At 34.6% G+C, this 60,948-nt stretch overlaps 2 protein-coding genes across 2 annotated transcripts; one reads left to right on the top strand and one right to left on the bottom strand.

Annotated features, from left to right (window-relative positions):
• Nucleotides 1–402: 402 nt before the first annotated feature.
• LOC128547464 (pre-mRNA-processing-splicing factor 8) lies at nucleotides 403–53,419 on the bottom strand. The gene is made up of 38 exons (XM_053520375.1): nucleotides 53,307–53,419; nucleotides 43,257–43,495; nucleotides 42,276–42,444; nucleotides 41,676–41,840; nucleotides 40,905–41,120; nucleotides 39,466–39,678; nucleotides 38,896–39,021; nucleotides 38,233–38,338; nucleotides 37,538–37,848; nucleotides 36,785–37,094; nucleotides 36,259–36,393; nucleotides 35,663–35,872; nucleotides 34,846–34,962; nucleotides 34,339–34,455; nucleotides 33,095–33,184; nucleotides 29,614–29,789; nucleotides 27,868–27,982; nucleotides 27,279–27,471; nucleotides 26,339–26,526; nucleotides 25,546–25,784; nucleotides 24,531–24,677; nucleotides 19,594–19,804; nucleotides 19,022–19,138; nucleotides 18,025–18,220; nucleotides 17,500–17,638; nucleotides 16,730–17,128; nucleotides 15,950–16,079; nucleotides 14,997–15,143; nucleotides 7,277–7,437; nucleotides 6,709–6,900; nucleotides 5,887–6,124; nucleotides 5,462–5,590; nucleotides 4,906–5,193; nucleotides 3,980–4,173; nucleotides 3,144–3,666; nucleotides 2,596–2,735; nucleotides 1,991–2,193; nucleotides 403–1,566 (listed from the first exon to the last, which is right to left on the bottom strand). The coding sequence occupies exons 2-38, from the start codon at nucleotides 43,459–43,461 to the stop codon at nucleotides 1,412–1,414; spliced, it is 7,110 nt and encodes a 2,369-aa protein (XP_053376350.1). The 5' UTR covers nucleotides 43,462–43,495; nucleotides 53,307–53,419; the 3' UTR covers nucleotides 403–1,411.
• Nucleotides 8,508–11,208, top strand: LOC128547466 (uncharacterized). Its single transcript, XM_053520377.1, has 2 exons — nucleotides 8,508–8,661; nucleotides 9,084–11,208. The coding sequence occupies exon 2, from the start codon at nucleotides 9,103–9,105 to the stop codon at nucleotides 10,804–10,806; it is 1,704 nt and encodes a 567-aa protein (XP_053376352.1). The 5' UTR covers nucleotides 8,508–8,661; nucleotides 9,084–9,102; the 3' UTR covers nucleotides 10,807–11,208.
• Nucleotides 53,420–60,948: the final 7,529 nt, after the last annotated feature.

Raw genomic sequence — 60,948 nt, 5'->3', positions numbered from 1 at the left:
TTCGTAAATTAACGGTTTTGAAATCGAGAAATATAATGTACGAACAAGGAGAAACTGTAAAGGCGTTTCATTTTTATCCAGTTTTACATCACGAAATTACTACATAGATGTAGTTCGTTTTAAGTCATTAACAGCACGAATCATCTTAAATCCCAGAATGTAAGGCAAGTTTCCCAGCACCGGTGAAATCACTGTACACCCCATCTAGTATGCAAGAAGTCTTAAGTTTTGTATGCACGCTTGTGCCTCTATATCCATTAGTGGGAATGTACTGAAACCTCGTCCACTTGTTCACTGTGATAATCTGGCATGCAAAGTGCAGGTTCCATATATTTATTTTGCATTTCTGATATTTCTATATTTGTGTTTCATAACTGAGAAATAAAGTGACGCATATAACACTCGAGTTGTTGAACTTTTATTGACAAGAACTGAAGCAATTAATTTTCAAGTAAAGTAGACATCTTTATAAATATTTAACAGATCACGAGATATTCCTCAAATTAATATTGTTTAGAACTACATTTTTTTCACTTTCACAAACTGATAAGCATCAGGCTGGTGTAGTAATATGATTAGATTATATGTTGTCATCAAATTGGGTATGTGGTACCTTGTCTAAACTTTGTATCAAAATTTTAAAAATGTCACCACAAACATCCAGCAAATTGTTTACATTATTCAAGCAATTTCTTAACAACCTGAAAAAAAATCCACGATTTCAAACCAGGAAAGAAGACGTTCCCCTATACTTTACATTCAGCATAAAACCTAACAATTTTTTTCTGACTGGCATATTCTGAAATATAAAAAAAAAATCAAATATGTTTCCATTCCATGTTAAATGTCAATTATATATACAAGCTTATGATAAAACATTTGTTTTCTTACTTCACATCTTATGTGGTAAAGTGCAAGGTGATCCAAATCTGTCATGCTATTTACAAAACATTTCTCTGGTATATTTTACAATAAAATTAATGGGACAAAATGAAGGAAGATCCACATGAAAATGAGGCATATTAAAACAATAATTTACAAAACTTGATGAAATCTTTAATACAAAACAGCGTAGATGGTTCAAGTAGCACTAAAATAGTCACCTACAAGCATGAAACCTTTTGCTTCATGTTTCTTCTGAAATGAGCCTTTTTGAGTAAAGAAAGTGCAAAACACTTCAGGTCTGTGAAATTCATACTTTTTTTTTTACTCCGTTTGTTTAGACAGTGCACTGTATAACACTATATTTTATTTCAACTGTCACACTGAATCTCCAAACACCTGGGCACTGAATGACCGAAGTGTATAATAATACATTCTACTTCCAAAATTTTAACAAAACAGTTCTTTTTCACAATATATTCCTTTCAAAATGTTCCTTTTACAATGTCCTCCACATACATCACTCTTATTAAGAGAAAAGGTCCTCTCTGTCTGCCCCTATTTGTTCTCCCTCCTCCATCTGACTGAAGTTCAGGAAATGCGACGGCCGATGTATCTCGTGGTAAAATTCCTTCGGGTTGGACAACATCAGTTCGTACTTCATGTTTGGATCGTGACGAACACCTGTAAGTAGAAATAACAATATATGAGGTGTTGTATATACAAGATTCAAGTAAGTCCGAGTTTGTCTTGTTCATACCCTATTTTCAATATGGAAAACTAAGTTTATCAGCAAAATGGCCTTCTTTCTTTAAGTTTCTTCATACTTTCAGTGGCAACAATTACTCATATTATAACAGACTATTATCAATTCATTAATAAAGATGTAACATTTAAGAATTATTTGATACCAATATATTTCATTTCATGAAACAATACAAATTTGATGAAAGCTTTTCAAAATGAAAGTCCCTTCAGCATTTTGTCGAGATGTCAAAAATTATAAGCAATAAACTATAAAATGAGAAGTCCATAAAGAAAACTAGCATTTGTTCATTTCTATTCTTTAACGATTAAAAAAAAAAAAGAGAAGATAATTAGTAATTACCCATGAAATTATAGTTCCATGAAGTCTGTGCTGGCACCATGAAAAATCCCAGGAATCTGTCAGACAGCAACATCTGTACACGTTCATAGTGAGAGGGAAGGTAACCCTTTGGATTGTTACCCGTGTCTGTATTCTGACGTCCCCAGTCGTAACCACTAGGGGTCAGCTTGTAGGCTGTCAGTGAACAGGAACCAGGGGTAAAACTGTAATATAAATAATAGATATAAAGAATTGCTACATGTAACATACAATCATGTAATGCCAGGTTTTGAAATATTTCACCCACATCGATGGGAAGTTAACCGGACTGTGATCCAGGAAATCTTACAAATTATTTCATTTAAATTAGAAACAACTTCCTAACATGAAAGTAGGCAACATGGCTGCAATATCTTCAGGCAGAGCAGCAAGGGATGCATTTACTCTACCAGGGTTTGGAACTCCTGGTCTCCGGATCAAAAACGTAAGGATTCAAGGCTGCAATCCATTTGTTCTTCCAACATCAGTTTTATTACATTATAAATGAATACATAATTCTGTCACTCTCATATATAGTATGCAACACTGATACAAGCACTTTAAGAAAGTTTATCACTGCACTGTACCTGCAAGTTATAATGACAGTTTTCTCTCCATCCCAGTGCAAGTTTTCCTGCATAATCTTGGCATGTGTTGTAATGTCTTGTGGTGACAGCTGTGGTAATTCATTCGGCTGAGTATGGATCCATCCTAAGGGTTCCATTTCCTGTAAGAAGCAATGATAACATCATTTACAATCTTCTGAAGCACATAACATGCAAGCTTTTATCCTTTCCATTTTTATTTGATTTTATTCCATTTTTGTGCAGTATTTCAAATACATAATAGTGATACTATACGTCCCAAGTGAAACAATTTAACACGCTAAATGTAACAGCAGCGACGGAGGAACAATTTTCATGCTATGGTTTTATTCTGTATGAACTGAACTACTGAAACAGCCTTTCTAAACCCCAATATTAAAAGTTTAACGTCTACCTGTAACTTAATCAATTAAACTTAATTTCATGCTAGACTTGGAAGAAACTGAAGTGTATTACTTCAGGCATATAATGTTCTCACACCAGTATTTCTTTCAAGTGTAAGATTTTGCAAGTACAAAAACAAAACAAACCTTGAGATATTCATGTTCTGGTAGAATGTTTGGTAGATGTACAGTCTGATGTGTTCCCCACTGTGGCGGCATCACAATACACCTAATCTCCTTCACCTGTGGGTTGTCAGGGGGACTAACTCCGTACAGGTATCCAGATATCTGAGCACGCAAGTCTGATATTATGATAAATTTCTTCAACACATTTTTCGGCAGGATATATGTATAACCTGTCTCTTTAATGTCATCTGAAGACACGTAAATATGATTTGTACGCAAATGCAAGTTTGTGGCTGAAATTGCCCTAACACGCCACTCAGTTTTTGAAGCGTATGTCTGAGTCTCGTAATTACTTGTTGTTGATGTGATGATTTCATCACCGTGTTTGTTGACAGTTTTTGTTGTTGTTGCAGTAAGTTGTGACTGTTCTTTAGTCTGTTTCTCAATCTCAGCAATCTGCTGTCGCTGTGCTGACGGAGCCGAGATCTCCATACCAAGTATGATGTCTCGAATTTCTGACTGGGTAAGGGACGCCACGTTCACACTGTAATATCAAAATAACATCTGATTTTTTTCTTTCTTGTTTTGTCCTATTTTCTTGAATATTGCAGTAGGCCAGTAAAACATACTTAAGCACGGTAAAACGGATTTATTCAGTCTTCATTCATGTTTTGCTAAATATAAAAAAGAAATTATAACAAATATTTTTCAAACAGGATATGTCATGGAAGTATCGCAAAAACTTCACACATTCCTTGATTACATTCAAACAGTAAAATTAATATACTGTTCGAGAGAATATATTTAGAACAGTAGACTTTGAATCATTTAATCATGTTACCTAAACAAATACTTACTTGTTTTTCTTGCCATAATCAGCCAAGATGAGATCTTTCAGCTGTACTTCAATCTTCATCCATTCCTCATCAGACAGTGTGGGCCAGATATGATGTGGCTCTGTGATGGTAGTCTTGTCTGGTTTCAGAATGATCTTTGTACGATCATTGTTCACATGCAGCGCTCTCAGAATCAGGATCAAACGAGAGAAAGCCTGGAATACAAGAGACATAATAGTCAATATCTGTTTGCTTGGTTTTAACTTACCCACACAAAACAAAGTGGAGAATGAATTACTTCAGATAAATTATCATTATCAAATAGTCTCAAGAATATGAGCCTCGTTCTGGGATCAGATTTCTGGAGTTTCATTCCAAAGCCTTCCCTATTGCACTAGCTGTGTGAGCCCGACCAGAGTTTGAATTTAGCCATATTTTTATTTGCATTTTTTTGCAGATAGATTTTTTTCTGCTTCCAAAGAAAAAACTTTCCACAATGCATACTTCAACAAATCCAGGCAACTAAAAAATTCCTTTGAAAGATTTTGAAGACTTTATAAACTTCTATTTGCACTAGTTATCAAAAATATTTTCTAATTATAAATTGCCAACCCCACCCCACCCCCCCCCCCCAGTACATGCAGTAAACATCATTTACATTACTGTGGATACTTGCGACCATTAAATAGGCATGCAAACAAAGGCACAAATCAAATGTCAACCTTCATTAAAGACCAAGACAAAATACACTGCAAGAAAGAGTGATAAAGCTCGAATTCAAACCTGGCAAACTTATGAACATTTGAAACAGAAAAGATTACAAATATTATCTTAAATAGAAATTATGATATGCATATAACATGGACAACTGCTGGATAATAATGACTATTAAAGCAACTGATATAGTTTGAAAACAGTTCATAACAGAATTGTTTCTAGTCACTTACTGTGTATGAAGAAATTGTCTTCAACCAATCATCATACAGGTTGAACAGCACCATCTGTGGTTCTGTGGCCTTCAGAATCAAGTCCCCAAACTTCTCCACCTTTAGACAAGCCTGGAATGGCAGCTGGAGTTCACTCCCCTTGATCACAATGTTGGGGAAGTCGAGAAGATGGACTTCGAGAGGATCCAACATGCCTTTACGGGTCACAATGATCTGTTTAGGCTGTTCCTCCACTGGCAGGGATCTGATCAAAGCAGCCACTTCTTCTGCAGTTTTCCATTTGGCAAGCTGAAAAAGTAACAAATACAGAAATTAATCAACTACTTTAAAGCAATATTTAACTTCAAATGATTACAAAAATAAATCACTCCTATTGTTTTATATCAATTTGATTTGTATCATGAAAGACAACATATTCAGCAAACCAAGAAGTGGGCTAAATGCAACAAAATCTGAGTGTTATAACATAAACAAGTTTTTTATCACTATACACAAATTACATTTCTAAAATAACCAAACTCCTAAAAAAAGTTTCTATATGGGTCACAAAAATTACCTGTCCGAGACGTTTCTGCCCTGCCCATACAGAAGTGTGAATAATCTTCAAGAACAGCTGTCCAGTCCTTGGATTGAAAATGAAGATAGCTCCATTGATTGGCTTTGTTGTCAAGTTACCCTCAAATGTCTGAAATGATATTAACAGTTTATTATATCTGTATACAAATAACATATCAATCATATCAACGGGTTTTATTTTCAAAATCTCTGTAAAAGATGTTTACTGTGCTTGGATCTGTAACCTACATAATTATATATTCTCCTACATTACCTAACAACGGAAGTTGATCATTCCTTTTACATTTGTTTTTCATTACAAAAAAACTAACTTATACCCATGTCAGAACTGCTTGCACAACTTATCATCTTTTATTTTTCCAGAAATGTTTCCAAAACTGTAAAACAACGTAAAACTGCTGACACCTTGTGAATGGTAACTCTGTACACATTGGTATCATCCACAAACCAGATAATCTGATTAGAGAACAGTTCTCCATAGTTCTGTGAGCTGAGGTACGGTTCAGTGGGCTCTGAAGAGTACAGCTGTAAACCTTTACGGATTCTCTCTCTCAACACGTACAAAGCTGGATTGGCTTTCATGATCTTTGCCATTGCCTGCTGAATCAAAGGTTTTGCTCCTGGGAACCAGTTTCCGTATGCACTGTCAAAAATAAAGTCCTATAATAAATATTTGCTACAAATCTTTTTAACTTTTTCTCACACTTCAAACTGAATCATAAAGGCAGCTTCTAGGTTTTAAACACCTAGTCTTTAAAAATATAGTGCTTGTTTGGAACTGAAAAAATACAAGACCCCCTAGACCTGTATTTCATAATCAAGATGACCTAAGGAAATCACTTAAACAGAAGAAACAAGTTTTTATTAACCCATATCATGCTGGCAACGATTGATTCTGCCTTTGTGAACAGTGTAGATCATGATCAGCCTGCACATATGTGCAGTCTGATAAAGATCTTCACTATTCACCATTCATTTGGTATTCTCTTAATAAGCATCCCTTTTAACAGTAAATGGTACTGTCCAAATTGAAAGTTAGACAATTTCATTATAGGAATTTAGCATGGTAAGGGTTGAAGGCAAGTATTAGAGGTCTGTACTAAATATATTGTGTATGTTGAGCAGTAAATTCCCAGTTAATCAAATTAGAAACTCTTGCATTTTTATTACTGCAAATTAAAGTAGAAGATTAAAGACAAAAAGTACTTCATCAATACTGCAACATACCTGTGTAAATTATAGGCCAGGTCAATACCAATAAGAACACCAGTAGGGGATGGGTAGATACTCATATTGTCTGTTGTATAATCAAGGAACTTGGCTCTGGTGTATCTTTCAATGTCATGAGAGTCATAGTCTCCCCATCTCAACTGTATATCTAACCAGTATTTCTGTGTGGTCGCATTGTCCATCACATCCCTGATGATCAAAGACAAATTATTTTCAAATGAACTTTATATTCTACTTCAACATCTTCACATTATATACTGGCATTTGTTTATCAATCACTGACAAGAAATCAGGTATAAAATACCAGACAGAACTTGCAACAAGAAAATTTTCAAAAAACATATATAGCCAGACCTACATATTCAGTCAATCAAGATTCTTAACAAGCAATTGTTTTTTCAATTTAGCTTCTTCCCAAGGATATAATGACCTTTTTGTCTTACGCCGATGACCCAACACAATCTTTCATCCTAACAGGCACCTGAAAGCATTAGAAAACCTGAAACAGCTGATTTGAATCTACATCAAAAGAGTGCTATATAAATATGATATGATTAGTACTTACTTGGAATCTGCTAGCAGGGACGGTTTTGAGACATTCCACTTGTAAGCAGCAAAGAGCAGTATGTCAGCACAGGAACTGTTCATCTTGTAGGATTTACGTGGATGGATAGTCTCCTTCTGTACAGTCTCTATCTCAAGGGCATCTAACTCTTGATCAAACACCTGTAATGTTTAACAAAGCTAGTTAACCCTTAGCCTGCTGACGGCAAGTATTTCTGCCTTTGCGACCACAGCAGACGAAGCAATCTGATCATGGTCTGCACTGTTCGCCATTCAGTATCTTTTTGGTAAGCACCCCTTTTAACAGTTAATGGTACTGTCCAAACTGAAAGACAGACACGTTCATTATAGAAATTCAGCAGGGTAAAGGTTAATACATACTGATATACAAACACACATTTTATAGTTTATAGTCGAGTTATTGTGCTTTCATTTAGGCCTGTATCAAATGGATTTTTCTCTCTCTATTCTGGGAGGTTGGGGTGGGGGGGGGGGGGGGGTTGCTTTCTCTCACTCTGTCCCTCTGGTCAGATCGCAATATGTCTGTACTAGTAGAAGACATATTTGGCGCCCTGAGTGACTGCCTTTGTGCTATGTAAAGTGCCTTTGAACTTGTTTATCATGAAAAGGGTGGTGCTATATAAATTTGGTATAATGTTTATAAATATTCATGGTTACTTCAGCACAAGACCCCAACTACCACTTCCACTCCCCTCTAGCCAAAACTGGCCTGTATCTACATTCATCAATGCTCCAAGCCTGAAATTTAGACTTAGTTAAATTCAACTTATTTATTAGTGAATTGGCTTTCTTCTTTGACAGCTTAACATCTTGGCAAATTAACTTTTAAAACCATGAAAGGCTCAAGTCTTGCGAAAGTGAAATATTTTCTTGTTAGTAGTTTGCAATCTCCTTAATAACAATAATTTTACAATAGCTGTATAAGTTCTTTCAATAGGACTGTATTTTAAATGCCAAATTAATGTCTATTGCACAGTTTTGCAAACCTGCCAAATAAAGAACATGATACTCTAGACAGATCAATAGGTAACCAAGTATATCAGATACTGTAAACTTAGCCACGTTGTTCATTCTGATTGGCTAGGAAGATAACCTTACCATTTTACTGGACTGTAAAAATACATTTGGAAATTCCCGACATTAAAATTAGAACTCAAGGTTAAAATCATTGTAATCTGAGCTATATTTAGACTGAACTAGGTCACAGGACCAAAATTATATTGATAACTACTACCAAAACAAACAGGCGTAGTTACACTAAGTCATATGACCAATATAAATAGGGGAAAAATTGTTGCTGCATAAGGAAATTTGGGTTGCAACAATTATATAAAATTGTTGATTTTCTTCAAATCACATATTGAAGTAAGTGACTTTTTTCTCAATATTTTTTATTTGTATGTTTTTCAATCATGATATCTATTTGCTGGAACAATGTCCTTCAATACATTTTGTTTCTTTTTGTAAAAAGAAGACAATGATGTCAATAACATTTTGTTTATTCCGTAGGATTTAACGCATTTCAGTTATGTATGACAGTTTGCAATTTTATCATCAAAATCAGAGTAGGAACATATTTGTCTGTAAAATTACTAGAGGACCAAATTTCCTAAATTTCGTGGTTGCCTTGACACGCAAAATTAAATCCCAACATACACATCTCATATTCTCATCGGCATAAAAATGTACACTTTTTCCGTGAAAACCACATTTATGCCTCTTGATTTTCCAATTAAAACTTTCAAAACCTGATACTTTTTCAATGAACAAACACTTTACTTTCACAGGCTGTAATGGAAACCTATAATGGCAACAGCTACGAAGAAGGAACTGTCAAAATGGTTGAGTGGATATTTGGACGAGCTAGGCTTCGACAGGAGAAGAATCTGGGAAAGGATCCATGTCTTCAACAGATGTTCAAGGGCAAAAGACATTTCAACTAAAACAATCCTAAAAACAAATGAGATTGAGAAAATATTTGTTGGCAGTATGCGTGAAGGTACTGGAATGAGCTATATTAATGATGAAGACATTCTACAAATCAACCATGCTATAACTTCCTTTGAAGACTTTGGAACGCTCAATGAAACTAGCAAACTGGTATTCAAGATGGTACAAAACAAAGCACCAGCAGGCTACACTTTCCTTAAACTGGTAAGCAGAGAGGAAGATTTTGAAACTTTTGAAACTTTAAAGTATGCTCTTGTAAAAATGAAAAAAGGACGATTTCTTTCAAGTAAACTGTTCATGACCAAAAATGATGATGTATTTAAAACTGGAGATGGTCTCATCAGCAGATATACTCGTTATAAAAGCCCACAGGGTCCATCTATTCCAAAGTACGTAGAAAATAACCTGATCCAGAAATACTGGTTTTCCAAAATTAATCTCACAGACAAGGGTAAAGATTTTGTACGAGCTTTCCCATGCCAAGCTGACTCCATCCTACAAGCATGGAAAATGAGGGATAGAAAGTGTGGCTGGCCGTGTAGAAAGACAATTAACCATGTAATGTCCCTGCCTGCTTATGTTGTACCTGTTGGCTGTAAAGACAGCATCAATGAAGATCTACAATGGAGAATCTGTTTTACCATGGCTGAAACCCACTTAGTCCAAGCCTTGAACAACACTCAAACAAAGGTATTTGTGTTGATGAAGCTGATAGCTAAGTACATACTGCAGCCTTTGTGCAAAGATATCACTTCATATGTGGTGAAAATGGTTATTCTTTGGCTTGCTGAAAAGATTCCGCAGAGAAAATTCCGCAAAAAACATTTGTTAGCCAGGCTGCAAGACGCTATAACGTATCTCCAAAGTGTGGTAGAAAGCAAGCACCTTCCAAGTTACATGATCCCAAAGAGAAACCTGTTTGCAAGAAAGCTGACAAAGACAGAGCAAACACTGGTGATTGATAGACTAAGTTATCTCTTAAACAATGGCACAAGGATGATTGAGGAGTTTTCTCATGATTGCCTGCCTCACTCTGAAGAAATAATCCAAGTCTGTGAGTCACTAAGTATAGCTAATCATATGAACAAAATACATACATGTCTCATAACACTTTTTACAACAGAAGAACTTGCAAATTACTGCACAAAAATGTTTTTATGCAGGTCTTGGTTTCAAGCGTATCTCTACAATGCACTATTTGTTTGGGGCCCTTATTTCCTCACCTATGGCAAGCGTGGATTTTCAGATCCTCTCAGTTTTGAGCTCTCAAACCACTTTGCAGAAAGTGAAAAGAAAGAAAAAGCTGCAATAAAACAAAGACAAAAGAGAAATACCCAATTAGCTGCATCTACGCAAACAGTGCCGAGATCAGACTGGCATCTGGACTTGAACATTGCAAACAAATTTGGACTTCCATTTGAGCAATTTGTGTTCCTTTCAGCAATTTTCATGATTCTGCTTTTCTTACCAAGCAGGTTTTTCCTTAAACTACTCCTTACAGTACTGGATTCAGATGGAATAATCACTGAAACAGCTGAAGGACATATCATTTCTGACTGACGTACAATCATACAGTAACCAGAAAATGTGACGAAACAATGTTATAACTGTGGATATATCAGAATCCTACAGCAACATCAGTAGCAAGTGTCTTGTGTTTGTCATAATGGTTTTATATTAACAGTTTGAAGCTGGTCTAACCAAAAATATATTTTTTTTTTAAATCTAAAATACCGTGAAAGCTGGGACTAAGAAACTAAAACCTTAGCAAGAAAATCAGAAAAGAAAACAAACCTTAAATCAGGACTATCTTACTCATTTTTCATTTCATATGACACTACATTTAATTTCTATATAATCCAGCAAGAAACTGACTTAAAAGTTTTGCCAATACATTCAAACAACTGAATATTCTAAATTGTGATTTCAAGTCAATTAAATAAAACAGAGTTTGTCTTTGTATCTTTGTCTGCAAACTACTTACTAAGTATTGTTATTTTGTACTGTGTACATATAAATAACAAGAATAATATATCAATATATTAAAATATATCAATATATTAACCATAATGTGATGTAAATATTTTGTGTGTATAAAAACATTAAATTAATGAAATCTCAGTTTTTAATATAATATACTACCATGACTTTTGTTTTTAAAACATAATCTGAGCTCCAGGTAATCCACATTCTTGCAAAACTGCATTTCCAATTTTGTCAAAAAACAAAACAAAACAAGAGCTGTCCGTAAGACAGCGCGCTATACTATTCGGGGATTTGACAGTAAAATGAATTTATGTCTCAATAAGAGACCTCTACTTTAAAAGGAAGATACACCAAGGGGCATAATTCTGTCAAAAACAGAAATTAAGAGTTATTGGGATTGTTACAACACATGCAGATGATGATAGTAAAGATATATTTTGAGTTTCAAATCATTATCTTATACAGTACCAAAGTTATGTCCAGAAAACGAAGTTTGTTAAAAAATTTAAGTATAAAAGGGGCATAATTTGGTCAAAAATACGAATCAGAGTTATGGGGATTGTTACCACACATGCAGATGATGATGGTATAGATACATTTCAAGTTTCAAGTCTTTATCTTATATTGCATTAAAGTAATATCCAGAAAGCGAAAAAAAGATTAGGTACAAAAGGGGCATTATTCTGTTAAAAATACAATTAGAGTAATGGGGTTTGTAACCACATATGCAGATGCTGATTATAAAGAAAAAAAATTAATTTCAAGTCATTATCTTTTAAAGTACCAAAGGTATGTCTATAAACAAAGCTTTCGAAAAAAATTTAACATGAAAATAATTCCAAGTATAACAACTTTGTGACCTTGACTTTGGGTATAATGGGCCCAGCCCCTGCATATACCTTGTTTGTATGCTGGACAGTGAACTTACAGTAAGACACAAGCAATAGTAACAAAGATATGACAGAAAAACAAAGGTTGCCGAAAAATTTTAACCTTAAAAATAACCTAAGTATAACACCTTGGTGACCTTGACCTTGGGTATAATGGGCTCAGCCCCTACATATAATTTGTTTGTATACTGGACAATGTTTATGTGAAGTTACAGTAAAATATAAGCAATATTAACAAAGATAAGACAGAAAAACAAAGGTTGCAGAAAATCTTTAACTTTAAAAATAACCCAAGTATAACAGCTTGGTGACCTTGACCTTGGGTATAATGGGCTCATTCCCTACACATATATTGTTTGTATACTGGACAATGTTTATGTGAAGTTACAGTAAGATATAAGTAAAAGTAACGAAGATATGACAGAAAAAGAAAGGTTGCCGAAAAACTTTAACTAAGAAGGGTCACGCCGACGCCGGGGCGAGTAGAATAGCCCCCCTATTCTCCGAAATTCAATAGTGGAGCTAAAAACCAACAAAAAAAACTCATACATTGGAAAAAACGTGGAGAAACTGTATTCAAGTTTAAAGGCAGGCAATGAATCGATAATCAGCTGACAGAAATTCACAGCAGCTCCAAACAAAATGTTACGTATGCATTTATAAAATATAAACAGTATTTGAGTAAAATGAAGGCAAAGACATAATGTGCATTTGTCACTTGTTAACAGCCACCACAAATGTACTTTAATGTAATCACAATTGTAAATGAATGAATTCTTTTAAACTAACTGAAACAAGAGGACCATGATGGTCCTGAATCGCTCACCTCTTCCCACATGACCCAGTTTTGAGTATGAAGTCGTTTTTTCTATTATTTGACATAGTGACCTAGTTTTTGAGCTCATGTGACCCAGTTTTGAACTCGACCTAGATATTATCAAGATAAAAATTCTGACCAATTTTCAAGAAGATCCATTGAAAAATATGGTCTCTAGAGAGGTCACAAGGTTTTTCTATTATTTGACCTATTGACCTAGTTTTCGAAGGTACGTGACCCTGTTTTGAATTTTACCTAGATATCATCAAGGTGAACATTCTCACTAATTTTCATGAAGATCTCATGACAAATATGGCCTCTAGAGAGGTCACAAGGTTTTTCTATTTTTATACCTACTGGCCTAGTTTTTGACCGCACGTGACCCAGTTTCGAAATTGACCTAGATATCATCAAGGTGAACATTCAGATCAATTTTCATGAAGATTCATTGAAAAATATGGCCTCTAGAGAGGTCAAAAGATTTTTCTAATTTTAGACCTACTGACCTAGTTTTTGACCGCAGTTGACCCAGTTTCAAACTTGACCTAGATATCATCAAGATGAACATTCAGACCAACTTTCATACAGATCCCATGAAAAGTATGGCCTCTAGAGAGGTCACAAGGTTTTTTTATTATTTGACCTACTGACCTAGTTTTTTAAGGCACGTGACCCAGTTTCAAACTTGACCTAGATATCATCAAGGTGAACATTCTGACCAATTTTTTTGGAGATCCATTCACAAGTATGGCCTCTAGAGAGGTCACAAGGTTTTTCTATTTTTAGACCTACTGACCTAGTTTTTGACTGCACATGACCCTGTTTCGAACTTGACCTAGATATCATCAAGATGAACATTCAGACCAACTTTCATACAGATCCCATGAAAAATATGGCCTTTAGAGAGGTCACAAGGTTTTTCTATTATTTGACCTACTGACCTAGTTTTTGACGGCACGTGACCCACTTTCGAAAAAGACCTAGATATCATAAAGATGAACATTCAGACCAAATTTCATACAGATCCCATGAAAAATATGGCCTCTAGAGAGGTCACAAGGTTTTTCTATTATTTGACCTACTGACCTAGTTTTTGAGGGCACGTGACCCAATTTCGAACTTGACCTAGATATCATCATGGTAAACATTCTGACCAATTTTCATGAAGATCTCATGAAATATATGGCCTCTAGAGAGGTCACAAGGTTTTTCTATTTTTAGACCTACTGACCTAGTTTTTGACTGCACGTGACCCAGTTTCGAACTAGACCTAGATATCATCAAGATGAACATTCAGATCAACTTTCATACAGATCCCATGAAAAATGTGGCCTTTAGAGAGGTCACAAGGTTTTTCTATTATTTGACCTACTGACCTAGTTTTTGAAGGCACGTGACCCAGTTTCGAACTTGACCTAGATATCATCAAGATGAACGTTCTGACCAATTTTCATGAAGATCTTGGGAAATATATGGCCTCTAGAGAGGTCACAAGGTTTTTCTATTTTTAGACCTACTGACCTAGTTTTTGACGGCACGTGACCCAGTTTCAAACTTGACCTAGATATCATCAAGGTGAACATTCTGACCAATTTTCATGAAGATCTTGTGAAATATATGGCCTCTAGAGAGGTCACAAGGTTTTTCTATTTTTAGACCAACTGACCTAGTTTTTGAAGGCACGTGACCCAGTTTCGAACTTGACCTAGATATCATCAAGATGAACATTCTGACCAACTTTCATAAAGATCCCATGAAAAATGTGACCTCTAGAGTGGTCACAAGCAAAAAGTTAACGGACGGACGCACGCACGCACGGACGACGGACACCGCGCGATCACAAAAGCTCACCTTGTCACTTTGTGACAGGTGAGCTAAAAACTTAAATTTTAAAATATCATTTGAAAACAAATTCAGGGAGTTAAATATACTCTGTTAAAACAGGGGTAAAACACCCCTTAACATGAGATCATATGTGGGGCTGTACATGTTTTGGTTGTATTTATACTGGGAAAAACGAGTTCCTTAAAACTGTTTTTGCAAAAGCAAATATTTACCTGACAGAGATCCATGACTACACTCTCATGTATTTTCTGCCACAAGTGAGCTCTGAAAATCTGGATCAGTGAGATCTTCAATGTAGGGATCTTGCCGTGCATGAAAATACCAGTCAGATCTAACTGTACCTGGAAACCTACATATACCTGCAAGTAAGCAAATGATGACTTTTAGCATACAAATACTAATAATAAATACCAACAAATTGAACAAGATCTGTCCATAAGACAGTAAATGCTCGACTATTCGAATTGTTGTCCCAGAAGGAGGAATATTACCTTAAATGTTAGAATATCTATAGAGATTCAATCCAATATCTGCCTTAGTTTTGGAGATAGTAATTTGCATGCAAAACTTTAACCAGAAGTTTTCAGTTCACAGGGGAAATAATTTGACCAAAATGCATGTCAGAGTTATGGGACTTGATGCTATAACTTATTTTTTTAACCCTGAAGACACATGTAAAGATTCAATTCAATATCTGCATTTGATTTGGAGATGCAAAACTTAAACCAGGATTTTTCTAAGTCCAAAAGGAGGCATAATTTGCCCAAATTACATTTCAGAGTTATAAGACATGACCCAGTGAGGTTGGTAATTGACCTAGAAAAAAAGTTTCAAAGCTTTGTGCCTTTAAATGATATCCATATGTACTTGCATGCAAAACTTTAACTAAGGTGTGACACAGACACAGATGCCAGGGTGAGCAGAATAGACTATCCTTTGAATAGTCGAGCTAAAAATTATTTTATACTGCAGCTAAGCAACATTATACTAGAACAATATGATGTCCAAAACCTTTTCAAGCCTTGCTTTTGGGACACAGAACTTCTCTTTATGGACATTTCAACATTTGTAACCAACAATGACTGGATATTAAGACTTTGAATTCATTATCTGGTAAGCTGAAGATATGTAACATATTTATAAATCAATGCTATTCACTACTTACATTAGCTCTGTTGATGGTAGGTGACCACCAGAGGGTGAATCTTCTGTTAGGGATCTGGTTGAGACCGGATCTTTGTGCATTGGTCAGCTTCTTGTACTTCATAGACTCCTCAAAACCACTTGCCTTCTCCCTGTAAACACAATAATTCAGATATACACTATATATGTGAACAGTTTAGATGCTGAAAATGATCACAGACCACATTCTAGGGTATCAAGGACTTTTAAGACTAAACACATTAGTAGTTCCGACTATTTTGAGAAAATCAGTACTTGCAGACTTTGACTTTAACTACTTTGAAGAGAAAAAGTACAGCTAACAATTCACAGTCTCTTAGCAGGTGTGGTTTTATCTTTGTTTTGGTTTCATGAAAATATCGAAATATTACAGTATGATTTTAGACAAGGCAGCAGAGTTCTCTTCTTTGTTCACTTACTTATACATTAAAAATATTTCTTTCATCATTAAACATGTATAGCTTTGTTCCAAAGGATCAACTTCTATATTTATAAATAAACAGAAATAGTTTGAACAGTCTTAATATGAAATGTGGCAACATATATATAACATAGAACACTAACATGCTAAGAACCTGCCAATATATTGTTCTTTAGTACTTTTAAAATGTTTTGAACATGACTTTGGAAGAATTATCCCCTCTTCACCACCTTCAAATAATGTAGGAAGTATAAAAATTGTCAAAAGTAAATCTACTCTATTTCACTTATGTTCGCATTTTTTAGGTTGTGCCAGGGCATGAAATCATTCAGAAGTACGTACCAGAAAAGACCTTCCCATGTTGGGAAGTAAGTTCCCTTGAAAAGTGTATGTTCCAGTATACCCTCCACTCCACCGAGAGCCTGTATCATATCTGTTCTGTAGTTGTTCAGATTCCACAGTTTACCATCATGACGCTGATGTGTCCACCAGAATGGATTCTGTTTCAATACCTGATAAGCCTTGAACTCTGTTCTCACTCTCCAGCCCTTATCATAAGCCAGTGTGTGTCTGTCTTTCTGGAACAGTGTGTTAATTCTAGGTATACCTCGGTCCCAGCTGTCTTCCAGGTCCTCCAGTGTCAGGCGGCGATTCTGGGCGTTAGCCTCCTGTCTCTTCAAGGCATATTCAGCCCAGACTCTCTGTGAGTCTATAAACTCACTTTCCCATGGCATAATATACCTAGAAATATAAATACATCAACATTCTACAGAATTTATTTCAACAGTGATTCCTCTCCTGCCTAGTTTGTCTTTCACTATACAACATTCTTCAACATAAAATTGACCTTCTGACCAATCATCTTTGTTCAAATCAAATCTAAAAGGAACATATGCCTTGTCTTGGGACCAAACTCTTGACATTTCAATTGGCAATTCAAACGTATTCATTTTGAAACAACTCGAGATGTCAAATTTTTCTTTTGTTTTGTTCCATACAATGATATAGCAAGAATCTGTTCTTGGTGAGACAAATCTGCAAACAGCAAAAAATCCTTAAAAATCAAAACATTCTGAATCAAGAATTAATGGTAACACATAAGACATAGTTACCTGTACAAATTAGGAATAAGCTGATCCTCGTCATGAGACATTCCAGATCTAAAATGTGTGATTCCCACATCTGTCTGTTTGGACCATCTCAAATCTGACTGTGGAATCAACACATGTCCCATACTCAACATTCCCAAACCTGTAAAACAAATATTCCATATTACTGTACTGGAACACTTATCCCATACTCAATATACCCAAACCTGTAATGTAAACATTCTTTATTACTAAACTGAATTATAAGACATTTTTCAATAATACATGATACTATATGGGTAGATCGCTTAACACAAGTTCAGTTTTCAGAATACTTAGAGCCTGTTCTTTTGAGACAGGCTGTTCATATAGCAATCAATGCCTTCAAACTATGAACAGTTATCATTAAAAGACGTCACAATACTTGAGCAAATGAAGCTCAAACTACTACTATACACATACCTCTCTTTTCATCGAACTGAGACTACATGAAAGAATTTATAGACAGAAAGCTATTCTAATAACAAAATATTTAACAGCTTTACAAACCTCCCAATTCTTTTGGTGTATAGAATACTACAGGAGGGAATCTGCTCGGCATTTTAGAGTTGAGACCAATCTTGATACGTGTTTGAATCTTGTTCTCACACTTGACAAGGAGGTCTAGTAGTTCCTGTGTGTTGACTACAGCCTCCCTGAAGTATGTCATCAGTCCAATTAGGGCTGTGTTCCACTTGTTCACAATCTGTAATACATCATTGATCAAATATATAACAAGTTCTTACAACTAACTTATGTTTTATGACCTCAAAGACATTTCTAACAAGAAATAGGAAAGAATAAAACCAGGGTATTTAACAGATTTCTTAAATGTAGCACCTTACAAAGCAGACATTAAGTAACATCCATCTGACATTTGAACTCAGGGTGACCTCGACTTTGAAACTAGTGACCTAGGACATGCATGAATTTTCATCCTTTTATGATGTCGAATATTTATGCGTAATTATTAGAAAATACATTAGTTTTGGAGATATGCCTTTTGACGACAGACACACAACATGCCTGACTTTATACAGCTCCTATTTACTTCCTGTCTGGGGGTATAATAAAATCATATATGATTAAATTGTATCACAAGGAAACAAATTTGTAACATCACATGCAGAAGGTATAATTTAATTATTTATTTTGTTGGGTTTAACGTCGCACTGACACAATTTTAGGTCATATGGCAACTTTCAAGCTTTTGATGGTGGAGGAAGACCCCAGATGCCTCTCCGTGCATTATTTCATCACAAGCAGGCACCTGGGTAGAACCATCAACCTCCCGTAAGCCTGCAGGAAAGCTTCCTGACATGAAGAATTCAATGCCCCGAGGCTAAAACCCACATTGATGAGGGGCAAGTGATTTGAAGTCAGCGACCTTAACCACTCGGCCAAGGAGGCCCCACTGTAAGTATAAAGTAGTACAGTTTAAATGTAAACATAACTGAACAAATCACTTTGAACATGCATCACAATGTTACTGTATATAACAACAAACCTTTGTGAATGTGGTGGATCCTGAAGCCATGAGAATCTGTCTGACACGGTTATGAAACTTGTTCATCGACTCGTCATCTACTCTCAGGAAACACTGGGCTGTACGCTCTTTAGTTACCTAATGCACAAAATCACATTTTAACAATAAAATCAAATGTGAAATATTTCAATTAAGATATATACTATATTCAGAATGTACTAAATACTGACCTGGGATTCAGTCAAAAACCTGAAATCTACATTCTTATGCCTGAAATCCCTATTTTCAGTAGAGTTATATAGGGAAATTCTAGCAGACAAAAACCTGACCTGAAAAATCCCAGGTCTGTTCAAATATTCGATATTTTCAATGAAAAAGACCTATGTTTAGCATTTCATAATAAGCAAGACAAAATCATAGTCCAGTCTGAAAAAAGCCTTATACCTACAAACACAAGCAGATCCAATCAGTTGTGACTAACAATTTAAAAGAATGAATGCACAAAGAATGCACAATTTTGTAATAGATTCACTACAGGAGTGTTTGCTATATAAACAATCTATATGAAAGAAATAAGAATGTTCACCACATACCTCATTCTGCAAGTTCCATACTCCGTCCCTGTGTGTAAACTCCTCATGTGTTGTTCTACACTTTGGTAAAATCCTACACTCAAATCCACACATGTTAAACAGTAAATTTGGATTGTCTTTGCTATATACGGACACAAAACTGCCATCCCACTCTATGGTGGTCACAGACCTAGGCAATCTGTTCTTTATATCCCAAAACACAGCTCTACCCCTGGAATTACAAGATGGAAAACAACTATAGATCAAAATATCAACAACAACAATAACAACAACATTTATTTAGCAAACTCGACACAACATATGTCTTTGGCTAAAGAACAGTGAAAATATACATATAAACATAAACATAAACATGAGTGAATATGGCAAGCTCATTAAATACAATATACACAAAATGCAACTATGTTCTTAGATTGTATGCTTCCTTTAAAAATCTACAAATATCGATTAGTGTTTTCCTATTTCCTGTCGATAATAAATTATCAAATTTTACCAAATTTGGCCATGAGAGTTTTGGTAAATATTTCATACGTAGATCTTTATATTTCTGGCAAATCATTAAGAAATGATACTCAGTTTCAACCATATTTGAATTACATTGATGACAAATCCTATTTGCTCTTTCAATATTGTTGTAACGCCCGGTTTCAATAGCTAGACTATGCGATGATAATCTGAAACATGTAAACAATTTTCTTAACAAATCATTTTCAATCTTATCCAGATATAATTCATACTTAAAAGATGATTTGAATCTTACATAATAATCAAGTTTTTGCATACCAGTGACTTTATCGTGCCATTCTTGTTGAAATTGGTCGTGTAAGCGATTACATAATATATACAAATAATTGATATTTCGATCAAAACCATTGAATATATAGCTGTATCTTAGGCTGTCTAATTGTGTGTGTACATATCTGGCCCATGATTTACAGTTAGGCCGATTCATGTCACTGCATTGTGTTTTGTATACATTATACATGATGGAATCTGGTTCTAACATTATTTTATGCCAATATTTAAGGACTCTTTCTCTGCATACAATAGACATTGGATATGCCCCAAGTTCTCCATATACTGCTATATTTGGAGTTTGAGGTTTTACACCCAGTATTCTTTTGTAGAACTTGATTTGTACCCGATCCATAATATTTGTATTATAAGGACCCCAAACTTCAGCTCCGTAAAGCAATATCGGTGCCACCATTCGGTCAAATAGCATCATTTTGGTTTTTACATCAAATTTTACTCTCGAAAAAATAGAATATAAACTATTTACAGCTTTAGAAGCTTGGTCAGATAAAGCTTTCATCGCTTCTGTCATTGAACCATTACAATAGAATTTTACTCCTAAATAACAAAAAGAGTCAACAATTTCTAACTGTTGATCATTGATATACCATTGAAAATTCAAGTTTTGCCTTCTTTTCCTAAAAATACAGATTTTCGTTTTTTTTTATGTTAATCTTTAATCCCCATTTAATTGAGTAAGCGTACAAACTATCTAACTGTGCTTGGAGGCTATTATAATCTGTTGTAAATATTACCATGTCATCGGCAAATAATAACATATAAATGCATAACTGATTAAGGTCACTCTCAGTCAATGAATCAAAATCAATATTTACTGTTACATCATTCACAAAGAGTAAAAACAAGATCGGCGAGAGTGGCTCCCCTTGTTTTAAGCCTATGGACACATTGAAAAATTCAGAAATGTCAGAAGAGACCTTAACACATGCGGATACTTGCTTGTAAATAGCCTTAAGCATTGTGACCATTCTAGAACTGACTCCAGTTTCTAATAGTTTGTACCATAGAGCTTCTCTAACAATAGTGTCGAAGGCTTTTTCATAGTCTACAAACGCACAATATAGGGTATTTCCGTTATTAATCACTTTTTGAATGATACTATGCAAAATAAATATACAGTCAGCAGTACTCCTATTACTTCTAAAGCCGTACTGAATATCCGTAAAAACATTTTCATCTTCACACCATTTATTTAGTCTATTTCTTAAAGCAAGAGAAAATATCTTTGCCATTGTGCTAATTAGAGAAATTCCCCTATAATTTGAAGGGTCCGATTTATCTCCCTTCTTATGTATGGGAACAATTATACCCTTAGTCCAACATAATGGATACACACCATCTTGATAAATCTTATTGAAAATATCCACTAGAAAAGGGGAAATGAATGCTTTTGAATCAATGAAAAAGTCAGATACAATCCTGTCACATCCGGGTGCTTTATTCCTATTGAGAGAAGACAGTGTTTTATTTATTTCAGCCTCATCAAAAGGCCGATCTAGGAAATCCACATTTAAAGTTTGGTTTTCATACACGCTGTCGTTATTACCAGGTATAAAGTGACATTCTGCTGGATTATTGAGAATTTCAGAAAAATAATTGGCAAAAGAAGAGGCATCTATATCCGGTGTTCCCGACTTGGTGCCATTCCTGTACTTGTTCACTTTTTTCCAAAAGTGTTTTGGTGATTTTTTACTTAATAATGCTATATTACGCCTCTCCCGAGCGAAAAAGGCACTCTTAGCTTTACGTTTAATTGAACAGTAATGCTTTCTGCTCTCTAAAAATGATAACTTATTTTCTTCGTTCGTATTACTTTTCATCTTTCTTCTATTTTCTAGGAATCTAGTTTTGGCTACTCTACAATCATTATTAAACCATTCAGATTTTTGTTTTCTTTTTGTTTTCTTAGTGTTTACTGTTTTACCAAAAACTTGAAAAGAGCAGTTGTACATAGCATCTATAAAACTTGATATTTTATCATCAATGATACCGCGACTGTTTACAATATCTTGCGTTATATCACGGAAAAGCTCCCTCTTACTTTCAAGAACGTGCAATAAATCACTTGATTTGTCCGAGTCCCAAAAAAGTTTTTCATACCTTGCTCCACTTCTAATATTGTGGGTAATGTTTTGGCACATTATTTTATAAGATATAGGACAGTGGTCCGAGAATTCAGTTAGCTGTAACACACTCATATCAGAAATATACTCAAAGTTTTTGTAGTCTGTAATCAAATAATCTACTACACTCGCCCCTGATCTATTTCTATTCAAACAATGATAAGTGTGTTGCCCTTGCTCTAGGCGACCGTTCGCAATAACCAGCTCGTTGTCCTTACATAATGATATTAACTTATGACCGTAGGCATTAACTTTCTTATCTTGAGATTTTCTAAGCGGTAAATCAATATTATCGGTAGATGGGATGCCCAAGAATCTGTCTAAGCGTAAATCATCTATAAAGTCTTGTAATTCGCCTGTCCTAGAGTTAAAGTCCCCAGTCAAGTAAACATTTCCTATTGAACTGTAATGTGTAATATCATCACTTAACTGCTCATAAAAGTCATATTCATAGAGGCAAGATTGCACGTTTCGATACACCGGCGAATCCTCCGGCGGGATGTAGCATACACAAAAGAAAATCGATTTAACCTCGTTTGCTTGAATACAGTCTAGCTTAAACCATATGATTCCGTTACGATTAATTTTTACAAGTTCCACTTTACAGTTCAGCGACTCTTTATAATAGATTATTATACCACCGCTATAGCGTTTAGCCTTTTTATTTGTTTTCGGTCTTGGGCAATTATAACATTCATATCCGTTTATATTGATATTAGTCAAATTTGAGTTCCATGTCTCAGTTAAAATCAAAATGTCGTAACTTGAAATAAATCAAATATCAAATTTTCATCAAGAAATATGCCTGGCTTTCACTGTGGTGATATTGCCCGACTTTTGGAACACAAAATTATTCCATGTAAAAACGTGCAGTAATAAGGCATTCTGCAGACTGTGATCAAAGTAAACACCTGACTATATTTAAATCTAAAACCTCCGGCTAGGAATCTGAGGTTCTGCCCAAGTCGCAAAGCCTCCTTTAATACAAGAAAAGGCCAACTTGGCCAAGCATGTTAATACTCATCACATACCCCTTTATATATATCCTGTCCAAAATCAACAAGAACAACAATCATGTTACAGGTGCACCTCTCTTAAAATATCTGCAAAGTCTTAAGTCTCGCCAAAGAAAATCAACATTAGGATTCAGGACTTTTTCCCCTATAAATCTATTTCTGATAAAAGCATGCAGTTTGAAAACAAAAAAGTTTCTAAATCGTTGTTACCATTTATGATTGACAGTTTTTTGTTTGTTTTGGGTTTAACGCCATTTTTCAACAGCAATCCGTAGACCAACGCTCTCCCTACTGAGCTAAACTGGCGGGACAGTTTTTTGTTGTTTTATAATATTTTTACAACAAAAAATAATTATAATATACTGCTGAACAATTATTAAATACATCCCACACTAGCAAATATATCTAAAAGAAATGATATCTTTTTATTTTATGTTTTTCGGTGGTTTATCGAAATATAACGGTGAATTATATCCTGATAAACTCACTGGCCACTCAGTGAAAATTATCAAATCTGATACCCGGATTAACGTCAAAAAGTTTACCGAGCGTACTGAAAGCCGGAAACAATATGACGATGACGTCGTTAAAATGACGTCATCTTTGCGATGCTTCCTGATAAAATTTCCCGCAAATTTCGACATTTTATTGAAATAAACACAACAAAAGTAGAGTTTTAGACATAAAATAAACAGAAAAATTGTTGGTATCGATGTAATATCACGGTAATTTCACTCGTGAACACCAAAAGTTGTTATTTTCACTCGTGGCTGTGCCACTCGTGAAAATATCACTTTTGGTGCCCACTCGGTGAAATTATAACGTGATATTACACCGAAACCAACAATTATCCTCTATATATCATGCTATGTTTAATTTTTTTTCCCAATCCTGACAATTTCTAAGACCATTTTCCAAATTCTACCAGCGTTGGCACATTCCCAACATTTTGAGTTAACGACCTGGTACTATTTTTACTTACAAATTGACATCATGCTTCATAAGCCTCATTCTGGAATCTCTCGGCCAACATTTCTTATTGTTGTATCCTACAATGTTCTCATTATTGGGGTCAGGATGTTCCGTCAAGTAACGCTGGATCAAATCTCGAGCTTCTTCTGCTGAAAACCTGAAGAAAACAGCATAAAATGTTCACACTATAATTATTATCAAATGACATTTTTCATTAGATCATACTATCCTACTGAAGCATTATGAATGAAAATTCATGAATCTGTCTGGGATAATTGGAAAGTCACACTTCAACTATGACATAATCATTACTTTGCATATCAAAAGTAATGCATTTCACCAAATTAAATTGTTTAGTACATCACCTTCTTTTAAAATATTCTTCACTGCTATTGCAGTCATGAAACTAAATTTATTAATCAGTTCTTTCAACATTATTTTAGTCATAAAACTATACTTTGTTATGAATGTCGGCAGTCATGAAATTTAAATCAAGTTATCAGTTTCTACCAGATTTTCAATCTAAATCCTTCATTAAAGATTTCCAATGGTCGTCTTTCACAACAATACTTCTTCTTTAGACATTTACTTCAAATGTATAAAATACTCCTCATATGTGTTTAACTTTACTAAATGAATGAATTATACATATACAGCTAATTTCATAATTAAATGTCATGCAACAACAGTTGTTAAAAACCAGCCGTTTTTTTGGGACAGTACACATTTATACTGTGTTTAATTATACGTATAATTATACAGCATGTACTATTTCAAACTTAATGCATAGAACTGTTAAATTAATATCCCATAAACTTGTTAATTTTATGTAATTACATGAATTGTTCCTGTTTTTTAATATGAAATTTGGATCATATACTACTCCGCAAATAACAAAGTTTCCCATACAAAACAGAGGTGACTGAGTTTGAGAGTATAGAGGTAATTAATTTCTTTCAGATAAAACTTTCATACAGAAACCTTTGTAATGATAAACAAGAAAATATCCTTATTACATCTCCTACCTGAAGAAAATGTGAATCCTATCAACATATCTAGAGTAGAGTCTAATAGGATGTGCTCCTTCTGTGTTTACATCCTGGAACTGCAGGAAGGCATTGGGCATCTGAGGGGGACCAGCCATCTCAGAGGCACGCATCAAACCGAGTACCAGTAAATCCATAACCAATCCATAGTACTGTGTGATGAATGAAGCAAACTGCAGCCCACGTATGATACCATAGGAGTTGGTGTGGTTCATGTCCTACAAAAATATATATATAAAGATGATATTAAATTCTAAACATTTAACTGGATCATGCTGCAAGTCAAAACAGATTATCTGATTATCACAACAAAAGAAACTGAGTTAGACTAATGTTATAATATGAAAAATAAAATGCCTTATCTCCCATTGTGAACATGAAAAATATGTCAAATGAGTCAATAGCTGCAGCTCACATTAGTTTTCAAGATTTCTGAGTATCTGCCAACACACTCAAATATATATATGCAACTTTTATTTGATTGTACTGACAAATACCTAATAGATCACAAAATGAAAGAATGAAAAAGGTTTTATAATATTCCAAAAACAATATAGAAATATAATGGTAGGAAAACCCAATATCTAACACTGATGAGCTATTTCAGGGGTGCGCCATCACAATTTCATATAATGATTTTATTTTTATCTCTGTATACAGAAATGCATGTGTGATACTAAGTAAGAGGCACTAAGTTGATGAATGCCCAAATCAAACCCAAACTGGCCAGATCTGTTCTTAACAGATATACATTACAAAACAATATCCCTACCTTGTAGTTGATGACAACGTTGTTTTTGGCTGTCATGTAATCAGCAATATTGTGGTCCACAATCAGACGTAACAGTCTGTTAAGGAGGGTCAAGTCTATCTTCTCATACATTTTCTCAAACTTTGTTTCCATCATCACGTTACATTCACCTTCCGCTGTGTCCCAAACATCCTGTAAGTTGTTGATACCTGGAAATGTCAATATGCAACACTTTTAATATCATAGCCTCACATATCATAGCTATTCTGCACTCAGGTTAAATCTTAGATCAGATAGAAGGTTAAGTCTTAAATCAGATAGAGGGTCATCTTGACTGCCAATGAAGCAGACTGTAGTAATAGCTTGATACGGGTAGATCCTTTTTTCAATTACGTTTTTTCAAGTAAAACTGCTATGTCATGGGAATATGAAATTGTGGTTTTTAAATTTTGAAGACAAAACAGAAGCTAATTTTATTGTTCATTGCGATTTAATTTTGCAGACTGAAACAACCATGAAATCTGTGGAATCTAGCATGGAATCTGTGGAATCTAGCATGAAATCTGTGGAATCTGGCATGAAATCTGTAGAATCCAAAACAGCTTAGTAATAATCTAAAGTCTGGGCACATGACTGTTATGTTGCATTTTAAGGCAGCCAATTCAATAGAGAATTACAAGTATGCAAGACAAACAATCATCCTGTATGTCTGGTTTCTGTACTATCTTTTGTTCATTACTGTTGTATCTTAAATCAAGTAATTACTATGCTGCAGAACTTCAGGATTAGCAACTCCATTGTTTACCCTTAGTTTCAGAACAAAACAGTCAGTTTCAGAAGGAGATAGTTGTCATATAATTTAATGACAATTTTAAATCTTCTGTCACATTTCAAACTTTGTTCTTGACAACATGGGAAACACAAGTTTTCTGGACAATTCCATAGTATGGCATTGTATTACCTTGACACCATTTGTACACCAGCGTAGGTGGTGGTTCTAAATCTGCAGGTTTGATCCACGGTGGGAACAGCCGTCTTTTGTCTGCCTCATACCACAGGTATTGGTCCAGGTAGGCGTCTGTGATCTTCTCTAGTGGCTCCACATCAAACACCGGTATCAGGTGACTGTACAGATCCATAAACTCTATACCAGTCTAAATATAAAACAGGCGTATAAATTCTACACCAGTCTACAAATAACAACAGGCGTATAACATCAATACAAGTCTAAAAACATTACATTTTTCTTCAAAGTTTAACAGCAACGCAGATTGGCAGAAAATGCTCTTGCCATCTGTATTTTGTCAATAAATCGCAAATTTGTAAATTAAAGGTTCATTTCTCATATCCAATATTACTCTTAGTAATAAATGGTGATATTTAGACAGGCAGTCCGGTGGTTGACATGACGCTAATCAACTAACTATATGCAAGTACAAAAATAATAAAATTATTCTAATTTTACTCACAAGTAATATAAACATCTAATAATTTGTTCTTCATAAAACAGTTTTGGGTGACAACTTGTTACAACATAGTTATGCACTAACCTCTTTGAAAGCTCTCTGTGTAAGCAGATGACGTTTGATTCTGGACAAGGCCTCGTGAGGATTGTCATATGCCTGTTCTATCAGACCCAACTCTTCTCTCTGTGACTGGTTTAATCTGCAATATAACATCACATCTTAGTATCATTAAGGTATTAGATCACTTATAGAGAACCTCCTTTTTGAAGAGTATTCAATTCCTACCATAAACCTACTTTTACTGCAATTCTTAGGGGGGCGTAGGTTCAAGCCCTACTGGGACCAATTTTTTCCCCCTTATTTTCCTTTTTTTCTATTAAGTTTTTACTTCTTTCAAGACTTATTATTTACTTCTTGTAAAAAAATGGAAAAAGATGAATCTTATAAGTGATTTCTTGGTGTTCAAAGTGAATTTACTACTTAAACAGAAGGGGTAGAGTTACACATTTTAAAAATATTGAGTTACACGCGGTGAAAGTTCTCTATTTTACTTTCACTCTTCGATTATATATTGTGGAAGAAATTTAGGTAGGTTTTATGTCTGCACTAAGGTTATTTTTAAATGGAGTAAGCAAAATTCAAAAGAGAAACACAGCATTCGACCTTATTTTTTCAATGTCGAAGTATGAATTCTGTCTCATTAAATCCGTTTACTTGAGGCACCATAGAAAAAATGACATTGACATTTTCATTTTGTGTTTTATAATTGTTTACCAATAGTTTGATGTTTCTTTTATTAAAATTAATGGTAAAAAGAGTTCTCTGCAAATGTTTTGGATAGTGGCTATCACTTTGAAATTTGTCTCTACTTGAGCTTGAGGAGATACCGAAAGTTATACAAAATTTATAATAAACGGCAAGATAAAAGTTGTTTAAAAATTGCAAAATAGTGCAAAACACGGTTACCTTTAAGAATATACCAAGCAAAGGCCATTTTGAAAACATTACTATTAGTGATCTAATACCTTAAACAATCTGAACATGATATCCTAATATTCCAAATAGTCTGTGAGTTGGATAGCTTGACTTACATTTGTACTGCAGTGTATCGGGACTTTTGGCTCAGTATCATGATACTTTTCTTACCCAAGTACACAACTCTACAGCCTTCTTAAACTAGACTTTAGTCTTCCATTTAAAGTTCTACCAGTGTAATTTTAGCAATTAAAAGCAGAGCTTGTTCTGTGTCAACTATGTTTGGACAGAAATGACATAAAGGCAGTAAAATAGGGTTATTATAATTGTAGCTTGATCTGAGATGTTGTATTCGGCTCGAGTGGATAAGTGGATTTTGCCAGATAGGATCTCACAAGGCACACACACGCAGAGTGTGATCCATCCTTGCAAAATCCACGAGAGCTGAATACAAAATCCCAGATCTAGCTACTGATGTAATGACCCTTTTATTATATGCCTCTGTCATATAAACGACAGTGTCTACTTGTAGCAGTGAGCAAAATGCCCGACTTTATAGTGCTGCCTTACTGGAATATCATGGCATAGACACGTTACATGATACCCCACCCAGTCACATTTTACTGACACCGGACTGACCAGTTCTAGCACTATCCTCTTAATGTTAAGCACCAAGCAAGGAAGCTACTAGTACCATTTTTTACATCTTTGATAGACGCAAGCAGGGATTGAACCCACGGCCTTCCACACTCAAATTAGGCGCTCTACCACTAGGCTACGGAGGCGGTACACAATTTTACCTTGTATATAAAGATCTACCAAGAAAAAGTCACAAAACTTTCCCTAAATATTTACCTGCTCTTTACACTGTATGCTTCTTTCAGCCTCTCGAGAGCCAGGATGAGAAGTTTCGTGTCATGTTTGTATGACAGCGGAGGGAAAGGGATTGGTGAGAATCGTCTACTCTCCAGCCAATGGACAGTGGTTGTGTATATAGCCACACCCTCTTCTGGCGTAATGTAAGGACCATCCTAAAATCACAGAATTTTCTCTTGAATTTTCGACTAAGTTATTAAGTGTTTTTAAAATTTATATTTGTATAATGTATTATTCTAAGACAGATTTTTTACTACATGTAGGTGTTCAGTGAGATTTGTCAGCATTATTTAATCTGACCCGAAAGATGAACATCATTACACCGTACATTTAAATATTCTTTACCTGCAGCCTCTTAATTTATGATAAGGCCTAAAAAATATTCTTTGTTTCCGGTAACATGCTAAAGGGTAGGTAGGTCGGAATTTTTTTTTTTTTTTGGATTTTTTTTATTAAACGAGACTTTTCGGAAATTATTTTTGTGTCAAAACATGAATACAAATAAGGGGGTTATGCAATTACAGCATTAGTAAGTTGATTTCTAACATCACTGACCATGTTTAAAGCATAAAAAGTGCAGTTTTGCAACTTTTTGTTAAAAGTTGTAAAAATATTCTCCAAGGCCATGAAAACATTTAGGGTCGGGTCAAAAATTTAAGGTAGGTCGGGATACCAGAAACAAACAATTTTTTTTATGCCTAAGGATCTCATAGTTTACTTTCCATACCAGTTTATTATGGGGTAAAATGGGTCACAGGCAATTTTAGTTTTTGAAAATAAACATCATTTCAATTATGGCCCTATCTTCTGACATAATGTAAGGACCATGCTAAAATCACAGAATTTACCCTTCAATTTTCGACTAAGTTATTAAGTGTTTTTAAAACTTATATTAATTTTGTATAATGTATTATTCTAAGACAGATATATTACTGCATGTAGGTGTTCAGTAAGATTTGTCAGCATTATTTAATCTGACCCGAAAGATGAACATCATTACACCATACTGGTTGGGAACCATTTTCCGGACACATTTTCATATTTCGGATCCATTATTCCCTAAAAAAGTATTTGACATAAATGAAACCCACACTGCACAAACTTCAGCTCCTTCCAAGTCCGATGTTGTAATCAGCATCGCGTTGTGACATAAAATATGGGTTCCATGGGGCCTCAAATGGGATCACTAAAATAAGTTATTTTTACCGTCAGGTAAACCAGTATCCGGACAAATATTTTGACTGTGTTTTGTTTTTAATTTGATATCAAAATAAGTAATAAAACTATTTCTACACATTTCTTTATCATTCATCTCGTCAAAATTGCACATGAAACATAACCCGACGTTCAATAGCAGCTACGAAAGCGAACCGAGGTTGACTATAAAAAATTAGATTTCGTCTTATACGAATTCTTGATAGTTCCAATAGATATAGAATAAAATTAGTGCAAAAATCGACAGCCCTGCATCTTACGTAACCTTTAGCGTGAAATTAAAAGTAGAACATGTTATCAGCAAACAATCATTATGTAGTTTGATTATTTCTTCCCCACTTGATACCTCGGCATGTGTGAACTACTGCGCATGCGCAATGCTATCTTCATGCCCCGTTAAGACAGAAAGTTGTTTTGTAAACGCAGATGAGTTATCATCAAATACCCAAACATATACAGCCTAATAAAATAGTGGTTTGTTGTAGACATGAAGAACAAACATCTAAATGATCTAGATAAAACAATTACACAAATAACAAAGAAATAAAGCGGATATTACATGTGTCCGGAAACTGGTCCTGTCCGGAAACTAGTTCCCAACCAGTACATTTAAATATTTTTTACCTGCTGCCTCTTAACTTATGCTTAAGGCCTAAAAAAAAATTTTATTTCCAGTAACATGCTAAAAAAATTAGGGTATGTAGGTTGGAATTTTTGGATTTTTTTTTAATTAAGTGAGACTTTTTGGAAATTATTTTCGTGTCAAAACATCAATACAAATAAGGAGGTTATGCCTTTAGAGCATTAGTAAGTTGATTTCTAACATCACTGACCATGTTTAAAGCATAAAAAGTGCAGTTTTGCAACTTTTTGTTAAAAAGTTGTAAAAATAGTCTCCAAGGCCATGAAAACATTTAGGGTCGGGCCAAAAATTTAAGGTAGGTCGGGATACCAGAAACAAACAATTTTTTTTACACTACACCTAAGGATCTCATAGTTTACTTTCCATACCAGCTTATTATGGGGTAAAATGGGTCACAGGCAATTTTAACTTTTGAAAATAAACATCATTTCAATTATGGCCCTATCTTCTGACATAATGTAAAGACCATGCTAAAATCACAGAATTTACCCTTCGATTTTCAACTAAGTTATTAAGTGTTTTTAAAATTTATATTTGTATAATGTATTATTCTAAGACAAATTTTTTACTGCATGTAGGTGTTCAGTGAGATTTGTCAGCATTATTTAATCTGACCCGAAAGATGAACATCATTACACCGTACATTTAAATATTTTTTACCTGCTGCTTCTTTTGATTTTTGGTAGAGAACTGATAGCTCATTTTCCACACTAGCTTATTATGGGACAAAATGGGTCTAAGGCAGTTTTAGCATTTGAAAATAAACATTATTTCAATTAAGGTCCTGTCAGTGGTTATTTAAAGGGAAAAATAATATTTAGTCATATTAAGGCATTTGACTAATGGCAAATCTTAAACACAAATTTTGTTAACCTGACAAGAATTTTCAAGTACACTATAACAATAAACAATAGATCACAGAGTGATCTTGGTGCCCACCATAGAGTCATTTTTGAACGTTCCATATTTCAAGACTAGCTCAAAATCCTTATACTATAACTAATAATTAAACCTATACTCTAAACAAGAGGCACCATTAATGAGTTATATTCAATTATTATTTTTTTCTTATCATGGAAACGAATGCACATATAAATATTTATATTGTAACTAACAATTAAAGCCAAAGTTTGATTACTAAACAAGTTAATCATCAATCTGCTAGGGTAGTCCATTCACTGCAGAGGTGTAATAGGAAAATAATGAACAACTTGAACAACTTTATCTCATTAGTGTCTGCAGACTTTATGACCCTTCTACAGGTAAGGCCATAAAAAACCATAAAAAACCAATTAACTACTTGGAGGGCCACTAGATATAAAATTATATTAGAAATCAAAATAAACAATGGGCCATAACTCATTAAAAAATTGTTGAACCAGTCTGATTTTCAGGGAGACACAACTAGGGTACCAATACATCATTCTGACAAAGTTTGGTCAAAGTATGTTTGGTCAGTAGTTTCTGAGGAGATGTGATAACAAGAAATTGTTAACGGACGGACCACGGACGCAGAGTTATTTGAACAGCCCACCATCTGATGATGGTGGGCTAAAATACACTGTGAATAATATAAAATTGCACAAGTAACAAACAACATACCTTCAGATAGTTGTGTTGTCTTTCCTGTTCCGCCTTCAGATACAAACGGGTCAGTCTTCCAAGATTCTTTTTACACACTGTCTTGTCTACCTGTAAGTTACAAAAGTACCATAACATTTCCATTCATACATTCAAGATACATACAACGATTCTGACAAAGAACTGATGGAAGGGATATCCATAAAACATATCTTGTATTCACTTTTATGTACACAATATACTGTGAAATCATTAATATTCGTGGGGGACTAATTTTCGTGGATTTCATGGTTGAGTCAATCCACAAAATTTAATCCCAATGAACAAGTAGAATTCCCATTCATTTTATATTCAAAAATTGAAATCCACGAATTCATATCCCCACGAAAATACCGTTTTGACCAAAGCCACGAAATTTCATGCCCATGAAATCAAATGATTTTACAATAGCCAAAAATACATCATCTTCTATATTGCTCGTGGATGCAAAAATCAGAAGGTATAAAAGGGATAAACATAAGATTTTTGCAATATTTTCAAACTTTTCAATATTCAAACTGGTTTCAGTATTAGGCTATGATCATTTTGATACACCAGTGTGCCCAGTCTGCCAAGCTTCCCTGTTCGACCAATGACTAACAAGTTAAGTTCATTCTTTTTTAACTTGCTAAAAGATGGCCACTAAGAATCTATGTACTGTAACTTTCCAACCTGCTCTCTCTAACAAGCTGGTCCCAATTAGTACAATAACATGATGATGTTGATGATAATGATAAATGAATGAGCATGAAGATGATGATGATAAATGATGATATTTAAGGTAGTGGGGAGTGGCGACCAGTCACATGGTATATATCAGACCTTTTACAACAGCATCATTAACCAGTCTAATCCTGTTTCCTCCAAAACTTAATACACTTCCTTTTCTCAAATATTTTTGTACCTCTCACTCAAATAGTTAAAGTCTATCTTTACTGGTGCTACTTAGTATATTGTATAAAGAGAATGAAGGAAAACTGACTATCAAATGAAAAGCTTGAAGAAATTAAACATAAAAAGTTTAACAACACAGTCACTTTAAAAAATATTTATAAGATATGTCTCTATACTATAACTCATATAAGACTTACTAACCTATATGAAGGAGCTTTATCACTGAAACACTGAAATTTTCAAAGAAAAGACTTTCCAAAACCCCATAGAACAAATGCACCATGTACGAAGTTTCCCTAACCCTCAGAATACAAGTGCTTAGATATACATACTGTGGCCCCTCTCCTGATTCTCTCCCTGTTGTAGTGTGCCGTATTTGTCCACCAATCAGCCTTTGCCTTCACATAACGTAGAATCATGTTCTCTATAGGAATAGGTAATCCTGGTACCTGTATATGAACAACATATCACAGTAATTTTAATATTCAGATGGTCAAGTCATTCCCATGACCTAGATGATAACACCATTTCACCCTTCACTCAAGAAGGACTTTTACTCCGTCATGCCCAATGGCAGCATAAATACAAGTCTGTTTACTGTTACATGTAAAACTTCAGCTATATCAATTCAAGAAGGGGAAAATTTAAAGGAAGCTAAGAGAATAATAGTTTCATTTTAATGTTTAATTCCGACAATTTTAATGACTTATGGTATACATTAAATGAGATAAAATTTTACCATGCCTTGTTAAGTCATTTTCTTTATAGAGAGTAAACAAATGACGAATAAATGTAAGAGAGCTTAAAATACTGCTGCAAACAATACAGCTACTAAGTACCTTCCATGGAATGTTTGCCTTCCAGCATCTCCATGCCTCACTCAGATGTTGCAGAATAGTTCTCGCCTTGTTCTGTTTGATACCTTCTGGCATCATGTCCAGAATATCATGCATCACCTGTAACACAGAAGAACCAAATTACTGACATATTTCAAGAAGTTTCAGCTAAAGAAAGGAATCGTGGTAGCTTACAACAGACATTCTGAAGACTAGTTTGTACTGTTCTTTGTTGGGTTTAACATCACATCAGCATAACTGTATGTCATACTAAGACTCATACAACAACCTTCAAGCTCTAGGCATAATGAAAGAGATCTACATAAATGGAGCACAGATAGGAAGTCAGCTTAACTACTAACCTACAGCCACCGCAAAGACTCAAGTAACTGACAATTTCACACACATGTAACTAGCTACAGAAAAGCAGAATGTCATCAGAGAACTTTTACCTTCCTGTGGCAGAGAACATTTCAAAAGAATAGAGCAAGTGCACACAGAACCCTTTCACTCTAATCCCCTGATCTGCCTTGCCACTGACTTATAACAAAATAAGGATTAGTAGCAAAAAGTTCCCAATAAAGAGTTACTAGGTAGCACTTACCTTTCCAGTCCAAACTTCAATATTTTAGGAGACTGACAGTTCTCAAAGAAGCTACATTGATAAGTTTTACAAATTCAAAGAAACGTTTTGTTTTAAGGATAATAATCTATTCCAATTGTTTATGAGCCATGGTTCTTGTAATTTTAGTACTATTAATCAGTACTTTTTCTCCAAAATACATTATAAAAATTTCCTCAAATGAAATACAACACTCACTGCTGCTCTCAATTCCAGGTCGTAGTGCGACTCCACACGCTGTTTGGTTACTGTCTTTGCCACGCCTTTAGAGTGACGACCTTCGAACTGCCTAGACAGCAAGTTACCCAGCCATCTTTCCAGTAGGGGTGTGATCCCTCGCATAAAGAACAGCCATACACGCCAGCCTGGGGCCCAGATACCACATCCTGGACCTTTACCAACTGGACCCTGAAACACATACAATACTGCACTTATTTTTCTGAAATATATCCAAGGCAACAATTCTAAAAACATGTTAAAGTATTTCAATCAGAATTCAACAGTGTCTGAATTTATCCAGATTTAAAATACAGTAACTTTAATATAGAAACACACTATTTTGGGTATAGCCGTTAACCTAACCGGTGTTTCTGGATTCTGTGTCAGTACTAACATGTTCTCTACAATCTTCTGACAAACTTTCATGTGACCATCTGAGAATATATCAAGAGGTACGAAAGGTGTCGAAGACAACTGCTGTATTTAAAATTGAGCGAATATGACTTAATTTATCTTAATTTGCAATGCAATGCAATTAAATCATTTAACAAAGTGAAGAACAACTGTATACATACTGTGTTGAATCTGTAGTAAATCACATGTTTAAGATCTTTACACATTCTGATCTGTCTCATCAACTTGTATTTATATCTGTACATGCCAGTCAGCTGTCCAACATGGGCAAACACATACTGTAAACCATCCGCCAGCTGTAATATATATAATAAACATGCTATGTGTAACTAGATATTTTCTTATTAATCTTAAAGTAAATTGTCAAATATCTGCAAAGAAAATACAATATCATAGAAGTCAATGTGAAATAGATCTATCTTTTGTTTAATTTTTTTAACTTAGTTACTTCCAGTCCAGTAAAACCTGCATTTAATGAATATTCATTAAGGATTTTCAGTTTAACAAATATAACGAAGAGCTATTTACATTTAAAAGAATGCAAACAGTAAATTAATTTTTTTCTTTTATTATTTCCTATAATTTACTTTATGACAAACAGAATTTAAACACATAAAACCTTTTTGCAAGTTACAATATTTTTTTTTTTGATGAAGTGTAATTTCTTTCTATACTTCAAAAACCTACCTGAAAAGCATCAACATTTCCCAATCTATACTGCACAAAACTGTCCACCACCAATTTGGTCAATCTAAGCACCTCACGACACAGATGGAAAGCATTTCCGAACCTAGATTTCTTACGTTCCTTGGTTGTCAATGTCTTTACAGGCTTCAAATTAAAGTTATAATCCAGATGGAGGTAGTTGAGATTTTTACGATGAATGAGAAGGTTCAACATGTTGTAACCTTGGCGACACACCTGCAGACCAACCTCCACCCAGTCTAACTGTGTTGTCTGGAAAAACTTTGTTGCTTTGAATGACCTGAACAGATACCTGTACACAGTAAAGAGTAAAGGTTAAAGCATTCAAGTTTTATCTTTCAGCTGTTATCCTGTATCTATAAACCAAAGCATATTTTCTATATTCTGTACCGGTTATCAACTTGTTCTCTGTAACTTGGACATGGAGGACAAAGAACTTCAGACACAGTTGCATGTTATATTATCATGGAGAACATACACAAAACAGGATCAAACTTGCAAACTATTGATTTATAGTCTTGTGTTCTATCTACTCAGCTAACCTGAAGACTGAGTCTTTCACTTTCAGGCAATAATAGAAAAATATCTTTTCTTTCAACAAAAATATAAGTAAATATCTAGCTCTACTAAAAATTAATAGATTACAAATCTGTTTTTTTAAAAGAAAACTAATATTATAATGGATTACTGTCTGAAAGTTTCTCATTCAATTTTGAAGAGACGTTACATCCATACCTCTTTTTCTGTGATTTTGGTGGTCTATGTTTGAGGGCATTCAGGACATAATACTTGAGAAGTTTCTGGTATGAGACACGAACTTTCACTGGCATGCCCGATGGCGGATGCTCCCTGTACCACGACTTCACCAATGGCACATCTATAGCTCTCCTTGTACGGCCTGACCTTGTGTTGAAGGGTCTCGGAGCCCAGAGCAGGGCAATTCCATTTGCTGTGTTGTCTGTGTATAGTGGAGTGTCATGCATGAAAGGTTGAACATACTCCGGCAATTCAAACTCCTCATCATCATCTGGTAACGGATCTGTGCCCTGAAAGTAGTATTTAATTTAAGATTTTTGAAAAAATATTTTAATTTTAGAAAAGTTTGCCTCTTTAAACATTGTTAAAATAGATAAAATAATTCAAACTGGATAAATCAAGAACATACTGGAATCAGCTTCTATCCAATTTAGGTGTACAAATGTTTTTCTTTTCCATGTCCGTTTAGATACTTTTCACCTATTCACTTTATTGTGATAATTGTTTGTACTTTTGAATTGTACTAACTAGGATACAAAATACTGCTACATGAAAATTCAGGTAGCATTTATGTCTGTAAAGAACATGTATGCACTAGCACACCCAACCAAGAAGTGAGGAAAAATGAGTACTGATCTACTAAAAGTGTATCTACACGGAAAGATCTTATTTACCTTGCTTGTGTGTCTGTGAGATATGGGGTTGATGAGTGGATCAAAGTAGAAGGCAGGTAAATCTGGATCCTCTGTCTTAATGAATACAATGTTTGGCCAATGATACCTAAATAAAGTGATGATTATTTTGTTAATCAAATAGTAATACAGTAAGCAGCAAAAACAATTGAAGTACTTAGATCCTATCCTTAAGGAATCACTGGTGGTAACCATTCATTAATAAACTGATTTTTATTTATGCCCAGTCTCAGCTTTTTTTTCTATATTATCCTGATTAATGATATCAACTCCATTACTTCCTGTTTATTGAACACAAAGCACTACCTTAAGCAAAACCTTTTGCTTTGTTTGTTGAGTTTTAAGTCATACTAACACAATTTTATGTCATATGGTGACTTTTCCAGCTTTTGATGGAAGGAAGACACTAAGTGCCCCTCCATCTATATTCCTTCAGCTATGCATGCATCAGAGTAAAACCACCAGCCTTCCATAAGTCATTTATACAGGATACACTTGTAAACAAATTGTAAATCTTATTGTTCAATTATATTTACTTAATTAGCATTTACTCTAATTTTACTCATGATTTTCAGCAAATGCAGATTAAAGCATAAAGATGTTGTACATGTAATATTAAGTTTCTACACAAATGGGTGTACTTACCATGAGAGATGGACCTGGAAAGGTAAGTTGTTGTACAGGTATGGAAAGGCAATTCTGTACTCTGTCCTCACTGGCTGTCGGATGATAATCTTGTTGATATCATTAAACTCATTCCAGTCTTCATCCCTTAAACAGGCAGTATAATACACAGATCAATTTAGATTTTTGTTTTTGTCGAGTTTTACAAATTAACATAATGACAACACAATTACCACCTTTTGATAATGGAGGATTGGAATACGCTAGCTGCCCAAGCCAGACATCACTTCAGGCATAGGGAGGCATCTGGGTAGAACCACCTACCTTGATGACTTCCTTACATGAAAGACTTCTACATCCCAAGTGAGGTTTTAGACCCAGGAAAGGTGAGAGGAAAGTGACTTATCATTTGCAGCCAGCAACCACCACTCTTCAACAGGGACCCCCTCAATTCTAATGTGTGGAAATTTCAGCAATGGGCAATTCTCAATAAACACACTATTTCAATAATTTTATCTAAACTTTACATGAAGCATACGAGATACACCAAAGTCCTACAAAGAAGTTACAGGTATGACAGAATGTACTTACTGCATTTCTTTATCTTTGACAAGAGGCTCAAACTTTGGACCTCCAGGGATGGCCATGTTCAATGCCTTAGCTGTGAAGAAAGACTTCAGATCAAACAGGTAGAAATAATTTTGATCGACCAGATCAGTGAGAAGCTGGTTTCCAAGACGATACAAGACTGACATGATTGGCAATGACAAGTTCCATTTCCTGTATGTACTTCCATTTACACACCTGTAATATCAATGTATTAACTATTTATTAATTTGTAATATTTCAAATACCTTTGGGAAGCAAGAAAAAACAAATCATTAAACTGAGAAACAATTCAATATTCAAGAAAGAAAGATGTAGGTAACCGATATCTTTGTCATGAAGTTTCTGGTTATTTAAAATAAAAAAAATATCTTAAGATTGATAAACAAACATCAAAAAGCTTCTATTCTACTGAATCATTAACAGATTTTCTGAATACACTTCAAGCTTTTAACATTTGAAAATGAAAATTTTAAGTACCCGACAATACACAGATAGAATAAAAACATTCACTTTAACATGCATCACATTACTACTAGTTCTTATATTACACAGATGGTAGAAACTGCGACTGAAGTAGATGCTTTTATAGAAAAGCACATGTCTCCATCTAAGAATAGTACCAATAGGTGTTGTAGATATAGTGAACTATATTTTGCTGTGCTGCATTGCACGTTGACATGTGTTTGTTTGGTGTTGACATCTCTGACGTCACTATGTTCATTTTGACGATATACGTAACTTGAAATAAAGAACACAAGAAGACACAATGCTGTAGTCACTTACTACACCACTTATCCGATAGGCAAAGTCAATAGGGGACAGGAGAAAAAATCAAATAGACACTGATGGTTGTTGGCTTAGTGACTGACATGCAATAGGGATAATCTACTCGGCAACTCTAATCATCCCATGAATTTTAAATGTTCTGGGTGAAATGGCTCTGGATTGGAAACAGTTTTCCATGTTCTGGCCCCTGTGACCTTGACCTTTGACTGACCTCAAAATCAAGAGAGGCCATCTACTCTGTATTTCCAGTAAGTTTCAACATCCTGGGTCAAGTGGTTCTCAAGTTACTGATAGGAAAGAGTTTTCCATATTTAGACCCCTATGATCTTGACCTTTGATGGAGTGACACCAAAAACAACAGGGCTCATTTACTCTGTAAGTCCCCTAGTAGGGGGTAAGATCATATGCACATGCACACTTGTTAGAAATTAGTACAACACCAAATTGGCAATCCTTTTAGCTTATCTTGTTTAGAATATAAATGAAATACACTTCTTAGATGTGTCTCATTATTTTCTTACAGTCAGTCTACACCATAAGTTTATATCAATGCATCAAAATTCCAAGCAATGATTTCAACCAACTTCAAAATAACTATTTCGGATAAAACATTTCATGAATTTTAAGCATCATACTTTGTATCTACAAGTGGTTTATGATCGTAGAACCAGTCTTGGACAGATTTATCCTCCTCTGGATCTAGTTCAATCTGGATCGCCTCCAAGGGTTCAACATCAAGGATGTTGTCAGCATAATCAAGAGGCGGCTCTTCATCGTCAAATGGTGGAAAACGCATACGTTTGAAGTGACGTCTGTCTCGTTTTTCTCGACGCATCATAATCCACATCGTACTACAAAGAGAAAAAGAGATGCTTTTAAATCAAATCTGAAAGATAAAAATACAATTTTCCATGTTCATTTTGATACTGTTTTTCATTATATTTTCATTAAACAAGAATATATTAGACAAGTATGTAACTTCTGACAGCTTCTTTAGTATGACCATCAGGATGAAGACTTCACATGAAAGTCCCATTTGCCAATCTTCAGCAGAGCATCAGCAAAAGAAATATGTCAATTAAAGAACATGAATCAGAGAAGAATACATATTTCATGAAAATCAAGATTCAATATATACACAAAACTGCAACTTTTACTAACTCAACATTTATTTCCTCAAGAATTAAAAGGCATACCAATGCAAACTTTCAAGTGAAGGGACAAACAACGAGTAACATTGACAAATTGACATGCATATTTATAATAAAATACAAGAAATTTATAACATCAACATTTTACTTTGAAACATCAAATTTTTATCTTTGCTTCATTACTCAGAACTCCATTTTTTAAAATTTTATATGGTAATGCACACCATGAGTCTGCAGCGAAAAAATTAAAGTTACCCCCACTGTGCAATGTAGACTGGCTCAATGACCCATGGAATTTCATTGACAAATGATATAGCTCCAGTTATATGATAGAGAACCTTCACATCTCGAATCTGTTCCCAGGGCATTGGCATATTTTCGAGAAGCTTCAACACTGCATGGGGCATATACTTTAAAGCACTGAAATATAACAGATTTATATCATTTCAAAAGATTTTTTTTAAATCTTCAAAATAAGAAACATGGAATGTTTATATGAATACATAATTGTCCAACATCTTGCTTCCTATTTTTAAGTGAGTATATAGTAATACCTTCAGTTAATGCACAAGCCAGTTGTTAAAATTAAAGATCTGGAACTGTTTAGTGTTTGACTTTGTTTGAAAGGATTCTTTATACAGAACATGTATCTTTGCTGTTCAAAGCACCTACACTAACATTATGGTGAGACAAAATATTCAAGTTTTGTTTTCCCTTTTATCAGGTTTAAAAAGCTTTCTGCATTACTTTGAGTTTGCGTATAAGTCAATTTCAGAGATGGCAAAAAGGCAAACATCAACATCACTGATTTCTCAAACAGATTATCTTTTAATAAAATGTCAACAGTGTTATTACCCGAGATAAACACGTTTATCGTGTCTGAATTTTCTGTTTGTCATATCCCCATGGTCTCGGATAATCTTTCTGACATGTTCTGGAGGCATATCTTCTTTCTGAGCATCAACAAACCCAAATTTCCTCTTCTCGCTGTATCTCTTTGACTGTAACTGTTGCCATTTTCTTGCTGAAAAAACAAGTTCAATACGTCTAATATTTGCTTAAAGATGAACCTTGGCCCTGGACAGACCCAAAAACAGGACAATGGATGTTATCTAGATTACTTCACATAAAATTTTGCATCTGACAACAGACTTAGTTCAGACAATACAGCATCTTGTTCTATCAATAATTAAAGAATGACATGCAATTATATGTTCAACCCTTAAGCCATTCATTTTTTTGACACATTCACAAATTTCTGCTATCGTCAGCAAAAATTAAATTCTTGGAATCAATGATGGAGTAACCACATTGCTATTATCATGGTTATATACAATCTTCTAAGCAGTATATCTGCCATGTTGATTGTTCTGTGTTGTTGTGGCTGAAACAGACAGGGATACATCCCTTTGGTTGCTCTGCTGATAAAGGCTGAGGCTTTTAGACTTTAGCATCATATTCCTTAATATTTACTAACAAATCCTACTAATGAAAACTAAAAACAAGGAGCTGCGTTCAATAAACGCTTGATGCCCCCAGTGGCATCCTTGTCGATACAAAGCAATCTAAGTCCAAAACAAGGTCAAGTTCAAACTGAGGTCAGGTGATGTCTGAAGATGAGGAATGGTCCGGGTTACACCTGCATAAGTATCAAGTCATTCTAGTAAGGGGTATTGATGCTAGACTAAACGGTCCCATTTGGTTAACCTCGTACGGATAGACTGGCAACCGAACGAACGGACAGGACAATCACTATATGCCTCCCGCATCAGTAGATGCCGGGGGCATAAAAATATCTTTGCAAAAAAACTACATTGGATTTTTATCTTTTCATACCTTTATCCTGCAGTTTTTCCTCTGACATGTAATCTGGTACTTTTGGCTGCTGCTGAACTTGTTGTGGTTGTTGGGGAGGGACACTTGTATTCATCTGCTGCATTGCAGTTGGTGCTCCAGACACCTGCATCAGGGGCTGTATCATCTGGACCTGCCCAAGAATGATGGGCTGTCCCCCAGGCCCTATCACATAGTTGTAAGCCATGGTTAAGGCTTACTTAACAAATAAACCAATCTCCCTGAAAAAGTACAACAGTAAAATTCAAAACCTTATTAGAATGTCATACACAGAAATTAATTTTATAACTGAAAACCAAATTTTGAAAGGGAAGTATCGGATTGTATCCCATTCCTAAAAGAAAATCTATTAATATCCATTTGACTTTTCTTCTTCATGGGTTTTGGCTCCCAACATTTAAACTGTTAACAAGTCTATTATTTCATGTTATCAATCCGTCATTTTGGTTTTGTATAATCTTAAATTATATATATGTTGGCGTGCGGAAATATCGTGCCATTCGTGGTGTGGCCCAGATATAGTTGGACAATTACGAAAACATTACTATTTTCATTAAGAAGATTTTAACTTTTATCATTCATTATCATTTAACATATAACTGTCCACCTATAACTGAATGCTCACATATAATACCAAGTAGAATGAAAATGGTATTTCCCCACACCACCATTAATAAAGAATATGGCAGGCATGAAAAATCACTATTTTAAGTGAAATAAGTAAGTTTACAACATCATTTATGCATGTCTTAACATATATTTGAGCCTCTTAAATACTTCTGTAATCCTAGCCTATCCTCATTGGGTTGTCTGAGAATACACAACTTCCGTAATGCTAGAATCGAAGGCTTGGATTACGGTACTGTAATTCCTAGACACTGCCATTTAAATATGCCTCCAATCAGAGTGACTGTAAGAGTTAGTTATAAACAAGCAAAATCGACGAATTGGTATCCCCCGCCAAAAGGGTTTGTGGTGAGGAACGGCAAAACAGTATATATCCAGCAATAAGTTAGGCCAAAAAAAAAAATATGTATGTTTCCTGTGACATGCCGGAAAAAAATAGGGTAGGTAGGTCGATTTTTTCATTTTTTTTTTTTTTTTTTTTTTTTTTTTTTTTTAGAATACACATCTTTACAGTAGTGGAATTCCCTTGTCTTTGCTTTTGGCTATTGTCTTATCAATACATATATGTCTGTACTAGATGGCAGATGCTATACACTTTAAATACACTGCTTTTTATATACCCTTTTGGCTTTTAGTCAAATTTTTAAATACATGCTGTCAGAATATTTCAACAGATGCACCTTTGGTTTTCCATTGGTTCAAGCCTAGCTTAAACTCATGATTTTTTATGGCAAGGCAGGGGTGTAATTTTTTTTCCACACCACCTGCCCTGCAGGACTACTAACCACTAAAATCTGCTTGCCCTTAGTGAACAGTCACTTGCCCTTATAATTGACATGTTTAATATTGTCACTTTTATGAAAGGAGTATTATACTATAAGTAAATTTCAAATGTAACACTCTGTAGACAAATACTATTCTCTTATACCCTACATTTCCTTTTTAAGGTGGCATATTTGTTCTTCTTAAACTTCCTTTTTACAGCAGACATTTTTATTTTTCTTTCCTGTATTTTTATCAGCAGCACCAGCCAGTTGCTCTCCAAAATAACCGTAGCGATAGTAATAATAATTAAAGTCTATCCCCTCCCTTATTTTCCTAAACTATTAGGACAGCATAAAATATTTAGTTATTTTCATTTTCTCAAGACTTATTTCCCGAAAATAATTATTTTGAAAAGTGTCCCCAAAATATGGACATAATTATCATCATCCACACACCCTTTGTGAAAGCGAAAAAAAAAACAATTATCGGAAATTATTCTGTTTATAAGCTAAGTAATTGGCCTTGTTTTCATCATTAATTAACACCCTCCAAAGAGCTAAAAGAAGTGTGTCGGTATCATGGCATCTGAAGTGAAGATCAAAGCGGTATATTTGCCCGAGATTGTCATGGCATTACGTCATGTTTTCGCGCCATGTGAAACATCAATGTTTGATCGTACCGCCTCGCTTCTTTAAATTGTTGAGAAGAAATCAATAAAAAAGTTTCTTCTTTATTTTTTTTTAAAGCGAAAACTGACAGGTAAATGTGTCAAACAATTATACCGGGTATCCTACCTCTGTGACCTGTTTGCCCTCAAAGAATTTACTTTATTGTTACATTATTGTTAGAGAAGAATATCTTACAAAGTGTCGTGTCAAAAATAATACTTGTACGAAAAGATTCATTTAAAACTTAATTAAAAACCACAACAACATCATACTGCGTTATTCTAAAGCCACATTTCTATTTACATTCACGAGGTCACGTAACCTATTCTGCCGCGCTAACAGAAATCTGTTTGCGAAAAATCGTTTTACTCCATGTATTTAAATTGCTGCCGCTTTTTCATTATTTAAGATTTTTTAAATCTGTTTTTTATACTTTCTGTTCAAACGTCTGAATTTTATGACAATAGTATGTATCATTTATTTACTTTAAGAAAGAAACAAGTAATTAAGATCGCGCTGTTTGAAATGTTACAAGTGATTACATGAAAATTCGGCCGTTTTTATAGAATTTTGCCTACATTTTTGTCAATGTCTTATTAAAATTAATATAGAATTCAAACTGTATTACTTCTCAAGCGGTGTTGAAAATTTGAAGCGATTATATTAAAAAATGAATGCACTACGCGCGTTTTTTGTGTTCGTGTCGATAAACAAAAGTAACGGCGAGATTAGATATTACGATAGGTCGCACGTGCTCGTGGAATGGAAAATTACCGGCACGACGTTTTGATATCCTTATGATTCGCAGGTTAATTCCAGTCAACCCAGGTATTTTTTCGTGATATAATTTCAGAATTTGGTAAAGTTACGACGTAAAAACCACTCGCCCGATCGGTCGAGTATACAGCGAAGTCCACTCGTCCAAAGAGCTATAAAAAAAATATTTCTTTGACTCGTCCTATCCAGAATTTAACTCGTCAATGTACGATGGAGGTGAATATAGAACTGTCAGATCCTTCACAAGAAACTGTCTGTCGACTTGTTCAAAAAGCCCGGCGAATGTACATCGATCCGATGTTCCTAAATGAGAGCATATATTTTTTTTGTACCCGCAAATTTTCGTCTGAAAAAAAGTTTAGGGTCGGGGGCTAAAATTAGGGTCGGTCGGGTCACCGGAAACATACATATTTTTTTTTTACGCCTTAAGGATAGTAATAAGAGGCAAATAATTTCATTAGTCAAAATCAATTTAACAGAAATGAATGCTTTTTTTTTGGTGGGGGAGGGGGGAGGGGAGCAAGGGTGACTGGGTGAGAGTATAAAACATCATATATTGATGGAAAATTAAAAATGATGATATTCAAATAGTACTGGATTTTCAGTGCTGTCAACAGAATATGTGAGGAATTCTGCAATAGTTAAAAAATTCTATTTTTATTATACTATTTTTGCAACTTTCCCATAGAATTTTGATGTTCTTCAGAACTGTACATATTTTTCTTTAAGATGATATTCGCAATAGTACTGGATTTTCAGTGCTGTCAGCAGAATACATGAGGAATTATTTTGTCAAAAAATTCACTCCATTTACAAAATATTTCGGCTATGTCAGCTATGGCTGCCGGCTTCGTATGGTAAATATTTTTCGTGCAGTGAATAGTGGAACCAGCTGGTTCCCACAATCACTATGGGATGTTTATTTATCGTACGAAGCCGGAAGCTACAGCTGACGTAGTCGAAAGATTTTGTAAATGGAGCAAAATTTTTCACTATTGTAATATTTCTGGCGTCTTTTGTTGACAGCAAGATCATGATCATCATCGTGAAGAAAAATATATATTGCATTAAAGAACACCAAAATTTTATATGGAAGGTTGCATATAAGTAAACATGAGGTGATTTTTCAAGGTTGGTGTACGAGAATTTTCTGGCGAATATTTGTATCTCGTGTAATTTTAGGCAGTGGCTACGATTACGGTACCGTAATCCTAGCCTCCGATTCTAGGATTACGGAAGTTCCGTATTCCTAGACAATCCTATGAAGATAGGCTAGGATTACAGATGTAACAGGCATCAAGTATATGTTAGAACATGCATAGATGATGTTGTAAACTTACTTATTTCACTTAGAACAGCGATTTTTCATGCCTGTCGTACAAACGGGTGTTGATTTCGCCCGACTGACATTCTATTTGCACGGAAATCTAAAGCGACAGGCAAAATCAAATCATAAAATTAAAATTTTTTTTTTTTCATCCTTTTGAGCTATCATTAAGAATATAACCCACGTTTGTCTGTCAGTTTTAAAAAAAGAAAAACATTTAGTATGGATTTGGAAAGAAAAACTTATAAATATGGGTGTTGATTTTGCTTTTTTTTCGTGGAAAACTCGAGTGACAAACAAACTAATCTCATAAAATGTTAAGTAAAGATTTTTTTTAATTTAACATTAACCCTCATATTTCTATAATATTTCCCCACTGCCATTAATATATTGTTTAAGTTTATACAAATCCAAAATGGCGGATCGATAACACGAAATACACGTAACATGGTAGGCATGAAAAAATCGCTATTTTCAGTAAAATGTGTAAGTTTAAAGCATCATTTATGCATGTCCTTTCCGTAATCCTAGCTTATCCTCGTAGGGTTGTTTAGGAATACGGAACTTCTTTAATCCTAGAACCGGAGGCTAGGATTACGGTACTGTAATTGTAGTCACTGCCGTAATTTTAAGCTAGGGGATAAAGGCCGGTATTTCAGTTCTTGCCCAGGCCTCGACCTTAGCGGTGGACCGTTGGACCGACGCAACCAAAATATCGGCAGGTCCACTAACTATCAAAAGTTGGGTAGACCGACGGTCAACCAATTTTCAGTCACGGTCTGCAAATAAAATAAAACCCTTAAAAGTAAAAAAATAGGAGGGAAAATCATACCCATATCGGCGAATTCACAAAACGAAAGTTGATTTTGTCTTAAGTACGGCATTCTACCGTTATAAGCATTGGCGAGTTAAAGTCAGGAGAGCACGAATGGACTACTCCACCGAGTGGTTTTTACATCGTAACTTTACCAAATTGAGAAATTACATCAGGCAAAATTACCTGGATTGACTGGAATTTACCCGCGAATCGTAAAAATATCAAAACGTCATGCTGGTAATTTTCCATTCCACAAGCACGTGCGCCCTATCGTAATGTCTAATTTACATCGCGGTTACTTTTGACACAAAAAACGCGCGTAGTGCATTCATTTTTTAATATAATCGCTTTAAATTTTCAACACCGCTTGAGAACTAATACAGTTTGAATTCTATAACAATTTTAATAAGATATCGCAGCATGCCCATTCACGCACTGCAGTACGTGAATCACGTACAAAATATCAAATGCACGCATAAAAATCACTTGTTGGGGGTACATGCACGCAGAGATTCGGAACTCTAGTTCAGCTGCAATATCGCTGTTTATTTCATCGCGCACTTGCCAATTGTTTGGTATGGTCTAAAACGCAGATCCGGTCCAAGAACGTTATAATTTCGTTTCCATCACCGAATTCTCGGCGTAATTGTCAGCTGTATAGAGGGGTTTGGTAAATGTTTTAGTCGGACGTCATACGGGTCGTGTGCAAAAAAAGAATGGATACGAAACGCAAAAAGGCATTTTAGCTTTAATAAACTCAGCAAAAGGTTAACAGTATTTTATTTTTCGATATTTAACTGCAATTTTGATACACATTGCATATCTGTAATAGTTTGGCCATTTATTATTGATGGACGAATTTTACCAGTCTTCAGTTGACTGTATGTTATTTCGGACGAATCGTGTTCCGTTCACGAAATTGGGAATACATGAACCTTGCTGAAAAATTATTTATATTTAGTATAATATAGGGAGGGGTGTTTTGATTCAGAATTTCCTATCTTAACTTTGGAAAAACATTTTACTTTTTCTAAAATTATCTCATCTGTTATACCCTTCCCACGAGAGTTCTGTATGAAGAAAACAACAACAAAAAACAAACACAAAAAACATGTAATATACAAATTTCAGTAGTTAAATAGAAAATTTTCAGATCTGCCATGTAGTGTACCCCCAAATTTTGAAGTGTACCCCTATTTTGCAAAAGCAGGGGGTACATGTACCCTCAACTTTAAAAATGAGTGGGCATGCTGTATCGACAGGAATGTACGCAAAATTCTTTAAAAACGATCAAATTTTCATATAATGTTTTGTAAAATTTCAAACAGCGCGATCTTGATTATTTATTTCTTTCTTTAAGTAAATAAACGGTACATACTATGGTAATAAAATTCAGACTTTTGACCAGAAAGTACAAAAAAACACAATAAAAAACCAATAAATAATGAAAAAGCGGCAGCAATTTAAATACATGGAGTAAAACGATTTTTGGCAAACAGATTTCTGTTAGCGCGGCAGAATAGCTTACGTGACCTAATAAACGTAAATAGAAATGTGGTATAAAATAAAGCAGTATGAGGTCGTTGCGGTTTTTAATAAGTTTTAAATGATTCTTGTACATGTATGTTTTGACACAACACTTTGTTAGATATTCTTCTCAAAAAATAATGTAAATTTCTTGAGGGCAAATAGGTCACAGAGGTAGGACATCCACTATCATCGTTCACGGTTTGACACATTTACATGTCAGTTTATTCAGGATATTGCACATTCGCTTTTAAGTAAAGAAAAAACTTTTTTACTGATTTCTTCTCAACAATTAAAGGAATCAAGAATACGATCAGACAGTGATGTGTCACATGGCGCGAAAACATGACGTAATGCCATGACAATCTCGGGGAAACTATACCGCTTTGATCTCCGCTTCAGATGCCACGAATAACCGACACACTTCTTTTAGCTCTTTGAGGGGGTGTTAATTGAAAATGAAAACAAGGCCAATTACTTAGTTTATCATCAGAATAATTACCGATAATTAATTGTTGATGTTTTCTTTTTTCACTTTCAACACGGGTCGGGAGGATGATGATTATTGTGTCCATATTTTGGGACACTTTTCAAAATAATTATTTTCGGGATAACAGATTGCTACAGTCTTCCATTTTTAATTATTTTAGAAATAAGTCCTGTTTCTTTGAGTCATATGTAGTTATGACGTCAACAACATCACAATTTATGTGATAGAATTGGAGGTCCACTAAAGTCTGAGCAGGTCTACTAGATTTTAGCAGTTGGTGGACCTGCTGGCAACTGCTGAAAAAAGTTAAGGTCGAGGCCTGTTGCCAGTAACAGATATAAGTTTCAAGAGTTTTAAAATTAGTTCAAAATAATAAGTTTAACATTGTTTGAGTGATTATAGTATAAAATGATGATAAAATATATAAAGGTGCGTAGTGGGCTGGAGGGGGTGGGGGTTCCAGACCCAGTGTCTGTGAGATTTATGACATAATTTATGGACGCCACAATCACAGACTAAAAGTAGGGTGCTGCGTCACTTTAGTTATCCTAATTTTTGGTATGCATAATTACCCACTGCCAAGAAAGTAAAACAGCTAGTCTGGTTTTCAATAATTTTCGGACAAAACACGAAGCGTTATCGTTTAGTTTATAACTTTTAATTGTATCTACATCTACATGATACTTCCAACAATCATTAACGATTATGACTGGAAGGCGCTTGTCAGGGCAGTGTTAAAAATGAGAAAACTCATTAGGTGCAAAGAATAAAAATTACTACAGGTGCTAAGTTAAAAAACATAGTGAAGGAAGTTACTGCAGATGTACAGTGGCCAGCCGCTCAGCAAATATGTTGAGGCTGGGGCTGGACTGTACATATTGGGGAAGGCCATTCCATAGTCTGATTGTACGGGGGAAGAAGGAATTCATGTGGTATTGAGTACGGGACTGTGAAATTAGGTAGTTCAGGTTTCTGGTCGGAGTTAGATGGTTATGGTCGACGCATACATGATTTGTTCGGATTTTGTAAAAATAGATGAGAGAAGATTGTATGCGCCGTTGTTCTAAAGTTTGCCAGTTTAGGGTGTTAATCATCTGGGTTACACTGCTTGTATAGTTATAGTCGTTAAAGATAAACCGTGCAGCTGATCTTTGCACTTTTTCGACTTTGTATGAGAGGGACTTTTGCCAGGGGTGCCAGATGGATGAGCAATACTCAAGTTGTGGACGGACATAGGTGTTATAGGCTTTCTCTTTGACCTTTTTGTTTGTTGTCTGAACATTTCTTTTGATGAATTTAAGAGAGTTGTTTGCTTTAGAGGAAATAGTATTAATATGTTCAGACCAGTTTAAGTCTTTAGTTAGTGTAACACCTAAGTATTTAGCGGTATCGGTAGATTTCAGTTCCTTGTCATGCAGGGTGTAAGGAAACATGACAGGGTTTCGTTTGCGAGTAATTCTCAGCACCTCACACTTGTCTGGATTGAATTCCATTGACCAGTCCTGTTCCCACTTTTCAAGGGCATACAAATCTTTTTGTAGTGTTTGGGCATCAGATGAGGACTCGACTGTAAGGTATACTATGGTATCATCTGCAAACAGTCTTGCCTTACTTCTAATAGAATCTGGTAGGTCATTAATGTAAGCCAGAAAGAGACAGGACCCTAGGACGGATCCCTGAGGGACACCGGACAGGACAGGCAGGGTGTCAGAAGTGCAGCCGTCTACAACTACTCTTTGGGTTCGACCCTTCAGAAATGACTTTATCCACTGTGATACCAGAGGGTGGACACCCAGCTCATTAAGTTTAAATATCAATTTATTGTGATCAACCTTGTCGAATGCTTTACTAAAATCCATTACTATTACATCTGTTTGTTGACCTTGCTCAAGGTTGTCGTAAACTTCTTGTGTAAAGCTGATCAGTTGTGATTCACAGCTATGCTTAGATCTGAAGCCATGCTGGTACTGGCTTAAGAGGTCATTTTTGTCAAAATGTGTCATGATGTTGGAGACTAGAATGTGTTCCAATAATTTGGAAGCTATGCAGGTGAGAGATATTGGCCTGTAGTTACTGGCCTTGGATTTCGGGCCTTTCTTATAAACAGGGGCGACAACTGCACTTCTCCAATCTGGCGGGACACAGCCAGTTTCCAGGGATGACCTAAATATAATTGTAAGGATGGGCGCTATCTCGTGGTGTAGCTCTTTTAGAACTCTTGGTGAGAGTTCATCTGGGCCAGAGGCTTTGTTTGGAGAGAGCCCCTGCAGGAGTTTATCAACACCCTCTTCTGTAACAGAGATCATGGGCATGTTGGGTGCTGAAGTGTTTGTAGTAACTTTTTTGCAGAGTTGCTTCAAACTGAGTGGTTGTGGTTTTGAGAAGACCGACTCAAATTGCCTATTTAGTATATTGGCCTTGGTGGCAGGGTCAGTATATGTTAGACCCTCATGCTTAAGAGGTGCTACACCACAATTTTCTGTTTTCTTATGTTTTATGAAGGAATAGAATTTCTTATTTTTACCTGGTTGTGAATCGTCCATGAATATGACTGATTCTAGGTAAGACCAGTATGAGTTCCTTAGCTGTTTTTGGATGCTATATTTAAGGGCTTTGAAGGTGTTACTTTTACATGGGGATTGGTTGGATTTCCTCAATTTAGTGTACATTTTATCACGCTTGCGGATTTGCCTAAGGATCTTGGGAGTTAACCATGGGAGGTCGCAGCGTGTCTTAGTAGTTTTAGTTGGAATGTGTAGAGAACTAAGTCGATTGAGTTCATCTTTGAACAGATTCCAATCTGAGGCGGGGTCAGAGTGGTCAGAATCAGCGAATTTCTTTCCAAACTCTGATAGGTCCCTTTTGAAATCATCCCAATTTGCTTTGTTAAAGCATTTTATTGACCTTTTGGGTTGGAGGGGACGGCCTATTGATCTAATAAAACATGCCAAGTTCTTAACAAAACACTCGTGTTTCCAGAGCACATGTATTAGCATACTGAGTGTTTGTATCAATGTTTTCAGGGTGTATTTACCAAGCAATCGGGTATTTTTCTCCGCAATACGTTTACCCATGCGGCGAAAATGGCGACAAAATTTCGTTTAGTTTACGTAAGTCACGTGATAGGTAGGTTGATCCTAATCCCCGTACCGTACCCGTACCGTACATCCGTATTCGGATAAACACCGAACAGGACTGGCAAATACCGAACATGAGCGATTATTATTTTATTTAAGCAATATTTTATGTTTTTATTATTTGAATTGATTACTTATGCTAAAAAACTAGTGCATACCAAAAATATTAAAAATCCAAACATAAGTATGCTTTTAATTTATATAAATTAAAACTGGCGATCTGATTCATGTGAAACTTGTGAACAGACTTGTAAATACAAAACATGAGTGATTATTACTCTATTAAAGTAATAGAAAGAGCACTGGAACTAGAGGATAAACGATTTGTACGAGGGGGCGTAGCTCCTGAGTATAAATCGTTTACCCGAGATTTTTAATGTTCTTTCTGTTTTGTATCATAGCCATCCATATATGGTAGTTGTAGGCGTTACAAATTAAGTGTTCACTTAAAATTTCTATTTTTGTTTGAAAACAAAATAAAACAAAGCTGACATATGAAATATTTAATTAGGATTAAATTGATCACGTTATAACCAATATTGTTTTCAATGATAATAACAAGACATACTGTTAAGTATCCAACAGCATAATCATTATCAATATTCAACATAACGACACACTTGGTGTTTTCTAAATAAATATCTATACGAAACACCACAATAAATAAATATACAATGATTCTGATACCAGAAAATAATTAAACATAGATCTAATTGAAAAATCACATACTATATCAAGTGTCTTTGTAGATCTATTATTACAAACTATTAAACCTCGGGTATTAGCATAAATGTTAAACTTTAAAGACAAAAACACTTTAACTAGGGATTCAATCCTTAAGGGAGGGTGGGAGAAAAGAAATTTTGACGTGATCAAACTAATAGAAAAAAAAACAGAATGAAGCGCCAAATCCAGAGAAATCTATATATTTACCTATGAACAACCTATCAAAATAGGGATTACAATAATCTTAATAACCAATCAATTTAAAATTTAAATAATCCATTGACCAACCAAATAAATTGGCACAACAATAAGAACTACTTGATTGTGAAAGGAGAACATTTTTTTTTGTTCGACATAATTAATCGATTTTACTGTAAACAATAAAATACGCTAAATTAAGTGTTCACTTAAAATTTCTATTTTTGTTTGAAAACAAAATAAAACAAAGCTGATATATGAAATATTTAATTAGGATTAAATTGATCACGTTATAACCAATATCGTTTCAATGATAATAACAAGACATACTGTTAAGTATCCAACAGCATAATCATTATCAATATTCAATAGAATGCCACCCAGAGGCCAAAAAAAAAATGAACAAATAAAACATACAATATAACACATGATTAAATGACAACTGAGTCAAAATTTATGAAACAGAAGTGTCTATTCATAAATGTTGGCAAAACACAACACACAAGAAATCCAGAAATAAATCTGTCAATAGCATATGAACACTGTCTTTTTCTAGGAAAACGTCAAATACCATTTTCTCTAGAAATTTCTCCAAAGTATAACATACTACTTTGTAGAGAAATGAACTTCCTCTGATAAATTATCTACGAGAGAAGTTTTATTAGTACACATTCAGTTAATATATAGCATTAGCTGTCCACCTCTTGTGAATTAATTACACGTTTGTATAACTACACTTCAACAGTACAAAATTTTAGAGATGAATCTGTTAATAACACATCAACACTGTCCTTTTTCTAGGAAAACGTCACATACCATTTTCTCTAAAAATTTCCCCAAAGTATAACATACTACTTTGTAGAGAAATGAACTTCCTCTGATAAATTATCTACGAGAGAAGTTTACTTATCTGTCCTTCAATATACTTGTATACATAATATGTAAACTCATTATAATATTTTGTGTAGAAAACAACCAATTAAATTCTTAACTTAACTTATAAATCGAAGTCTCGAATTAAAAAATAACCAAAAGACTACAAAATTGAAGTAATTAACTAAACTCAAGAATTTCTTTATTCCAACATTTCTATAGTTGTATTTCACATACTGGTGTCACAAATTTATGAAACATAACTATACCATAACAAAAGAATGAAAAGGTTTTATTTGCTAAATGACCAATAGTGTCAATTAAACCTGGTAACTGTTACATACTAGTTACTCAAGAATGTAACTGCAAATTGTTAGAAACCAAAATGCAATTAAGATGACTTTTTTCAGAGATAACTTGAGCTCTGAACAAAGCTATGTGTAAATAAGTGCTGAAAACGTTTAATTACATATGTGCAACTGTATTAATGAAAAACTGTCTTAACCGCCTTGTGCCCTCTAGATTAAGATGTAAACCACCGTCCTTAATAGCAAAAGTTTCCTGCGTGGAAGATTGGCCTTTAAAAAAGGACGAAAAGACTTCAAAAATTTGACCTTCCTATCCTTACAAATGGCCTCTAAAGTAAGATTTATTTCCTTAACCTTCGATCCAGCTTCTGAAAATTCCACTGGTCTAGGTAAAATTGAAGAAAAGTAAAAAGACACTGAGCTACCGCATATGTTCTAGCACAAGTGACGAGATTTGAAAAAAGTGAGGAAATCTCACCAGTTGAATGGTTATTAACATCATTGGTGCCAACATGAAAAATGACATTTTCATAATTGAGATTAATTGAACCTTTAGCAATTTTTGAAATCAAACGTGATATGGTAATTCCAGGAAACGATTGAATGTCTGTATCCCAAATGTCTTTAACATGTTTGGCAATGGAGTCCGAAATAATGAGACACTTCTTGATTTTGGGGTTTCTTAGTTGATTAATGCGTGAAACTGAAGAAAAAGAAAAGAAAGTTAAAAATTTACAAGCGAGATAATATACATTAGAAGGGCACAAGGATGATCCCAGCAACCTGCGTCACTTAAAACTGTAATTTATCACTTAAAGAAACCAAAATATTGAGTTTGTCTTCTACTGAAAGTGAAATATATCTTTTGTATACATCAGAATGCCAGTCACCCAAAATTTGAATTTCGTCAGCTACATCATTAGACCTGAATGCAAAAGTAGCAAAACCTCTACGAAAGAATGTGAAGAGAACTTTGAAGAATCATAATCTAACTCTTCTAGAAGAGACCTGAACCTTCTGTGAAACTTATGATATGTGACCATCTTTCTATTTTTTAATATAAATAAAGGATGATCTACCCTAGTAGTGGGCAAAAATTCCAACATATTGTAGTAGGCTGAAGACTGAAGTCTGTAACTTTAAAAGAGGAGTCTTTACAAAACGTTGTCCAAACTGAATGGCCTTTGACCATCTCCTAGTTACGCATAAATTTTCCCCCATAGGAAAAATATCACTTCTCAACAAACAACGAAGAGATTCAATATCTGATTTTGAAGTGGGAACTAAATTGGACTTTCTAGCCACTAAGAAAAAGGCAAATAAAAATAAACACCAATAAACAGAATTAACAGCATTTGACATATCAAGTTTACTATACAATTTGTTTAATATAACCGGGGTAATAGGTTCAGATTGTTTAACACAATGTTGTTTTAATCTAGTTAAACCTTTCAAAGACAGATTTATGAGAAATTGATTCAAATGGTCTACAGAATGACCCAATAACAAATGCATGGTTCTAACTCCACTTAGGTAATTTCGAATCTATCAACTGATTTGAAAGATCTACTCAAAAACTGAGCATATAACTGCAAAGTGTATGTTTCAGCAGGTAAATACTGTAAACGAAAATATAAACAAAACAAAATGAAAGATTCCCATTGAATCTTCAAATTCCTCCTTGAACCTGTTGCGTAAGCTGATAAATTTGACAATTTTAAATCTTGTTTCAACTCTTTAAACTGTTGGTCTGAAATAGAAAAGTAAATGTTCTACCAGACATTAGCAAATTCAAATAAGTCATCTGACACAAAACTTTCAAATGTTTCCACATGATTAGTTAATGAGTTGAATTCATCCTCATATTTTTTATCTAAATGCCATCTAGAAAGGGAATCTGCTAATCTATTCTCATTACTTAACAAATGACTGGATCTAATCTCACATTCATAAAGAGCTGATAAGTAACAAACTTCTCTTAAACCATTCTGAAATTCTTCTGATCGTGACTTACCAGTGTTCAAGACTTGACATACTGACTGGTTATCACAGTATACAACAATGCGTTTACCTTTAAATTCTTGACCCCAAAGTTTCAGAGCAACAATTATTGCAATTAGCTCTAGCATTCCAATGTCTAAATGTTTCTGCCGTATTTGAACAGGAAATTCTGTATGATAGAATGTTCCATTGAAATAACCTCCACAGCCTGTGAGACAACTGTCAGTAGAAAAAAACTTCATCCGGTCTTGACCAATCATCATATATCATAATGGAAATACCATTATAATGGATCAAAAATCTGTCCCACCAAAGTAAATCCTTTTTGACAAATGGGGGAATATCAGTTTCCATGTTTGGATGCAAAGAATGTATGGACCGTAACCAATTCAAAAGTCTGTTTATAAAAATACGGCCTGGTCTGACACAAGCCGCAACAAAATTCAATTTTCCAATAAGAGACTGTAATTCTCAAAGTGTAGCTTTTGATTTATTTAACCAATGTGAAAGTAAGGTATTGATTTCATGTAATCTATCAGGTGTGACCTCCATTGTCAATGAATTGGAGTTAAATAAAACTCCCAAGAAAATCATGATTTCAGAAGGTTCACAAGCTTTATCTCGTGATTCCTTCAAACCGGCCTTTTCAAGAACCTGTCTTAAACAATAAAAGGCAAACCATGCCTTATCTCTAGTTTCCACACCTGCCAAATCATCTAAATAATTTAAAATGGCTATACCAACGAAATGAAACTAAATTATAATCACCTGGACAAATATTTATTTGTCTATAGGCTTTACGCAAATCTAATTTAAACATTAAACAATGTCTACCTTTTGCTTTGATTAACTGAACAAACTCATCAATTCTTGGAAATATTAATTCTACTTCTTCACCCAAATAGCTATCTTTACTAATGAAATCATTGACAGCATTGCCCCTGGGAAAACTAAGATCAAGTAAAACTCTTCTCTCTTCTGAATCTTTTTTGGGAACTGAATTCAGAGGAGAAATCTTAAGAGGATCTGTAAAAGGATTTTTTCTAAATGGTCCTATTATGGAATGATCAGACTTTTCTTTTTCTAAATAACTTGTAATTTCTGAAGGATAATTTTCTGCTCCTTTATGATTTTTATGTTTCCATAACTCCACTTGTTCAAAAGAACTTATTTCACCCTGAAAATCCAAAGGGAAACCATATCTTAATAAATCTATTACTATATTATCCTTGTAACCTGTCAACATCCTGTTCCAAACTTCAATGTCTATCTTGTTATTGACTACTATCCGACAACCCTGAACATTTGGTTTACCAGAAATTTTAACCTTTTCATGTAAATTCACCATATTAAGGGACACATTATCAACGTTTGACTTTGTTACTTTACAAATTTTACATGATTTCGAGTGATTACAAAGTGCACTTTTGTCACTTACTTCTCTTTGGTCAATAATATTATCAATAGAAACCAAACAAAACTTTGGAAGGAATAAATTAACCAACTGTTCATTTGAATAACAAGCCTCGGATAGTTGAGCAAAACCTGTTTTAAGTCATTTTTGACTATGAGGGCATTCACTTGAACATTCAGGATGTTCCAGTTTCTTGCTATCTTTTAGCCAGCAAGTGGCACAAATATGCTGAGTCCACCTTTGTTTTCCCTTTACGACCATAAAATGTGACATAGATTTATGTTGACATTTATTCTTTTGATAGAGGGGTCAAAACCAGGCTTTTTCTTCAGAAAATTTTTCTTCTTTATTCTTAAAGTTAAATCCTGCTTTCTTGTTGGAAATGGAAGACTTTTTAATTGAACTTCTAGCCAAAATGTTAGTTTCTACGTAATGGAAATCGTCTCCCCAACACTTATGACCTAATTCTATCTCTCTTAGAATTGCAGCATACAAAGCTTTAATAATTTGAAATTCATATGAACCACTCAAATACATAAGGCGTTTTAAAAGTTCCAATCTTGCCTTTCTTTCTTTGCTCTTCGTTAAAGACTGAGAAATAATTTCTAACTCTCCAGCTACAAATAAGTTCATATCTAGGGAGTCAAAACTGATCTTTGAAGAGACATGTTCATATCGTAAATATGCCTGGGGATATTTCTGCCTGCATTTTACGTGATCTGAAGATTTAGCTGAAATCCCTGATTTCTTCCTATATTTTTTACTTTTCTTTTTATTTGAATCAGAACTACTTGAATCTGAATGGCTGTCTGATTCAGAAGATGATTCCGTACTACTTTTTCTGGATTTTTTCTTAATTCGTATTTTACTTGCATTATTATTTTTTGATTCAGAATGTTTTGTGCTCGGACTTTCCTCCGTATCTGAATCGGTAGATTCTGTATTAGATTCTGAATCATCCGACGTTTCTGACTCTGAATTTAGCCCAGAAGCCTGTAGCCCTTTTTTTTTTTTGCTTTAGCTTTCAGACTTTTTTTCTTTCTTAACTGTTGTAAAGTTACTTTATTGTCAATATTTTTAAAATTCTCACCTCGTAAGTCCGCTACCGCTCTTCTTTTGTTTGAAATCTTTTTCTTCAGCTTACTTATCTGAGCTTGATTCTGTAGCTCCTCCTCCTCTTGCATTAGAGCCTTATACTCACATTCTAGCAAGGTTAGAGTTTCTGTGGAGCTTGGTCGTCTACATGTTTCATCTTCTCCACCCGTTGCTCCGTTTCCCACAGTGGTAAGTTCGGAAGGAACTTCTGTTGTGTCGTTTCCGAATCAGTCGGAGTTCATTTTACTGTAATTATGCCTGATTGTTTGTCTGCTCGACTTCTTGTTTTCTCGATCAGACATTTTTGATGAATTGTAAATCACAAAATATAAAATTATGAATTGTTCAAATTAAATCCGTAATGTCCATTTATTTACTAATAATTCCTTATGGTTTTTCTACATTTTTACCGTTTTGTAAATTTTACTAATGAAAAATAGACGAAATTTTTTCTGTTTCCGAAAACCAAGAAAAAAAATTTTGACGTGATCAAACTAATAGAAATAAACAGAATGAAGCGCCAAATCCAGAGAAATCTATATATTTACCTATGAACAACCTATCAAAATAGGGAATACAATAATCTTAATAACCAATCAATTTAAAATTTAAATAATCCGTTGACCAACCAAATAAATTGGCACAACAATAAGAACTACTTGATTGTGAAAGGAGAAAATTTTTTGTTCGACATAATTAATCGATTTTACTGTAAACAATAAAATACACTATATTGCCATATAAGCAGTTCAGTGAGTACTTAAAATCCTTGCTTTACAAATGTGTAAAGCCTAGGTAAAATAAACCAATGCTAGAGCAGAAAATCAAATACACTTCGCTGTCTACTGTTCCAGACACGCTGGAATACTTTCCTATCCAACAGTGCGGTAACTAGCGTGCGGGTATTAAATACCTGCACGCTTT

The sequence above is a fragment of the Mercenaria mercenaria genome, chromosome 12 (genome assembly GCF_021730395.1).
Source record: "Mercenaria mercenaria strain notata chromosome 12, MADL_Memer_1, whole genome shotgun sequence".
NCBI classification, from domain to species: domain Eukaryota; kingdom Metazoa; phylum Mollusca; class Bivalvia; order Venerida; family Veneridae; genus Mercenaria; species Mercenaria mercenaria.
The sequence above is the reverse complement of the archived record's forward strand: the minus strand, read 5'-3'. Positions and strand labels throughout refer to the sequence as shown.

What these genes read in the sequence shown, in the direction of transcription:
- LOC128547464 (XM_053520375.1), bottom strand. Translation starts at nt 43,461, where the DNA reads ATGGCTTACAACTATGTGATAGGGCCTGGGGGACAGCCCATCATTCTT. An exon ending in AGACAATTTCTTCATACACA is followed by an intron (nt 4,174 to 4,905) that starts GTAAGTGACTAG and finishes CTTGTATTCCAG; the next exon opens with GCTTTCTCTCGTTTGATCCT. An exon ending in CAGAACATGAATATCTCAAG is followed by an intron (nt 2,736 to 3,143) that starts GTTTGTTTTGTT and finishes TGCTTCTTACAG; the next exon opens with GAAATGGAACCCTTAGGATG.
- LOC128547466 (XM_053520377.1), top strand. Translation starts at nt 9,103, where the DNA reads ATGGCAACAGCTACGAAGAAGGAACTGTCAAAATGGTTGAGTGGATAT.